This window comes from Molossus molossus, unplaced genomic scaffold, assembly GCF_014108415.1.
Source record: "Molossus molossus isolate mMolMol1 unplaced genomic scaffold, mMolMol1.p scaffold_m16_p_9, whole genome shotgun sequence".
NCBI lineage: Eukaryota > Metazoa > Chordata > Mammalia > Chiroptera > Molossidae > Molossus > Molossus molossus.
Window position 1 is genome coordinate 59895287 of NW_023425403.1, and position 72089 is coordinate 59967375.

Here is a 72089-nt window from a genome sequence, read left to right on the forward strand (position 1 = left end):
TCTGATTATCTTCTAGTGCTTGGGAGATGTGGTGGTGCTCAGACCTCAGAGTATGTGTTGACCTTGACTTCAGGTCAAATCCAGCCTTGTTCTGGTTTTCTGTGGTTTTTCTCCTTCCCAAGAATTAGATCAGATGCTATGTGGTGGATTTGATGTGCAATTTTGCTTTGAGCAAGAAACAGTAATTATCTTTTAGGAAAGATTAGTCCTATGGGCTTATGTATTGATAATAATTTTATGAGGAAAAAAACTCAACAAAGTTTACTCTAGGTTTAAAAGAAGCAGTAAGAAGAAGTCTGTTACTAGGTATTTTTGTGTCTCTGAAGTCTGAGATCTAGGGACCCCTCTGTCCCAAGCCAGTTTCATCAGCTACAAACCATCCTCACATGAAGGTAAAAGAGGTATTTCATTTAGTGAGATATCTGCCGAGTGTCCACCTCAAAGAGATTGTGAATATGTCACAGGATTCCTAAATGCTTCATGAAATGTCTCTTTGTCCCTCCAACAGTCTTCTCTATGGCTGCACCCAGAACGAGCTGTCTGAAGTTGATCACAGTAATTCCTGCATCTGCCTCCTCTGGGAAATCCAGGGGCAGTTAGTGGCTGATTCCCCAGACGACTGGCTGCGTACTTTCCTGGTGCGAACCCTGCACCAAGTATACAGCCTTCGCTCCAAAGGAGCCTCTGGACTTGGATGTAGTAGCAAGTGTTCAGACCGTTACGTAGATGCCCTTCTCATTCTGGAGCTCCGTAAAACTCGATCATAGGGGAATGCACATGTGTTTTGTTATAAAGAGAAGGAACAGCAGGCTGAAGGAATCACAGACCATTTTCATGAAAGAGACTAAAATTTTAGGTGGATTTTTAATGGTGGGTAGAATTTGTTATATTTTAATTTAATGCCTGTTATTATTTCATGTAGCAAAATTCGGCATAGCTATTATCCCCAAACCAGAAAATACAAACAAGTATAAAAAGAATAGGCTTGAAATGATCATATCTGACTAACCAAGAGACAGAGCTATTGGCGTTTTGGTCTGAATCTTTTCAGAAACCCCCGTCGCTCCACCACTCCCCTCCCTGCACTACTTTAGTCAATGTATATCGTCTGTTTGTGAGCCACTTAGTATGTGTCGGACACTGTGCTCACTGTGCTAAGGGTATATATTCATAGTACTCATAAAGTTTTATAATCTGCCTTTTTCTCCTAATAGCATATGGGTTTCCCCTCATGTATACAAATTTATTTCTACAGCATCATTTTAAATGACTGCAAACTATTCTATTATGAAGCTATATGACAATTACTTACACACACTTTTATGCTGAGTTTTTCCATTTTGGCTAAAACAATCAGACTGTGATGAATACCCTGGTTCTAATCATTTTGTACATTCTTAGACCCTTCGGATTGGTTCTCAGAATCATTGCATCAGCGGGCATGTCTGTGGTGAAGATCTTTTCCAACATACTGCTAAACGGCCTCCTCAAATGCACAGGTTTATACGGTTACCAGTAGAACAGCCTTGTGTCTGTCTATTGCCCTTAAAGCTTACTAAGAACATTTTGTTAATGTTTGTATTTATCTGATTACTACCGAGGTTAAGTCTCTTATACTCTCTAGCTATTGTGCCGTCTTCTTCCTCTTTCTCTTCCTCCTTCTCCACCTCCTCGTTTCCTTTTCTCTGAATTGCCTTTCCACACCTTTAGCTAATTTTTCCTGGTGTTTTTGTTATTGGTTTATGAAAGCTCCTTATTTTTTCAGAGTACTAGCCTTTGTGCCCTGGCAGGTGTGGCCCGCACACCAAAGGGTCGCTGGTTTGATTCCCTGCCGAGGGCATGTACCTAGGTTGCAGATTTGATTCTGGCCCCAGTGGGGCGCGTGCAGGAGGCAACGAATCGATGTGTCTCTCTTACATCAATGTTTCTCTCTCTCGCTCCCTCCCTTTGACCCTCTTTAAATATATATATATAAAAAAATCAATGGAGAAATATTCTCTGGTGAGGATTAACAACAACAACAACAGAATATTAACCTTTGTGTTAAATACGGAGACTGTATTTGCAGATGGATGTCCCTGGAACTGGCAAGAGGTGGGGAAAGTTTTCTGCACAAAGGAAAGGGAGAAGCAGTGGTTCGGAGCTGGGAGTGAGGGTGCCTGCTCAGGAGCACGCGCCACGCCCTGGTGAGCCTCAGCGAGCACCGGCGATGGCTGTGAGGGGCCCGGACACATGTGGATGGAGAGCCCGAGGCCAGCGCGTGGAGGGCCTTGCTGCCGGCCTCCCAGCTCTGACCACAACCTCTAAAATGCCCTGAGCCCAGTTAAAACGTGTGTGTTAAGTTGACCAAAAGCCAATGAACTATTCTTCTTTTTTTATTATCCTCACTCGAGGACATTTTTTGTGTTTATCTTCAGATAGAGCGGGAGGGAGAGAGAGGGGAAGAGAGAGAGAGAAACATCGATGTGAGAGACACATTGAGTGGTTGCCATCCACATGACCCAACTGGGGCCGGGGACAAACCAAAACCAAGGTATGTGCCCTTAGGAGGAACTGAACCCGGGCCTCTCTGGTCCGCAAGCTGACACTCTAACCGCTGAGCCAGACGGGCCAGGGCTATTATTTTTAATATAATCTTAACTTCTTTCATCTGTGTGTATGGGCGTGGAAGGAGTTTTCTGGGATAACATTTTCAGAAATGGCAATAAGCTTAGAGATTGTATTTCTTGTTTCTCTCAGTGGTGGGACCATGAATTATTAAAAACTTAATTCTCACTACTAATAATTTTAATTGGGTTAAGGCATCATTTGGTCAACCGTAGCTTTATAGATGTCATGCTGCTTCGTGCTGTGGGAAAATCTTAAGCTCCGGAGATGTTTCCAGCTTCTCGGGGAGAGAGTGGGAGATCAATGAAACACTCATCACACACCGATTTCAGTACTCCGATTCTACGATGTCCCATGAGACGTGCTAGTTCCAAAAAGAAGACCCATTCGGTTGGGGAACAGACGAGGCTAGAAAGGCTTCCGGAGGCTGACACTGGAGATCCACGATTCTTTCGACCTTTGTCCTCAGAGGTCCCAGAAATGGGGACACCAGGTCTTGGAGCTTGGTGTTTCTTCTGCACTTGACTCAGCTCATGTCCTGCTCCAGCACCTGTGATGTGCCCACAGCAGGTGAGACTCTGAATCTGCAAGCGTTTGTTTTTTTCTGGAGGACTTTTTTTGAGGCAGAGTTTGAGTTTTGGAAAAGTGAAGTGTTTTAGAAGGGTCTAACCTTTCAGGAAGGCCCATGTGTTTCAGAGGTCTGCTGTTGTCTGGAAGGGCTCTAGGGTATAGAGTGTGTCACTGAACCTCTCCGACCTCTAATTGCCTCACCTGTCACATGATCCTGATGGTACCACACGCTTTGAAAATGTCCCACCCAAACTTAAATGTGGAAGCCTTAGCCTCCAGAACTTCAGAACGTGACCTTATTTGGAAACAAGGTCATTGCAGATGTCATCAGTTAAGATGAAGTCATACTGGGGTAGGGTGGTTCTATTCCAAGGACTGGTGTCTTATGAAGAGGAGAGGTGTGAACACACAGCAGAAGCCACAGCGGGGACACCACAGGAAGACTGGAGCTGTCCTGACACAAGCCAAGGACCCACGAGAAGGCTCGGTGAGGCCTGGACAGATCCCCCTTAGCGCCTGCAGAGGAGGTGAGGCCCTGCCCACACTTTGATCTGGGACCTCTGACTCCAGGATAGTGAGAGAGTAAGTTCTGTTGTTTAAGCCTCCTGGTCTGTGGTGTCCTGTTAGCCGCCCTAGGACACTGATCAGCACACAGACTGAAAATATGGAGCCCTGATGGCTATACACCAGTGGCCCGGCTCCCAGGGCAGGCGTTCCTGGGGGTCCTCTTCCGTCCTGGCAGGTACTGAGGGGCTGGGACAAAGCATTGTTGTTCTCAGTTTTGCCTTCTCAGCTATTAAAATACAAAAAGTCAAAAAACAAATACTGAATGTCCCTCGCTTGAAAAAGAAGCCATTTCAGTGAATTCCCCTCTTTGCTGCAGTTACAAGGCAAACATGGTATAGTTCATTTTCGACTCTTCTTTCTGACCCTGCGTGATGCAAATCCCCGGAACCCCCCAAAAAACCTCTTGGAAAACACTCCACAATTTGTGGCAGAGAAGGTCAGATTGTTTGAAAATGACTAATGATTAGTTTACGGTGCTTATAACACAGGTTCCATAACAATGGAATTAATTTTTAGAGGGAAAAATTAAAAGGTAGTTTGCTCCCGAGGGAGCTGTGGGGGTTTGCACATTAGTCTGATGAGCGCTCATCGGGACAGACAGCAGAACCCCAGGATGCCTCATTGTTTAATCAGGATGGGTAACATCAAGTTGATTAATCCGCGCGCTTCCCTCCGACAGCTCTCGCCGCTGTCCGGGGACAGGCTCCATTCCGCAGCATGCTGTGGATCTGCAGGGCCAGGGGCTGCTGGCTTCTCTGCTGGGTCTCTGGGCGGGGTGGGCCCTTTGGCTGATTGCGCATCCCTGTCCTTTGGACCCACTCACTGTTGTCACTTGGTTTGTTGCAAACACTACCCTGAGGGGCAGCAAACCTGAAGGGCACTTGCCGGTAGGGATGGGGCTTTTCCCTACAGAGGGAGCCACAATTTTGTGCCCAAGACTGTGCACACATGCTGGCGAGTTGCATGTCTTTTGCAGGGCCCTGCACCCCACCTCTACAAATACAGCTCCTAGCTAACTGAGTCCATGTGCCATGCTGTTCCCGAGGGAGGCATGTGCTGTGCCCAAGTGGCTGGTTTCACCTTGACTACTCCCAAATAGGTATTCCCAGACAGAGCCTGGCTCAGAGCCTGAACTTGGGTGGAAGGTCATTAAAGAGACCTACGCCACTCTTGTCACTTGACCCACAGTGTTCCAGGTCCAATCAAGATCACATCTCTCCCATTACAAGAAAATTATTTGGAAGTATTATACCCACTTTGATTGATGCAGTTTGTTCTGAGAGGATGAATGTGCTCATTTATCTATTCTATGTACATCTAAGAAAATCATTCCATGGCAGCGAGGAGCGGTAGATTCCAGGGAGCCCATTAGGGTTACCCCCTAGGAAAGTGCCATCTAAGTGTCCTGGTGGTGGCTCTGAGGCAGATGAGAGCTGCAGGCCTGCCCAGGGCTCACTCCTGTGCCAGGACTGTGCGTCTCTACAGCGCTCGTCTGACCGGGAGAGGAGAGACGGGTGTGTTGAGGGGAGGGATAAAGCTGACCTGGAAGAGACAAGTAACTTGTGTGACCGACTGATATTCTTACTTGTAATTAACACACCCTTGGAGATTATAAAGAATCGACAGAACAATGCAACACTGAATTTGATGACACTTTTTGGCATTTTAAAATTCCGCGATTTGGAACTGCACGGTACATTTCTGGGTCCTCAGTCTCCATTTGCACAGTCTGACATTTCACTGTCTCCCAATTTTAGAATCTTGAAATAGTTTTAAAGTGGGATCTTTGACGACTTCGAAATCTTATTACAAGGGCGGCCAAGAGAGTTAGCATGTACATATTAGCGTGCTTCTGTATTGGCCTTGGAGAGAGATAAAACTTGCTATTTTGAAAACTGCTCAATGTTAAACAAGGAGTATTTATCAGCATTATCGAAGAGAAGACGAAGTTTTTTGTCATTTTACCTTGTAACACAAATAATCTTGGTGAGTATACTGTTATAGTATGTAGTAACATTTATATTCAGAATTTGCTATTTATAAAATATATTGTCTTGTAAAATGTGTCCTGCTTCATTTCATTTATTGTTACAAAAAACCTCTTATAACAATAAACATTCTCTTAACATCTTAGAACAATACAGGTGGGCAAAAGTAGGTTTACAGTTGTGAGTATGCAAAACAGAGTTTATTCTTGTATCATCTTTCATATGAACAACACTAAACCTGCTTTTGCCCACCCCTGCTGCTATGCCAGTGGGGTGGGCTTCCTCTGAATTTCTGGATAATATTATATTAGTGATTGAAAAAGCTATTATTTTCCCTCAAGGGAAAATCTCTTAGCATCTTACCAGTAATATTTGAAGAGACATGTATTAAAAAGAAATCTTTAGTTTTGAAAGAAAAGCGTAAATATAACAGCAATGGAAAACCCGCTGAGGTTCAGCCCCCTGGAGGGAAAGGAGAAGGACCACAGGGCAGCAGGGTCACCTCTGAGATGCTCTGTGAGCCTCGTCTGAGCTGGGCGGAAAGCAGTTCTACTTTATGTTTTTGTTTGTTTGTTTGTTTATGATCTTACTTTCGTTTCTACAGTTTACTTAACTTTAAAATATATATATACTTTGTATTGATTTTTTAGAGAGAAAGGAAGGGAAAGATAGAAACATCGATGTGAGAGAAACATCCATCGGCTGCCTCCCACATGCCCCCTACTGGGGATCGAGCCAGCAACCCCGGCATGTACCCTGACCCTGACTAGAAATCGAACTGGTACCTCTCAGTCCACGGGGTGACACTCAGTCCACAGAGCCACACCGGCCTGGCTTGATTAACTTTCATCAGGAAAGAAATGGAAATGGCCCAGCGTTGGTTCAAGGCTGGTGTAGGGTGCTGATGTCTGACGCTGTGTGTGTGGACGGGATGGGCACGAAGGGTTGTTTCCCTCAAGTGACATTTTGAATTCTGTTGGTGGTAACTGGAGGCTTTCTTAGTGACAGTGAGTGCCACACGTCTTCCTAAATCCAAACATTGGAGAATCTTGCTAGTATCACTTTTCTTTCTCTGGTATTTGACTAATAGCTGCCATATTATAAACTGGACATGTCTTGCTGTGAAACTATGAAGATACTATAATATAATGTCAGGGTCCACTGTAAAAGTACAAGAGAGTGAATCCCAGCTGGGGTTCACAGCAGCCAACATCCCCCATGTTGGCGCCTCCTCTGCCATCACCTCGCACTGTCTCGAGATGAACTCTAACTCTGTCCTGGAGGTCAAAGTTCGGGCCAAGGAGAGACTAATTCCCCTGTGTCTTAAAGCTCTGAATTGGAATGCTCCCTTCACTTCCTCCTCCTCCTGTTTGCTTTGGGAAAGAAATACACAGAGCACAAAAAGAACATAGAAAAACTCGTTGTTTGCATGGAAATGAAAGTCATCCTGAGCGTTGTGATAGCAATGTGATGGAGAAGTCTGACTCACTGAGCAGAGCCCAGGGGCGCAGGGGCGCACGCCCAGCTCTGGTGTCCGCCCTGTCCCTGAGAGTATCGCCCAGGCTACTCATTGAGCACCTGTCATACACCAGGGACTGTGTTAGAATTCTATGTGTGTTTGTTTATTTAATGTTTACAGCCACTCTCCAAGGTTTGTGTAGCCCTCACTTTGTAGATAAAGATATCAGTACAGATAAGTAAGTCTCTCAATATCACAATACCTGGCAGGATTCAAACCCAAGTCTGCCCTGCTTCAAACTGCATGCTGCAACCTTGAGGTTATTAGGGCATATTTGAGAGGGTCAATTCTTTCAAACAAAGGACAGTCTGCCTGGTGAGGGTGGTAACAGAGCCACCTGCCTCCAACTGAAGAGAGAGAGAGAGAGAGAGAGAGAGAGAGAAAGAACTTTACATGATAGCGCAATTTCCCCTTAGTGAAGGTATTTGTTTAATTTTTGTTTAATTTCAGAAAGGACTGGGAGATTTCCTCTATAAGTAAGCAACAGCCTCTTCCCCCTGGAAAGGTTTGTATGGGCGCTGCCTTGTGATGGGCACAGGGTCCCAAACAGCCATTTTGGTGCTCAGATTCTAAGGTCCTGTGAATAAATAGAGAAGACCATTCTGTTTATTTCCACCTGTGGATATTAATATGAGTATATTTAATGCATGCATTTGGTTACATAACACCAAATTAAAGATAATTATCTCCCTTTTCCTAGGCCCAATCAGCATCTATCTTTTTTTAACTCCAATGCAGGATAGAAATCGAAGGAGGGGAGGGTAATTCAGAATGGAGTGGGGAACAGAGCTTTTCTGGAGCAATGCGGCTCTAGAAACAGGCTAAAGTACACCCGATGATCAATAAAAGCACAGAGGTACAGGCAGGGTCTCCAGAAGAAAAGAGCTTCCGTACCCTCCATGAGAACGTGAGACCTGCTCTGAGAAATCACACAGCCTCTGTGATCTGTGCAAAGCGGTCTGATGTCGGGTTGGCCGTGGGGCCGTTTCCACCGCTTGCGATGCGCCTTCTGTCCTGTCCAGTCCTCTGCCCGCCCCTCCTCTGCAGGGCCTCGGTGAGGAAGGGTCTTGTTCAAGCGATGGGGTGGTTGTTAGCCATTTGAGTTTAAAGAATCTGAAAGCCCTTCCTAAGGAGGAAGGAGATGCTTTTTTACTTTGTTTCTTACATTTTGAAATTCTACTAAGATGTGCCCATTTTAGCCTTGAAAAATATTTTCAACGATGCCCTGGACTTTTGGGGGTCAAGTATACAAAATCTCTGGATGAATGTAGCCACTACTGAGTGAACTGTGAGGCGGAGCTTTGCGTGGCCTTGGGGGGTGAGAGGGGTCTGTGGTGTGCTCGAAGTGAGCCTTTCCCAGCACAGAGAGGCTTCTTTTTGAAGGTTCGGGCTCTGTGGCACCAGGAATGTCACTGGCAGGGACACTGACTTAGAGCATGTTGAGAGGGACGACCCTAGGGGACAACGGCGCCCAGCGCCTATGATCGGAGTCCTAGATAAGAAGTTATCAACATCAAACCTTGTTATTTGGTGAGTTGTTAGACCCCTGTCTTGCTCACCGAATTTTAAAATCTGTCTTTTCATTATAAGGAATAAAAGAATCAGAAGACCCTCTAGGAACCAGCCTAACGACCTTCAGCTTGAGGTACAGCTCGTGGCCTTTAACTACAAACCTGCATTTCTACCTGTTCCGATCCCTACAAAATGAGGCAGGAACTAATTAGGGCGGGATGTTAAAGAGGATGTTGAAGGAAGACAAGTGTGCTTTTAACTATTTGGACACATCAGGGCTTTATTTCCCCTCCTCTCTTCTCCCCATAAATTGGTATTACCACACGGGCCCATTGGAAAGGACCGTGTTAGAGGTCAGAGAAGTTTAAAACCCTTACAAATCCATTTCACACTGTAACATGGACCTGAATGTTGGCCATGGTTCACCTCACGTAGTGTCTCCAGTAGTGAAGGTGATGATACCTGTGAACCCTTGCATGACACTTTAAAAGGGCTTCCATGTATCCCCTCACGTTAGACTTAAGGCAAGAGAGATTGGATCGCTTTGTCAATGAGGAGTGAGGTTCTGAGCAGCTGGGGGAGGGGCCGGATGTCCTGTGATATCAGGCATGCTGACCGCCCACCCACAGATCTGATGGGATAAGGCCCGGTGAGGTCGCCTCCTCCTGTGAGCTGGGCACATGCTTCCAGGAGCCTGATCCAAGAGGCACAACTCTGGAAAGGGCACACTGTGGGTTTGGGTGGTGGGGGTTGGAAACACGGTGTGTATCATTCATCCCTTCACTCCTTCCGTCAGCGTGATTGTTCAGGTCCTTGATCTATTTCAGACCCAGGTAGACTGGCCGATCTATTTCAGCCAGGCCGGGGCTTCTGTGGGCCACATCTGAGAGGACAGTGGTGTCCAGACACGAGAGACATCCGGGAATCTGAGGCGTGAGATCTGCGAGTGACAGCAGGAGAGGCCAAGAGGAAGGATGGTGGAGGGTGATGACTTGTCCCCTGGTCTCGGTGTGGATGAAGCTGACGCCTTCTGAGAGGCAGAGAAGACGGAGCAAAGGGCAGATGGGCTTCAGCAAGGAGTAGATGCGTGTTTTCCGAAGCTGATAGCACACTCGGGTGGGCGGGGGGTCCCGCAGTGGATGTCCAGGTGGAGGCTCAGAGAGGAGCACACATCTGAGGCCACGTAAGCAGGCAGATGGCTGCTGAGCAGACCAACCCAAATCTCACATAGGCTTAACATGAAAAAGTTACTCTCCGCATGTACATGTTTATGGGGCCTTCCTCGATAGACACCTCTCTCCTGTACTTCCTTCTCTAAACAGAGGCTGGAAGACCCATCTCCATCCTTCCTCCTGGGGTGCTAGCGTCTCCTCTGGCCTTCTTGAGGATGGAATGGAAGCCTGGAGAAGGTTCCTAGAGATCTGTGGGCCCAGCAGTCACATGTCCCAGCCCAGCTGGGAGCGGAGGAATTCCTTCAGCTGTGTGTTCGGTGGCGGAACAGGTTTGGTGAACCTGAGTCTTTGCCACATGTGAGAAGGGTCACAGTCACCCAAGGGGATTTGACAAAACCACCACTGTTTAAGACAAAAATTGAGAAGAAGGAAACCATGCAAGGTCCTGGAAAAGCCGTAAGTAGGAGGACAGTTGTGAAGGAGGTCACAGAAGACAACCCATGACAGGCTTCCGGAAGGAGGGAGTGGGCAACCTCTGCTCCAAGGTCAAGGTCAGAACAGACTCACATCCACCGGCTTTCATAGAAGGAAAATTGTCTGTGGTTTTGACTGGACAGTAAGGCAAAGCAACCCATTCATTTCCTTTATTTGTTTACCTCCCATTCTGGTGCAGATTAAATAGAGCAAGTTAGAAAAGTGTTCTTATGTATTCACAGCTTTCAAGTTCTCTGCTTGCATAATTACAGGGGACAGAAGCTGAAATTTCATCTGTGCTATGTCAACTTAAATGGAGCCAGGATTGGAAGTAACTGGGAGCTATGATTTGCACTTTGAAAACTGAAGTGAAGCAAATTGGTAGTTCTGATCAGGAAAGAATGACTAGGTCTATATCTATAGACCTTAAATGTTACTCACGGGTGAAATTTCAGCAAATGAGACAAAGATAAAGTCAATGGTTTGTTAATACATATTAATAAAGCCGATTGTAAAAATTGGCTTTATTGTAGTAGCACCTTGCTGTGAAATTTTGCCATTAATATTATTCATTTTGAGCAAAGACCCAGGCTTTCTATCTAAGAAATGGTGTTGTAAATCAACAAATCGATAAGGACAGGTGAATAAGACAGCATCTGAGGTGCTAGCCTAAGGGTCAGGTTCACTTGCACAGAGTTCAGGGCAGACCGTGGCATAGTTTGTAAAATCTACCATAAGTACCCCAGGCATATTTCTATCATCACTCTCCACACATTCCACTATAGTTACTGGTTATTTATCTCTCTCCCCAATGCTCTGCATCCCCAGTGCTTAACACACACGTGGCACATAGTAGGTACACAATAAACGTTGAATCATTGAAAGAATTTATTTGAATTACTTTATGTGATTCTCTTACTATCCTGCAAAGGTGAGATATGGCAAACAGTATCCTGATTTTCACCTAAGGACAGTAAGACTGTAGAGTGATTATCCCAGAGGGTAGGAGCTTGGGGTTCTCTGACTCTGAGGCAACTTCTGCATGCACATGTCCTTCTACACTGCTCAGAGGCATCTAGAAGCTTCAGGACCATTAATAACTTCTAACATAGCTGGAAGTTTTAGACTTCCTTCCAACATATGGTAACCATAGAATTATTATATCTCAATTTTATTTTGACCACAAATATTTTCTGAATTGTGTGTGGATTTTATAAAATGAGAGATTTAATGATGTTCGGTGTTATTCTTTCTCCATCCTTGGGAAGGGCATACTGATAAATGAGTCCATTAAAAATAATCATGGTGTCTTTATTTTATTCACTGTTAGGGGGTTTACAAACCTTACCACATCGGGGCATCAGATGTCACCAGTGCCCGTCCAGCCTCAAAGTCCTGGATGCAGGTTAAGAGGCTACAAGGAAGTTGTAATCATTCTCTTCTCAGTTGTTTATGCCTCGGATTCACCACCCAGAGGGAAACATCATCATTCGTCTCTATGTGAACGGTGTGTGAGAAAAGACATAGGCTCTTCTCTTGGGGAGTTTACCATCTGGAATGGTAATTCCAGCTAAGAGTCTGTGATCCAGTTGGCCTGAGAGAATCCTAGGTTCCATCTGTTGTTCTGGTATAATTATTAACGGTGACACCTTGCACTTTCAAATCAGAAATAAGAATTATGTGCGATAGCCCTACTTAGAGCTCACATCTACTGAGTCCTAAGCACTGTGCACCGTCCACGTGGTTACACTATTTCAGCACATCACCAAGAGGAGCAAGAGCTTTGTGCCTTTTGACAGCACGACCGCTGGGGCTGCTGCCAGGGTTCAGGTGCCGGCACTGGCACTCAGGAGTTGTGGACCTTGGGAGAGCTAGCCAGTGTCCTCATGCCCAGGGCTCTCATGTGTATATGAGGATACGAAGAATAGTAACAGCCTCTAGTGGTTGTATGAGGAGAAGGTGCTACGTATCTGCAGAACACAGAACTATCGGAGGTACGGAGAACACTCTTTGGTAGATATGGTGTTAGTGTCTCAGTTTTGCAGGTAAGGAGTCTGAGGCTCAGAGAAATGATTGGCCCAAGGTAACACAGCCTGCAAGTGGGAGAACCTGAATCCCACATGCGTTTATTAAGATTGATGTTTATATTAAGTTCAAATAAGGAATAAATATATTTAGTGAAATACTAAGGGAAGGGGCAAATGTAACAGTGAGTGAATCATTGGAAGTTTTCACACTTACAAAAATAAGAAAATTGATGCCCAAAGAAATGAAATAACTTGACAAATTTCTAATGGCTACTTAGTTGAAAATCCAGGACTAGAACCCAAATATCTTTTACTAACTCTAGTTACTATCATTCTTCCAATTCATTAAAAAAAGAAAGTCTTAATTTTAAAGTCATTTGTACCATGTGATGATAATATTCAGAGACTGGTAGACATGCCCTAGAATCCCCCGTATCACTCCCTTGCCCCGTCATTAAAGGTTCAAGAGCCAAATGAACAATCTTAGCCATTAAGTAGGGAATAGACTTGGGTTCCAAAGAATAACTTAGCCATTTTGATCTTCTATATTTTCATTTGTAAAAAAAAAGGCAGTAAGATCCTATTAGTCTGGATCAAACTGGGTGGCATATTTAAAGTGTTTTATAAGTTCTGTTATCTTTCTTTTTATCTTATTTAATGTTTCTTTATTAAATATTTTAAGGTTATTCCATATGCAAAATAATACATGAAGGCTACAGATATGAGGAATTATTACATAGAATCCGTATCTCTAAGGCCCCTACTATTTATTTGGGGAGATAAAAAGATAGACATAAAGAAAAAAATCAATCAAAAGGCAGACTCATACTATGGTTTAGAATATAGTGTTATTGATGATAAGGGTGACATAGAATTGGAGGCAGAGGAGGTCATCTGAGATTAGGAGAAGCCTAGAGCAGCCTAGGCCATACATTAATTCTATAAAACAGTTTTGATGATTAATACTAGTTTGTGGTTATACTTCATATGTGAAAAGAAACCTTGTGTTGATACGACTGCAAGAAAATTGCAAAACTACTTTGAACAGTGGTAACACAAACTTAAATATGTTTTTTAACAGAAATAAATAATATTTTATCCTAACAAATTTTATTAGATTGAGATTCAATAAATAAGATTCACCAAGCACGTATTATATACTAAATATTTTTTTAATGGATTAACTAATTTCAGTCTTGCAGAAAACGTTCAGGTTAGATACGATTACACCCATTTCATAGACTTAAGAACCTGAGAGTCAGAGACATCAAATAACTTCCCCAAGGCTCCAGGGCCCTTGAACTTATTATTTTTCTATATTCCTTGGAACCTAGAGCCAACTGCTTTTTCAATGCAAAATCAAGTTTCTTTTCTTATTTTATGAACCTAGAAAGTCATGATCTATTGTGCACCTGTAGTAGTTTCTGGGAGCTGTAATAATAAAGCACTACGAACTACATTGCTCAAAATAATGGAAATTTATTCTCTCGTAGTCCTGGAGGCCAGAAACTCAAAATCAAGGTGTCAGCAGGGCCGCACCCTGAAGGCTCGAGGGAGGATGCTTCCCTGACTCTTCCAGCTTCTGGCCTTCTGCTCCTTGACTTGTAGGCACATCACTCCAATCTCTTGCCTCTGTCCTCATGTGGCCATCTTCTCTCTGTGGTCTCTTCTTTGCATCCAAATTTCCCTATATATTGAATTGGGGCCACCTACTCCACTGTGACCTCATCTTAACTAGTTACATCTGCAATGTAATTATTTGTTTCCAAATAAAGGTCACGCATCGAGGTAGAGCTTCCACTGGTCTGCTGTGGGTACACCATTCAGCCCTAGCAGCACCCATGCAGGGAAAGCGTGGACCCAAGAGAGTGATACTACAATGTTGAATAATCATGAGATTCAGGTCGTGACCAATCAGAACGGTCACTGGCTGACTGGACTGAACACGAGCTGAAAGGAATGGATGCCTGTTCATGGGGACATGACTGGGGCCCACCAGTCAGGCTGGCAGCTTCTTCATTCCCTGGCCAGGCAGAGCGAGGCGGAAGGGCAGCCCTGGCTGACACCACGGCTGCCCTGGAGTTGGACTCAGTGCAACCAACACTCGGACACCATCTCTGTGCATTGCCTGAGGGACCCGGGGCTTGGGTGTAGAGCCAGCGCCTTGCATGTCTCTGTCATGTGGGTAGAAGTGTCCTAGGTTGGCCTGCCTAGAAATCATGAGGGCTGAGGCCACAGACAGGGAAATGCCACCTGTACAAGAGCAGAAAGAGGCTCCCCCCTCTCGCTCATGGATGGAAATGCCGGCCTTGGTTGTGATGCCAGACTGTGGTCCGAAGGAGCTCCCATCGCTCCAGCTGCATCCCAGTCGATAATGTCCAGGCAGAGATGAGCTGTCCTTCTTAAAGGGACAAAGAGAAAAATCAATGCAGGGGTTGGGGGTCAGTAGCCATGTAGCCATGCTCTGTTCCCTTCTGAGTCCTAAGATGGGTTTCAGGATCTTACTTTCCGAAGGAACAAAATGTCGTAAGTGGAAATAAATACAAATTGCTGTCCTTCCCTGGCTTCGTATAGTAAACTGTAGCGTCATGGTCAGGGGATGTATGTTCTTCATAATTATTCAGATCTCCCACAAAAATCCCCAAAGTAGCTGGACGGCCAAAGTTGCTGGCTTGTCCCCAGTTCCAGCTCTTAATGTTGACCCATAGCCCTTAGCAATGAAATTTAAATCTCTTTGGACTCTGCCTCGCTCTGCCTGTCTCCACTTTGCCGGAGGTGGGCCGCTGTGGCTAACTGCTCTTTCTCTTTGTACAGAAGTTTTCTTTTCTCTTGATGTCTTTGACTTAAAAACAAAAATCAAAGAGTTGCATGATTCCCACCGGGACACATTATGCAGGAGGAAATTATTCCCATTAGAATCCAGTGACTTGCACATAGATCTAGAATTGCTTTTCTAATAAAAAATAAATGTTCTATAAGTGATAGTCCCTGGGGACTATCACCAGTCCTAACATAAGTCTAGTGGATTTTGTGTTCAGAGTCAGTTTTTTTTACTTCTCTCCATTTTTCCTCTCCCCGAGTCACTCGTGGCCCCTTAGCAGCATGCCTTTATTTCACGGCATCTAATATTTGATGGGTGGTCTTTAGAAATAACACTTTACATGTGCCTTAACTATCACTTCATTGAGATTCCTAGTACGTTCAGGGCTGTTGCACTGTTTTGCTTTAAAGAGCGGGGCACTGTACCGGGCCCCCCTGGACGTGCAGGACAGAAGGAGTGTGTGAATACATTCCTTGTTTGTGTGCTGTCAGCTGAGTCTCTCGACCAAAAGGTGAGACAGCTAAGAGACGGTTGAAAAAAAAATACCCTTCCACGAAGAAAGTAAGACTTGGGGTCTCCAGCACACTCCGTATTTAGGGGCAAATAAAGCTGCGGTGTGTCGTCCATTGATGGTTCACACTGTATATTAAAATACCCCAAACCGTGAAGTAAGAATCTCTCAGTTCTCTATAGATTGAGCTACAAAATAAAAACAGAGTCTCTCTCTAGTTCTCCCTCTCTTTCTCTGTTTTATAGACACATACCTACACACAAAGAAAACAAAAGGCTACAGTTGTGTGTCTTTGCAAAGTTCACAGCATTCAGGTGGGACATCCTTTACATGCACACATTTCGAATCTTTGTCTCTTTGGGATTATTTTGTACTGGGGGGCAGGTAAAAATTCCAGGGAGAAGGGCTTTGAGGCTTGTGGCTCCAGGAGCTGTCCCAGCCTCTTAGAGGTGGAACAGTCTATGATAATTTAAAAAATAAATAAAGTGTGGTCCTCATTTTTTAATGGGATAAAGCAATTTCTTTTAGATTTCTTGAACTCGCTCTCTGCTAGATTTAACAGGAGAACATTATTTATAGATTTCAACCTCGTTTCCTGCTCATGGCTGTGAGCTCTGGCTCTGCAGGATCCAGGATTCTACCGGCAAATGCCTCCCAAACGCACGGAGACTTCTGTTGTTTCCACTCCTTTCTCTCCGAGGCTGCGAGGACTAGAGCAGATTTTGGTTCACATCACAGTGTACAGTGTTAACTAGGTGACATATGGGTGGGGGACATTCCTGCTTGTCCACTGCAGCCGGAGGGGGGGGGGGTGCGTTTCCATAGAGATAAGAAGCAAAAGTGCTCTGTGCCACCTAATTGGTATGCATCCCCAGTTCAGGTTCATTGTGCTTGTGCTAATGACAGGGTTGTCTCAGTAATAAGGATGGTGCACTGGAGAAATTTGCTGCCTTGGTATATTTTTCCCTGGCAGAAAACTACTTAGAGACTGTAGTCAGTAAGAAGAGTGACTGGCAGGCTGAAGAGGCTGCTTAGCAGCATATGGGGGAAGGCTGGTGCTCTGTGCCACACGCATATGCTGCCATTAAACTCCAGCTTTGCGCTTTGTGTGTTCCTGGGCTTATGCCAGGAAGCCCACCTGCTGCAAGAATACTTGTAAAGCCCAACTCAAAAGTGATTGAAAAGCTACTAGAATAAACTGTAATAACACAGTGCTTCACAGATGGGACATAATTGCAAGCTAAAGTGTACAGCCTCTGCAGTAATGAAAACACGAGCCATTAAATTAAAATCATAAGGGAAAAAACGATAAAAGTCTGTTGATTTTTTTTTTCTTAGTTTTATTGCAAAAACTTCAATTTTCCTGCCCTCATTAATCAAATACCATAAAACTATAGTGTGACTTTGTTCTGGTGGAGGTTCGGGCAATTAGAATGATGAATGTTGATGAAAATGATGTAACTTTTGTTATTTACTTGCTGGGATAACTTAAACCCTCTGTAAGCAGAGCTGCCCGACTCTGACACGTATCTATCAATCTGCAGATTGAAAGAGCCTTTGGGAATTTGCCCTGAGAGTTTATGGGCTGGTTTGCCTAAGTTTGTCCAAGGCAAGGGCAACGTAAAGGCGGAACTTTCGGCTTCTTGCTCAATATTGACACCTGTGTAAAGTGAATCCTTTCTCCCTGGTCAGCCCACTCTTTTTCTTAAATATGAGTCGTTTTCCACGTTTTTGGAAAATTAAGAGAGTCTCACCACGCTATGTATAAACACGGGAACTGCTCAGTGATGTCAGTGCGGCTGTCATTGGTGGTGGCCTGAGGGCTGGAGTCACCAGGCTGACATATAATTACGGGACTGTTGAGTGTAGGAGGGTGGGGGGGTCTGGAAGCTGAATGGGCCCAGCAGGCCTGAGTCCAGAGGCCTCTCCAGGGCTGTCTAGTGCCCGGAGGGCCCCCGGACCATTGTTCCGCTCTTTTCTGTGGGTGGGCCCTTGGAGGAGAAAGAAACATTTGTGTCACTGTCATCGCCCAAGTAAACAGCCTCTAAAAGACTTTCTTTTTATTTTTAATTATGCATTTTTCAACATTTCTCGTGGCAAGGTGGAAGAATTCCCATCCATTAAAAAAAGAAAGAAAGAAAAAGAAAACCAGCAACAAGGCGATAAATATGTTTTCAATTTACCAACAGAGGCAGGTGTGCAGCCTCGTGGCATCTCAAGTGCGTTTGTAGAGGGAAAAGACCTGAAGTTTGGAAGCACGAGCCCTCCCTTCTTTCCCTCTCCTGGAGAGACAGCTGGGTTATTTCTCTCCAAAGGGGGTGTCCTTGCTCCAGGGTCTCCTGGTCACTCGAGGTGCTGATGAGTCACAGAGCCCTGCCGGCCCCTCTCAGAGTGGCCTCAGCTAAACCGGCTCCCAGGAGGTGCGTTGGCAGCGGCGAGGAAGCTCACTGTTGGGTGGCAGGTTTGGGAGCCAATAACAAACAGAGCGCACGTCATCGCACAGTCCCTGGCTGAAGAGAGACCCGAAGGCACGTGGAAAGGAGCAGGTGGGCAGAAAGTGACCGTTTGACCATTTGACTCCTTGCAGATTGTTCTTCAGTGGGGGAGGCCGCCACAGCCCCTGATCCCTGGTAAAGGATTGTTCCGGGGACACGCACTCCGTCACTGGCCAGCGCAGCTGGGTTAGCCTCTCTACCTGTCTGCGCTGTGAAAGGGTGGTCCTCCCATGCTTGCCTGCTGCGAAGAGCCCAGTCCGTTACAGTGGTCTTTGACTGGAGGTATTATTGCCCTTACACCCGAGTGCTTGCCACCTCCAGCCCCACCAGGACCCTTCCAGACTCACCTGTGATGTGGTGTTTGTATCGTGGTGCTGAGAGTGAGGACACTGAGCGTGAGGACCCGGACGTGCTCCTCGCGCTCTCGTTTCTCTCAGTTTCCTGTCTTCCTGGAGGACCTCCTGCTCTCTGGTGGGATGCCCCGGTCTCTGCCAGCTGGGCCATCCCGTGGGGGCCGCCGGTCAGCCCCGGCTCTCGGACCCTGGCAGGCGTCAAGCATGCAGTAGACCCAGAGAGGGCTGAATCAGATGAAATTCAGAGAAGGGATTTCGGTTCTGATGTGAACTTAAAAAAGAAGGTGACGTTTAGCCCTACTTGACTGTATTTGGGGTGAACAGAGCTTCCATGAGCCTGCTCAGTTGTGCTCAGAGGGGAGAGCAGGTGCCTGCCTGTCATGTCCTTCACGGGACAGCAGCTCCTGCTTCCTGCTGCCTCCTGCCCTCTGTTCCAGACTGACGAGCCAAATTCGGGACATGCCCTGTGGTAAGCATGAAGGGAGAATAATATTTACATTGATGATTTCGCCTACCTCAGCTAAACAACTGATTTATTTAAGGAAAAAAAAAAAAAAAGCATGGAAATGTCTGCTTCGGCTTAGATACTGTTGCTGGACTATATTTGTCCCTCTGAAACTTAGGGGAATTCTTTGAAAGCCAGTACACTACTTCTGAAGCAAAATGGAGTAATCATCATTTACCTACAGTCGCTGGGAGGAAGGTGATGGGTAATCCATGGCAAACGAGTAATTTTAGCATACCTGGAACCGCATGAGCCTAAATTCATGTTTTTCATTGTGCGGCCTGGCTTGCTGTATTGCCAGTGGGCTCCCTGACCCGATATTCTAGCAAAGAAGCCAGTTCGCCGGAAATCATACACGAAAGCATACACAGCTCAGAGTAAGGGCTTGAGAGATCTGAACATGCCTACGCTGCACAGCCGTTATTTGGGGTATGTTTAGAACTATTTCTTAAGAATCCCTTTTATGAATGTGTTTCTCTCTTAAAAAGTATTTGTGAATGGGGTTTGGGAGCAATTAGCACCATCCTCAGTCACCATACCCACAGCCTGGAGGGTTGGTGGCACATTTGGTTCTCTTGGAGCCTAATAAAAACAAAGGCGTTGTCACCTTGACAACCTTGGTGAACTCTGTGACTAAGGACCAGTGTGAGTTGTTGGCTCCTCCTGTCTCTACATTCCTTCTAATTCCTATGCCCAAACCAAAGAGATGCTCAGTGGTTGGTTGCCAGCTTACAGGGGCTGCTAAAACCAAGGTAGTTTGTGGTCATAGGACCATTTAACAATGACCCCCCTTTACATCATACAGCTCCATCTTCGGGGATGGGCTGGATTGGCATTCAAATTGGGTCAGTTGTTTTTCCTTGCCCTTAACAAGATGTTTTTAAAGAAAAAAAAAAAAGGGCAATTTTTGTTTTGCAGCAGTAGAATATTTCAGGGAAGGATGAAAGGCAACACAATACAAACGGATGCTATTTAAAGAAAGGAGCAAATGGTCATGTCATTGGTCCCTGTAAAGGATTGCAAAGAGTTACAGATTTGGGTTTTTGCTATAACATTTTACTAGTTTTTGTCAACTTGGCAACAAAAGAATTGGGAAAATAATTGCTTTGACTTCTCAGGAGGTGTTGCCTGTGTCTCAGGTCTGGTGATATATCCAAGCTAATATCTTACATGTCCAAAATCAAAATACCCCCATTGATGTATTTAATCATTATGTGGTCCCTTTCTGTCTCGGGGGTTCAGAACTATGGAAAATAATTCATAGAACACAGTTCATCTTGGGTTTTCTGGGGGCATATCCCTCTAGCGGGACTATGCTTTAGACTTTCAAAGGCCCTGGCTGTGCTGAGCTACAAAGATCAATGACCCTTCCTTCCCCTTGAGCCCCTCAGCTGTTGCTTGGAGCTTCTAGTCGGGTTGCCTCTTTTCCTCTTCCGGCTTCCTCCCAAAAGTGTGTCCACCCTCCTTATCTATGTGCAGTCCTCCTGATTCTGAGTCCATCCCCCGATCTCGAAAATGCCTGACACTTGGATGAGAAACTTTTTATGGTCACTGTTGGGCTTTGGTTGTATATGACGTAAGGGGTGTTTGTTTTCCCCTGTGGTCTGAATGAAAGTCTATGTTTGGCCCCTTGAAGGTTCTGCATGGAATCAATGTAGTTATAAGATAAATTCAGAAATAATTCGTAAGGCCTTGTTTGTATCCCTGGGAGGTGAATACGCATGAGGAAAATTCATCTGAGGAGCCACGTCCCCCAAGGTATTCAGTGGTGGTTGTAACCCATGTTCAATGTCTGAGGCTGCCCTCTGATGACTCTGAGATTACTTTGGACTCCCCCTGCCTGGGGGCAAATGTGTCTCACTCTAAGCTCAAGGTAGGGGGTCTGCCTGAGAGAGCATGTTAGGGCTATAGCAGATGCAATTAAATGATTAAAACTTTCCCACCCTGTGTGACCAACCTGTCTGGTTGCAATGGTCATGTCGATGTGGCAATAATGCTTGGGGGTGGGGCCCAACCAGCTTGGTCAGTGGCCCCTCCCACTTATTCCTGGGAGGAGCATCCGGTTGTGGAGTAATGAACCATCTCCCAGCTTCTAGTGTTCTAACAATTACTGGAAAAGTGGCAAAAGAATGGAGGTTCTGAGGCCCAAAAGATCCAATTCTGCTACCAGCTGAGCAGTTAAGTAGACCAGGGAAGGAGTTTGAAGACTCTAATTTCACTGTGAATTTTATTTAAAAAGCCAACACCTGGTCTTCATTTCTTGGCTGGCTGATCTATGACCCCAACAGTTATAGTGCCTGGCCCCCTTCTCAGAAACATGTCCGTGTGTGTATATGTGCATGTGTGCGTACACGTGCATGTGTGTGCACCTGCATGCACACATCTGTCAGTGTAAGGATAACAGGCTTCTGGGATATTATAATCACAAACACAGCAAAGCAACATTAGTGAAATTTCTTATGAGATAAAGAGAAGGTCTTCCTCTGCAATCCTACTGCCCCCAAATCTCGCTGTCTGCAGTGGTTTGGATTCCCTCTGAGGTGGGAATCTGCAGGCAGGCCTGGGGAGGAGGAGCAGGTGTCATCTGTTGGGGATGACAACAGACCTGAGAATTAGAAGGCTTTGTCTACCCTATCCCTGTGTGGTCCTCAGCAATTCATACCCCTCACACACAAGGTGAGAGTACATTGGGCTAAAAAGTGTCCCCCAAATCCATGCCCTTCCCAGAACCTCAGAATGTGAACTTACTTAGAAATGAGGTCATTATAGATGTAGTTAGTTAAGCTACGATGAGGTCAGGCTGGAGTAGGGTGGGCCCTGATCTAGGACTGGCGTTCTTGTAAGAAGAGAAGAGACACACAGAGAGAGACAGCATGTGAGGACACGGACACACAGAGGGAAGACACCATGTGAAGACACGGACTCACAGAGGGAAGACGCCATGTGAAGACACGGACACACAGAGGGAAGACGCCATGTGAAGACACAGACACACAGAGGGAAGACGCCATGTGAAGACACGGACACACAGAGGGAAGACGCCATGTGAAGACACGGACACACAGAGGGAAGACGCCATCTACCACAAAGGCAGAGATTGGAGTGGTGAACCTACAAGTCAAGGAAGGGATGCCAAGGTTGCCGGAGCAACCAGGAGGCAGGAGGGAGAGCCTGACCCTCCTGATACCTTGATTTTGGGGCTTCTGGCAGACAAATGAGAGAACACATTTCTGTGTCTCTAAGCTACTCACTTTGTGGTGGTTTGTTGTGGCAGCCCCCGGACACTGAGACAGAGGGTCGGACCAGTTCTAACGGCCTAGAATGCAGGGATCTCGTTGAAAAGGAGTTGGGCTTCCCAGAGGGATGCTTTGGGGTCAGGTAGGGAGGGCCTGGTGAGCTGGGCGGAGGGGCTTGGATGCCAGCTTTTGGCAGAGGGAGTTGCAGTTATAATCACGGGCACAGGCCTGTGGGATGCACTGGAAAGACTGGACACGGGGCTGTGGAGGGCTTTGTGATCATCTGCAGCAGGGGACAGGACTGGGTGAGGGAGGCAGACTTGTGACAGTTCCAACAGTGTGTGACTCCAGTGGGAGAACAGCAATTTATTTTTCTTTCTTGGGTACAATTAGGCTTCCAACCAGGGTGAGCTGTTCCCTCCATCACAACTTAAGACAATGAGACTGTGTACGGGGTGAAAGTCCCCGATGGCAGCATCCTTGGGCAGGGCTTTATTTGGGAGCCCAGGCCCTGGGGTGGAGGGGCCCCTCTTTCTCCAGCAAGACAGGAATCTGAATGTGAAATGTCATTAGAGCCTCATTCCTCCAGCACTGCTTTTTAGAATAACAAAAACACATCAGTGGTGAGTTTCAGTGTTATTTTTAATAGAAGAAAACCCTTTAATTTACATATATTTAAGGCTAAGTAAATGAAAATGCATTATGTTACCACTGTTCTACTGAATAATGAGCCCATAGGGTTCAGAAGAACATTTGCCTTTCAAACCTCGCACACCCCAGCTCACGTCTACCACAGGGACAGGGAGGGGCGCCTGGTGCTGTCAGAGGCCACGCTCCGTACTCTTTGAGCTGGGCTAGCAATGCCCCCATGGGAGACTGGGGACAAATGGATTCTATGTCAAGCTGCAACCCCAAACCTGGTCATTTAGGGCATGCGCCCTGCTGGTGCTCAGGGCCTATTTCCAGGCAGGTAAGCCCAGGGCCGGCAGGATGGTGCCCATTCCTCCCTCTGTGAGAGCCGGGCTATGGCATGGCCCCTCCTCACCGAGGCAGTGCGGGCCAGGAAAACAAAGGAAGTATGTACAGGCTCACACACATGCACACATGCTCACACACACACCTACATGCTCACATCTACAAACACACACGTTGATGCACACACACATGCATGCAATCACATGTAAACACACACACCACTTCCTCTCCATTTTATTAGACAAAACATGTCCTAGGCATCATTGAAAGAGCAGCATTTTCCCAGACCTTCATATGAGAGCCTGGCATTCCCTTTCCTCCTAAGGTTCCCCAGAGAGGAGGTACCGAAGCCATGAGTGTTTTTGGAGATTACGGGGTTGAAGCATTAAGCCCAGGGCCTGGCATGTGGTACCCCCAGAAGGAAGGTTAGCTGTTATGAGGATTATGAGTGGCTTCATCAACAGGCACGTCCTGTCTTGCGCTGATGTTAGTCATGGTCAACCTGAATAAGAAGTAAATCGAGGAAAGCTCGAGTACCCCGAAACTGCGTTGATTTAGGAATGGTAGAGGAATTGCAATTCGGGATGAGCATGCTGTAAGGGGCTGCAGGTGAGTCCGTCGAGGGTTGGGGACAGGCTGTGTTTATGGGCAAGGGAGTGTCCAGCCAGGGTTCAAGCAGGAAGTTCATTGCCTTGAAGAGGGGGAGAGATTCTCGGAGGATGCTCATTGGTCAGACACATTTCAGTCTTCTGTAAGTTAGGTATTCACGGGAAATCAGTTTCTCAGTTGTTTTATTTTTCTGAGGGCACATGCATGAGGTTCCCCAGTTCTCATCCTCTGGTTCCACTTTGGACAGAGATCCTTTCATATTCTGTACCTCGAAGGGTGCATTTGGGCCTGAGAGGCTCCCCTCCTGGGTCTTCTGCCCTCGTTCTGGAGCACGGGCTGGATGTGGGAGAAAGAAATCACCACCACTGAAGCCTCTTGTCCTTGTCGTCCCCTGGGAGTTTCTCTTGAGAAATTCCAGATTTTGCCGCTTTGGCTAAAGCTGCAACTTTGTGTGCAGATCACACCATGTAAATGAACTGTGACCCAGGCCTCAGAGAGGTTCTTCATTCCCCTGGAGCAGGTTGGCGGATGCTTCCTGGAGGAGGTGGCTTTTGTGCCCAGCCCTAAGGGCCCCTGAGGATGGAGCCGGCCCCCTGCTGGCCAAGGAGCAGCTGAGTGGCCCTCTGGAGACCCAGCCAGAGCTGCGAGCCAAGGCAGGACTGTCCCCTGGCCTTTCCCTGACATTTGCCTCCTCTGTGCAAGGACACTGCTCTTTTCTCTCTGTTTCTATTTTCTCCAGTTAATCAGGTGACTTGAAAAGAAGCTAGATAAGGGTATTGTTCGCACTGACAACACCCTGATGATACTGTCTGAAGAGATCGGAGGGAAATGTTTCCTCTCTGAACGATAGAGTCATTAGGGAGACTTCTCATCACCTCGGTGCACCTAGGTTAATTACCACAGAAAATCTGGAAATGACAGCTATAATTTTTCTCCAGAAAGTACCACTGTTTTTACTGTTGAGGCAATAAAATGTCCATGAAAGTGCTTCGAAGGACCCCATTTTGCAGTTCATTGGTGTGATAATTTTAGCAGAATGGCTGTCTGCGCCCCTATTCGAAGGACACTTTCTTGTGCATTTGATTAAATTTGGGCTGCAAGTTACAAACTGGACTAATGAAATCCATTCCTGATTCCCAGTGGTCCATTGATCATCAATGAATAAGCAAGTTAATCTGCTGCAGCGTCTCACTGGGAAACGGAGACATGCGGCATCTGCCTGTGTATGTACCACCTTGGCGCGATCTTCTTTCTGTTTGTAAAATCATGTGCAGACCTTTACCAAACAGCATAAAGTAGCATACTTCTGGTTTTGATTATCACCAAAGTATGGCAAGGAATGCCATTCAGAGAATTTGGATGGGTGGTTTTATTTTAGACCATTGTTGCGAATCTGCGCGAATCTTGTGTTTTTTAAAAAAGAAAGCTTGTATAAAATAGTCTATTTGCATTGAGATGTGAGCAAAGCGTGTTGTGTACATACTGAACTTTTTCATGAAGGGACAGCCTGCTCTTAGGATGGTAACATTTTTTATTTTCTCTTGTTTCTAAACTAGATAAGACTTGAAAGGACTCGTTTTAAAACCTGATTCCTAGAGCTATTTCTCCTGATCTACCAGACCGCCCCCTGGAGGCGTGGCCTGAACTTAAACCTGACAGGCAGAGGGTTCCTCACTCTGCTCTCTCAGGAGGCTTTAGTGTTGATTATAGATAGCCTGTGGCACGCTGTTCAGAATCTCATGAAACTCAAGGGCTTGGGGAAGGGATGCTCGAATCTTCCACTTCCTCCCGAGGCTGGCCCTTCTGTTCATCCCTTTCTTTGTTTAGACACTGGTTGCCCGAACCACTCCTGAGCACACCCTCGGGAGCTGGAGAGGGTCTGGAGCTTTCAGGGTAAAAGCCAAAGACTCTGGGGGACAAGGCTGCAGAGGTTAGAACATGCCTTCCTGTCAAATCTCTGGGTTCTCTGCACAGGAGGTGCCCGGCACTAGCTGGCGAGGACATTATGATGGCAGGGGAGGAGAGGACAGCCTGGGTGTCTGTCCTAGAGAGCGCTGGCCAACTTCTCTGGTCTTTGGGGCATCTTAATGAATTCCAATGTTACTTCTTTTGGAAAGCCCTTCACGTGCCTCCATACCTTTATTGCAGCGTCTGGGATTACGTAAACTGTACCTGTGCCTCCCACAGATTGCAAGCTCCATGAGAGACACCAGGCTTTCCCTGTGGTGGTGTCCCAGGAGGACACGGGACCAGGCTCACAAATACCTGCTTAGGGAGGGATGGCTCGTGTTCCAGTGTGGTTTGGCTCAGGTGCCTCCCAGCAACATTCCCCAAGGGCCCTTGGGCCGGTGCTAGAATGTTCTTTGAGGGGCCCCATGCCTGAATGTTTTGCAGTTTGAAGTAGGTGACTTATCAGGAAGTTCGGTTTTACCTGTAAGAAAATCATCTCATTTGAGATTTGTGGGGCTCTTTTCCAAACGGAAGGCGCAATGTTCTGCTAAATTCATTCTTTAGGTTACATAAAGTGTAACTTGTGGGGATGAGCTAATGTGGGTTAGGAACAGGTTCCCCCTCTTAACTTCCCTTAGGGGGGGCAAAACTGTCAGAAGCATGATAGAACTGTCAAAAGTGCATGAAATCAGCTATGCAAATGGTGAAACAGAAGTCACAGTTCCTTTTGTTCTGTGACAGGGTAAGAATTTCACACTTTTCATCCAAGAGGAAATAAAATTCTAACACTTACACATTGGAATAATGGGGGGTGTCCCCCTGCCCACTCCTCATAGCTGATAGTTAGCTGTGCAAAGCCAGTGACTTGCTCTAACCCAAGAGGACAAACTGGCGACAAGCAGCTAGATCCTCAGGTCAGCCTGGGCCGATGAGACCTGAAACTGTTAGATGAGCAAATGCTTTTTGAGAGTAATGTGGACCCCAGTACTCTGCACTCTCTGGGCCTCTGCCTGGCTCCTGCAGACAGGGAGGGTCTCCTTGCGGAGAAGAGACACCCCAAGACCTTTCTTGTACTCACTGCGTCCTTGGTTCTATTTACTCGCCTGTGACAGACCCACTTTGGTGGCTTAACCAGAGGGATTTGAGGAAGGAGCAGGAAGACTAATGTGCGGGTCAGAAAAGTCTTTGGTTTCTCAGTCCTGCTGGCTCCCCCCCCCCCCAGTCCTCACCGGGGGACCCTGCTCCATCTCTGGGCATCTGCCTGTGTTCCAGGCAGGAAGAATGGGGCAAAAGTGGACAAAGGGCGAGGCTTGGCCACTCAGTCACTTCCCCTGTGTGTTCTGAGTCCCACCCTGGACACCTCTGCTCTCCTCCCCTGACCAGCCTGGGGACAGCCTAGCCACAGGTGCACCTGGGGTCTGCCCTTCCCCAAATCAGACTTCAGACACCAAAGGTCCCTCAGAAACTCCACCCCTCAAGGTACTAACACCTTTTGAGCAGTTTTCTTGTCTTAAAACCGATTCTGAAGATCAAGAGACTGTTGTGTGTTTGCTTAAGAGGCTCTGACAAAGCCATGCTCAGGGCAGGTGTCCCCCTGAGCACACGTCCCGTTCGTTAGACTCACTTCGGGGTGGCCCACACGCCACCTTGGGTGAGGGCGCCACGCAGGGTGGTCGTGGGCAGGACCGGGAACCAGCTCTGTGTCTTCTCTCTCCAGGGAGGTCTGCCCCAGGTGGGGAAGGGGGGCAGAGGCGGCTTTCCCCACAGAGCCCACCTGGTGTGGGGGAACCCGCCAGGGCGACCCTTTCCCTGGCTTCACAGTGGGGCCGTCTGGGGGGTCAGAGGCACATTCTAAGCTGAACCTCAGATCTGCTTTGTGGCGCTCTCTGTGGGTTCACCTCCAGCCTTTAGCCAAGCCTGAGTGCACTGTGTCATCCGGGGTCTCCCCTGTGTCCTTGTTTGGACCCCTGCTGAAGCCAGCACAGGGTCGGGCAGGGAGAGGGTCGCAGGAGCGCGGTCAACCCTCCTCTCAGCACGTTCTCTCCCGGCGTGGTCCTCAGTCTGATTCAGGAGGCCGTTTCCCGGGTGTGGCAGCGAGCGGGGAACCGGGGTGACCACGGCCTCCACTCCCACTCAGCATCCACCTTTCCTCCGAAACTTCTGGACAGCCAGCTCTGAGAGTCCTTTGCCGTCACCAGCCGGAACCCCACGCCGACGAACCCCTACGTAGAGACCGCCTTCTGGATAGGGGCTGCCCCAAGTGCTGAAGGAGGTTTCTAAGGGTGACAGGCCAAGGGGGTAACCCCGGCTCCTCTCCCGGGATCCCCAGGTCTAGGCTGCCGTCTCCACCTTCCTACCCACTGTATCCCTCAGGCCACTGGTGAGCAGCAGAACACACACCAGAGGAAAGCAGCCAGCAGCAGTGTGTGTGTGTGTGTGTGTGTGTGTGTGTGTGTGTACAGAAAGTTCTAGAAGAACAGAAGTTAGGGCAGAGTCCCAGGGAGTTTCGGTTGGTTCGCTCTCACCCGTGAGGAAGGCTGGAGAGAGGAGAGAGGAGCCCTGTCCACCAGGCACAAGTCACCCTGGGAATTTGAAGACCTTTCTGTACTGGCAGTTCTAGAGCAGGAGAAGGGGCCCCTCGTCTCGGTCGTGCCCCGCGTGTGCACCCACCCTCGGTCCCGTGGAGAACATGGGCCACATCTGGCCAGCCCGTGGGCTCCCTCTCCTCCGTGGCCGCAGACCCAGAACACACACCCTGGGGGGAAACTGGGTTCCCCCTCCATGCCCTGTGCAGTCTACACCTCCTGTCTGACAACTGACTCTGCAGAACAGACACAGAACGTAGCCAAGCCCACCACACAGCCCTGAGCCTCGCCTGGGGCGTGTGGCACGCAGCGTCTGGGAGGAGGATGGGGCTTCTCCGGAGGAATGTGGCGGTGGGAGGTGGTCAGAATTCCGGGCACACAGGGGCTGCAGGGGTCGTGCTTTCTCTCCTTCGCTGACTGTGCCCCTGAGAAAATACCAAACACACCGTGGGCCTCAGTTCCTCCAGCAGTGCCGCTCAGGCATCGTCAGGTCCTTGGTCAGATGGAATGTGGAGAATCCTGCAAACCCTTGTAGCTGCATAGATATTGAATAATTATAAGAGCAAATCTCCATATACAAATGTCACTTTTCATGTGTTTTTGGCGGGAGGATGGCTGGAGCCTCATTCTTTCAGAGCTCACTCCTTCAAGGGAACTTATTGATTCCATGCATGGTTCACGCATTAGATGGTTCCACATACTTACTGTGTGCCAGGTGCCATGTCAGACACTGCCAATGTCCCCACGTGGAAGAATTCCCACCCAGCGGTCCACTGGTCACCTATGTCAGAGTCCCCTGGAGAATTTTCATAAGCAGATTTCTGACCTCCACCTCAGACTGACCAAAGTGGAGCCCATAGGGTGGTGCCCAGGAATCAAATTTTTATGATGCTGAGACACAGTCAAGTTTGGAACCTGCTTACCAAGGAAGATTATTTCTGGCCAGTTTCGTCTGAGAGCCAGGTGCAGGGAGGTGGGGTGTACTGTGGCTCTCTCCAGGGCAGGGCTTCTAGCTGGGTAGGGATTTGCATCAGAATAAACTGTGGACTTTGTCCAAAGAGTGATGCTCAGGCCCCTGCCTTGGAGACTCTGATTCCTGAGTCTGAACAAGGACCTGGGCACCTGCATTTCTGTCAAGCACACTGGCCATCTCAGACTTGTGCTGGGAAAAACTGCACTGGACTAAAAGCGCCACAGGTCATTCTAATGGAAACTCAAAGTTTGCATCTTCTGATTCACCTGGTGAATTATCAAGACCTACAGAGATGCCAGGACAGCCCAAGGCCCTGCAGTTGCAAACAGGCCTGGTTAGGACCAGGTCATCTTCGATCTCCCACACATCATGCGCCTTTTTCCTATTCTCTTCTCTCTCAGCACAGTCCCCCTGCTGATGTGGACGTGGGATAAGAAGGTTGAGCTGTGTCTCAAAGCTCAGAACATCCCAGCATCTGCTGATATGGCTAAACCACAGAGCTGGCTGTTTCTGGTCGAGCACTTAGTTATAAAGATGTGTCCCTTCAATCAACAATTGTGTGCCAGAGACTTCCAGGGGTGAAGATTATGAGCTTAATGGGACCAGGTCCCTGCTCCGCCAGGACACATGTGCTGGGGAAGAAAAGGTGGCACAGAACTGGGGTTCAGCCAGGAGACAGTGCATCACACTTTAAACACCAGATTGGTGCTGTGCATATCGATTTTTAAGTGAACTTTGAAACTTCAGACTAGTTTCAGATGTACAGAAAACTTGCAAAGGTAGTACAGAGTTCCCAGACACCCCACATCCAGCTTCCCCTGCTGTTCACATCTGACATTAGAATGATACTTCTGCCAGACCAATGAACCCACATTCATTATCAACTAAAATCCATACCTTTCTCATTTCTCCTTCTTCTTCTTCTTCTTCTTCTTCTTCTTCTTCTTCTTCTTCTTCTTCTTCTTCTTCTTCTTCTTCTTCTTCTTCTTTAAAATGTCCTTTTTCTATTTCAGGATGCCATCCACTTTTTCTACAGCTTAGCCTTCGCTGAGTAGTTGCTTGGTGCCGAGCACTGTGATACATGCTCCATACGCAGGTTTGAAATTGTATCCTCTCAGGAGCCCGACTCAGAGGCATGAAGTGACTTGCTCAAAGACCAGCATCTGATAAACTTCACAGCTGAACATGAACTCAAGTTTGTCTCAGTCCAGGACCACATACCTACTGCTATGTCACTGCTTATTCTTAGGAGGGGATAGAGGTGACCAGGTTGTAATGGTGCTGGTGGTACCCCAAATGTGGAACCTCCAATGTGGAAACCCCAATGAGGAACCCTCAAAGTTGAACCATTAATGAGAAACCCCAGTGTGGAACCCTCAATGCAGTATCCCCAATATGGTATTCCCAATATAGAATCCCAATGTTTTACACGCAATCCAGAACCCCCCAGTGTGGAACCCCCAATATGGAATCACCCATAAGGAACCCCCAATATACAGCCTCCAATGTAGAACCCCTAATATGGTATTCCCATTGTGGCTTTCCTATTATAAGTTGTCAAAGTGGTTGTGACTACTTATGTCTTGGCATGGCTGGCCAGAACACCGGAAGGAAAGACTACTATGTGCATTAAAAGGCAGCTTTGAAATTCACATATCTAAATTCAGATATGGATTTTCCTCCAACAGAAGGAGACAGGAATCAAAGTCATGGTCTGACTTTAATTCACATAAGAAAGCAAGCCTGTCTGATATGTTTTCTAGATTGTCAAGTTATGGGGTTAAAATAAACACACCATGAGGCCATGTGCACATTTTCTGAGTAAACATGGCGGAAGGGCAGCCTCACATCACACCTGTGTGCTCAGCCTCTGAGCGGAACAAAGTCTCCATACACATCTCTTTGGCTCTCTCTACTTTCATTAGAGCTTTTTAATTCCTAATGATAGAAATGGAACGGAACTAACTTGATTCAAAAAGGTTCCCACACATGGAGAAGAGACCATGCGGAGACATGAGGTGGACTCCTGAGAGGCTGCAGAAGAAGCCACGTTAGGGAGGTCAACAGTGGAAGGAGCTCCATGCTGAGTCAGACTCTGAAGAGTGTCACTGGGTCTCACCTTGAATCGTCAGCGGGCCTGACTCTCGGCTGTTCTCGGGACAGTGGGAAGGATGGCACTGGAACCCTGAGCTGAGGACAGCAGTTCATGATCCAATAGAAAAGGTTCCCTGCTCCCAGCCTTCATGTACAGGGCTGTGTCCATACCTGGGCCACACACTGTCCTCGACTGTCATGTAGCCGCATGGAATGGGGGGGTCCCCCAAAAGTGGGACTGCTGGGCAAACAGCCAACATCTGGTCATACACGTCCATCTGCTGTTTAGAATCCTGATCCCCAAGTCCCTCCCCCAAAGCATTTATGCACATTTCCAGTATATTCACCAGGAGAACTGGTAGCTTTATGCCATCCCATCAAGCACCCTTGCCTTTCAGGGCGCAGCGTGGCATCTGCATTTGGAGACTAACTTGACCTGGTGGCTCAGGTGCTTCCACACCCTGTGCTGTCTGAGCCCAGCTGTACTCAACTCCATTTGGGCCAGGGGAGAGGGTCCCCCCCAACACTCTTGGTCCTCTTCAGGGCTGGGCCAATGTCTCACCCCAGAAGGACATTCACCATAGGGATGTGTGCTTTGTCTGTCTGTCTGAGCCCCTTTTCTATTTGAGAAAATTCTCAGGGTCACGCTCATAGGACCCCTTTTCCTCCTTATCGTGGCTGCATTAGTCAGCTCATCAAAATACTATAGACTGGGCCATTTAACCAACAGAATTTACTTCTCACAGTCTTGGAGGGTGGAAGTCTGAGGTCAAGGTGCCGGTAGGTTGGCTTCTTCTGCAGCCTCTCAGATGTCCACCTCATCTCCTCGCGTGGTCTCTTCTCCATGTGTGGCTGTGCCCTAGTCTCTTCTTACAAGGGCACCAGTCATGTTGGATTAGGGCCCACACTAGTAACCGCATTATAACTTAATTACCTATATAAAGGCCCTGTCTCTAAATGTTGTCACATTCTAAGCACTGAGGGTTAGGAATTCAACAAATGGATTTTGGGGGTGAGGGGACACAGCTCCCATAACACCAGCCTCTCCCATCCTTGCCCCACGCACATGATAGTAGAAAAGGGGAGACGTTAGTACCCGAAGAGGTGGCCAGGTGTATTTTTTTGGTGGACTTGAAGTCAATACCATCAGTATTTTGAGTCTTTTTTGTTCAGGAGACACCACGAGTTTATCCTTGTGAGTTTAGCCGTCTTTGTTAGCCTTGTTCTGAAGAATAAGAATATCACTTTCCATTGTCCAGTATCTACACTATCTAAAAACAGCCTCCATGTTATCATTTCATTTTTAGGTTTACATTTTCATAATCTAAAATTGTAGTAGGAAAGTAAAATTATTAAATGTTTCTTAGTTCAACAATTGTACTGACAAATATGGAGCCCTGGTCATTTAAAATCAACGTCTGACTTTTTGAGAGTGTTTTTCTCAAGTGCGTGTACACTCCTTAAAGCTGCATCTCCCGGTGATCGCCCCTCATTAGGCAGGGATCACAGGGACCTCCCTCTGACACACACCTGTCATCAACCTGTGGTGGATTTCAGGGACGGAAACCTTTCCCACAATTAAGGAGCACCGAGAAAAGTAATCTGCTTCTTGTGATCTTGTCAGAAACAGGATACTATAATCCAGCTATTGACTGAAATTGAGCCCCTTTAACGTAGCTGAGCTGGCAGAGGCGCCGTCTCTGCCCTCTGCTCTCTTTGCTCTGTACCTGCTGCATGAGCAGAGATGAGGGCATCATTGATTTTTGCCATTCACAGGGCCTTGAGGTCGCTTTTGTGGTTGGCCGGTTGAGGTTGTCATATGTTGGAGGTTAAAGAAAAATAGAGTCAGGATTCTTTTTTTAAAAAAAACAAACCTGTTTGACAGGCAGAGCCGTCTGCAGCAGCACTAGGCTCACAGCGGTACCTGGGGAGTCTGGGCGTGGTCTGGCGAATCATCATGACGGATGCACACCTGCCAGTGTTTCACGTTGGCCTGTCCCGCCTTCCATCTCAGAACAGGTCCTGGGAAATGCCTTGTTCTAATGTGCTTGATTAAGAACAGAGCTCTCTCTATTTTTCCTATGACAACTTAGGGCTCTGAAGATAATTTATGAAGCAGAATTTCTGTTGACTTTGATCCTTTTTGGTGGTTAAGTACTAATAAAATGAGACTAAGCTGGCTTAGATGTCTCACAGCTGGTGTTCAGAGCGAACCGACAACTGAAATGCATCAAATATTAATCTCCCTCCTGGCGCCCTTCCCGCTGGCAGGAAGTCGTCCCGCGAGTGCTGGGAAGGGTGGACGAGGCGGTGCGGAGCATCTTCCCTCGCTGGGCTGTCCTTGTCGTCATCTCATTCCCCCTTTACCACCGGCCGCATTCCACAGATGATGTCGCAGGCACAGTTTCAGTAAATGCCCAGGTTGGACGGGGTCCATGTGCGAGTGGGCTGGAGAACCAGAATGACGGCCACATCCATTCTCTCTCCACCACACCGTGCTCAGGTACTGAGCAGGAATTCAGCTGGATCACCCTGGGATTGTGTGCCTTTTATACTATCCATTTCCTAAAGAACACTCCACGGGTCAAAAGTGGCTCTGTGTACCAGGCAATCTGATTCATTAGGACTGTTTGAACTCTTTTTTTTTTTTCTCCTAAAGATAATATTTTAGGACATTTTCATTAAAAGGGTTGCCGGGGTTGGTTTCCTGGAAAAACAGGTTCCGAGACCCAGATTATACGCAGGAAGTTTGCTGGGTGATCTCTTGAGGACAGTGGGGGAGTGAGCGATTGGAATGGGGTACAGGGAGGAGTTGGAGGCTCCAGCCAGCCCTGGGGAGCTCCGTGCCGGGGTCACCCTTATCCACCCACACACTGAGATCACACCCCCCCACACTGTTCTGTCAGCTGGTCACAAGGGACTCTCCCCACCTGGGGTGACTGAGGAAGGGATCCTAGTGCTGTAATGGGAGAGGGCATGGGACCAGGGCTCCTGTCTGATCTCAGACACACCCCTCCATGCTTGGACAGATCCAGGGGTCTGTGGACCTCAGGACCTGGTGAACCTGACTATTCCCACTTGACATCCAATGCAAGTGCTCATCTCTACCAGGGCCTCATAGCAGATTAGATGCCTTTTCTCAGGTAGTGCCTCATTCTGTGCACCCTGGGGTCCAGGATGCAGTTCTCCCACTGCTGAGCTACAGCTCAGCATGACATCTCCCACCATGAATACCGGGTACCTGGAGGGTCTGAGTGTGGTGCTGCGGGGTGCTCGGCGGGGGCGGGGGGGGGTGCTGCTTGCAGCCCTGTCTGGCCCTGCTGCAGGCCCCTTTCCTTCGCTGGCCCGGCCCATAGTTGGGAGCTTGTTCTGTCACCAGGTCAACGTTGGAACCATGTTTCCCAGCCTTTAGTATGCTGCCCCCAGAGCCCAGAGGGTCCCCGAGGCGGGCCCCTTCTATGTGGCGGAAGATGTGAGCAATGATCATTTCCCCTCTACTTTGGAGGGCATGTCTCTGCCTTAAATCTGTGCTAATTCCTAGGGTTTACACCTACCTTGGGAGCTCTGGCATCTTACCATAGCCTTCGGCATGCTTCTCAGCCCCAGCTTTGGAGTCTGATGCCACTGACGTGGTAGAGCCATGTGGATTCTCTTTAGAACTTAGTCCAAGTCCAGTAGGTCCCCTCATGGCAGAGCTCAAGCAGTTAAAGTCACAGAGGCATTCTGCATCCATCCTACATGAATGTAAACTGGTCCTTCTCGCTGGGATGGAAACCGGGCGCTTCCAGGTGGATGGCCGAATGGACGGTCCCGAAACATTCCCGAGGGAATTCCCCATGGGCACAGCAGCTGCAGTGGGCTGCTCCCCGCCCAGTCTGCAGCTGTCCGGGCTCCCTCGTTTCCTGTGAGACTCACTGGGGAGTTAGGGGGGTATGGCAGAGATGGCCACCCTCACATCCTTCCCGTCCTTGGAGTGCAACATCGTCTTTGATTTGCTAATTTATCTGGGGTGAGGGTAAATTGTGAGGCTTCCCCTGACCTCCACTTTGAAAATTCTCACCCCACAGTCCAGGGAACCATATACATCCACTTCAAGTTTACAGAATACATCCATTCCAGGTACACACAGGAGCTGGGAAAATGACCATCGTGCAGGTCTGTGGGCTCAGTGGTCCTCCTGTGAGCCAGAGAGGGCAAACTGCATTTATCACCGGCTCCCATAGGGCCCACCCTACCCAGGACCATGCTGATGTTTCCTGTCTCTGGATATCAGTGCTAATTTAGACCCTGATTCCTCTAAATGTCTGGATCCCCTCCTTTCTCTAGAGTAAAAGTCACCCCAGCAGTGGTTATTGGTCCATCTTGCAAAGGTCTGAGGAACTAATTACCATATGCATTGGATTTTATAAGAAAATTAAATATCTGTTGTTTAAGACACAGAGGTTTAGAGTTTGTTACTGCAATGAATGCAGCACAGTCTGAGTGCTTTGAAAGAGGCTGGAACAACAACCTTATGCCTGATTCCTCAGGAGGGATTCAGGAAATGTTGAGTTGAACTCTTTAAGCTGGTTAATTAGCGAATGCTTCCCACACCTGTAAGCCAGCTGGCACTGGGGTCTCCGGTGGCATCGGCATAGTGCATGAGTCTTACAGAAGCTGGTTAGAAGGACCCAGCATGCTCTCCCCTCTTCTGCTGTGCTGCAGACATCCTTGCCAGCACCTGCACGGGTTCCAGTTCCAGTGGCTCAGAGCCTTGCATCGCAGGACAGGGAGGATGATGCAGGGATGAGGTGGCCCTTGGGAGTGACAGCTGTCTCAGTGGTTCTCAGGGTTCTTCCCCAGTGTTATATAAAACATCTTTCGGTTGGTTCCTCCCTAGCCTTTTACCCACACTCGCTTTTTCCAGCGTGGTTCTTCCCACCCCGGAGTTTCCCCTCCTATCCTCACTTTTGACCTGATGCCACACAGCTTTCCTTGCCCAGATATTAGTGTGTATTTCACCTAGTCTTAGGTCCTGGCAAGCATTTTTTTCAAATTTTGCAATTGTTCTGTTCAGGTCAACCCATAATGGTTTTCCATTGCCACTTGCTCTGAAGAAAGCAGGGCTCCTGAAAAATGAGAGGGCTAAGGACCTGGGTCTCCATTGCAAAAGGTGCACTTGAACTGTCCAGAATTACCCAAGAGAACGACATGTCATGCAATTTTATAGTCCATGAGGCGATCTCAATTTAAAACAGGGAATGTTTTTATTTGGAAGGCCACATGTAGAAGCATACTAACCTGGTTAAATCTGTTAGCTTTTATCTCAAATTGCGGTTAAAAAATATAGGTCTTTGACCAGTTGGGAAGTTTTTTGCAGGGTGCCGGATCTGGACCAGCCGTTCGGGTAAGACTGAGTGCCGTGTCCGGGCTGCAGTGTTCCAGATAGGGCTGAGCCGAGCCCAGGCTGGGGCGGAGAGCGCAGTGAGCACTGGGAACCTCATCCTCCCCGCCAGCCCCTCCTCTCCTGTGGGTGGCTTTCCGGCACATGACTAGACAGGGCTGGCAGCATGTCCACTTCCTGTCAAATCAAGGTTTCCTTTGTAGCTTCTTCGGCTGTTTTATTAATGTTGGATGCTCACTGTGTGCCGGGATTATGAGTGTGGGAGGTGGTGTGTGTAATTAGCAGAAGCCTGAATTTCCAGTTTGGACCTGGGAATCTATATAAGGAAGATGGACCGTCACAGAGCTAGCAGGGGTGGAGAGGGGAGTCGTGAGTCATGTCAGTGATACCTCATTGCTCGGGATGGATGCAACTTGGAAGAACACACAAACATTTGGAATGGACGAGCCACACACACACGCACACAGACGTTGATCTGTCAGTGATCTGGAGTTAACGTAGACCCTCTGAAGATAACTTGCTTATAGTTAATGTTTTGTTTAGTCTGTTTACTAGATGACTGCTTCTCAAATTTGAACATGCACACAAGTCCCTGGGCCTCTTGTTACAATGCAGGTTCTGATTCTTTTGGTCCGGATGGAGCTGGAGACTAACAAGCTCCCGGAAGATGCCGGCGCTGTGGGTCTGAGGCCTGCACTTGGAGCAGCAGGGCTTTGGGCCCATTGCCCGGCTGAGCCACCGGCTGGCCCGGCCCACCTCTACCACCTCGGGGGTTCCCCTTGCTGCAGCTGGTGCCTCTGACTCTGACCCAACTTTGGCCTGTGGCCAGCTGAGCAACCTGGTCCTCCTGGGCTTCCCTGGGGCCTCCAATGGTGGTTTGGTTCCTGGGACTGACTCTCAGCATCCGTTTGTCCAACTTGTCCAGGGACCATGTTCCTTTCTGGCCCGAGGCTTTCACACTGTGGCCCCGCTGCCGTGGGGCTGAGGACCGCAGTGATGGCTACTTAGTTTCATCGACAGCCCTCGTCTTCCTTCAGGTTCCCTGGGGAATGGATCCTAGGGCGAGGGTGTGAGCTCAGGCAGGTTACTCAGGAGGAGGGTGTTTCCCAACCGGCCTCCACTCCTCTGCCTGCCCCGTCTCAGCGCCACGCACCCTCTCCTGCAAATTCAAATGTACCGCCCTTCTGCTCGCCCTTGGGAGGGATGTTCAAATCTTCAGTGTGGCCTAGAAGGCTGTGTCACTTGGTCCCTTCCTCTTCAAACTCCATCCCACATCACTCATCTTCTTCTCAGGAATCATCACTTACTGTGGGACCAAAAATAATGAAATCGTAATGGTAGCAACTTCTAGTGTTATAATAGCAATGACTGCCATTTATTGATTTCTCATTAGGTATCAGGCACTGAGATAGACCCTCCCAAATGGTATTTCATTTAGTCTTTACAATTGCTCAGTGTCTCCTATGTAATATCTTTGAAACTTTCACATGGAAAAAATTTTTAATTGTACAAAGTGGCACAGCTAATAAATGGAAGAGGGGGATTCATGTCCCCTGTATCTCAAAATAGTAGAATGACGCGGGTCTCCAAGTAGTGTGATGCTGAACTGTCTATATTTGTGTGTATGTGTAATGGCAGTGTGTGTGTGTGTGTGTGGTTCTTGTACTTTGAGTTGATGAGAAAGAAAAAAGACCAATCTTTATCTTGGGATTAAAGGCATTTTGTACATTTTTGTCCAACCCTGTAAGTTAGACATCTTTATTCTAGATACAAGTTTTTGCACTCTGGTCCATGCAGAAGGGTCAGGCATTTCCCCAGTTGTCTTTTTAAAAAATTTTTTTTTTTATCCTCACCCGAGGATATTTTTCCATTTTTTGTACAGATAGAGTGGGAGGGAGAGAGAGAGAGAAACATCGACGTGAAGGGACACATCGAGTGGCTGCCACCCACACGACCAACCAGGGCCGGGGACAAACTGCAACCGAAGTACGTGCCCTTAGCGGGAACCGAACCCGGGTCTCTCCGGACCACAGGCCGACGCTCTAACCGCTGAGCCAAACTGGCCAGGGCCCCAGTTGTCTTTTTTGATCCACACAGACTTACATGCTTTAAGACTACCTTCCACCTGGCATTAATTGATGTGAGTGGGTAAACTTAAGTCACAGGAGAGATGCTTATTTGCTAGAGGAGATCTGGTTGAATGGTGTATTAACCTAAAGAGTGAGAATCTTACTTGCTTTTTGAAATGATTACACTGAAATATGTAATCTGATATTCATCACCCACGAGTTGGATGGAGAAATCTCTCCCTTTAGCTTTTGCTCTCTCAACAGAAAAAATAAACTGCCAAGCACTGTCAGATCCTTTTAGATCACTCGTTTTCCCTGAACCAGCAAGTGGATGTCATAAACCATTAAAAACCTTCCTACTGCTGTCCCAGGTCACTTGATTGACAATATGCTTATTCAATGACAACTGACTATCTTGTCAAAATCAATCTTTTTCAAAGATATTTATTGGATAGGTCGATACTTTTACAGGTCTCTGTAGGTTGGTTCCATTGTTTTGCATTATTTGGTAAGTGATAGAGACATCACAGCATGTAAACTAATGTTTTATTGAAAACAATAAGCCACGGAACTTTTGGACATGTTTTAGCAAATCTTAAAGGTCTTCACCCCCAAAGTCACAGGTCTCCTCCCATGAATATGGGTTTTGGAGGTGAATGTGAAAGTGATTAAAATGTATCCTAGTTCGAAGTGAATTACATAAATCATGACAAAGTGAGAGGAAGGTGTATTACCTAGTAGGGAAAAAAAGTGCCTTTTGAAATATTTGAGAAACTTTCTCCTTCTTTTACTTCCAGCCTCAGTTAAAAAACAAACCGATTCTGTCTGTACACATAGTTCATCTTCAGGAAGAACACGCGTCCAGGTGTAAGGAGTGACGTTCAGAAGTGGAGAAGTACAGAAGTGATTTGTAAAACAAAAGAATTAGTAGAGGAAAAAAGTATAAAGGAAATACCACAGCAGTAACTGATGACACATTATACTTGGAAAAGCCTCTGATTAAGATGCATCAATTAGACACCTCCACTGTGATTGATAGGAGGACGTGCAAATTATTTCTATTTATGATTCACTCAAAGTGCTGCTTCTTACTGCCTATGGTCACCCCAAAACAAGGGGTGACTCTCTGCTTCTCCCCTTTCCTCTCTTCCTAAATCCAAGAGGTGTGCTACCGGATTTGTTGGCTTCTTTGTTTTTCCAGAAAAGGAGGCAGGGGACGATGATGAATTTTCTCCTTTGTCCCCTCTTTGCTGTTACTTCTATTGCAGTTCATAGAACTCCCACCAGCCTACCGCCCTCGTCTACTCTCACACCAAATTCTGCCTTTTCCTGTTAAAATGTGTTTTCCTCGATCCTGTCTCTTCTTTTTTGTTTGTTTACAATGTATTTTCTGTTCCTAACTCTTAATCTCAGTCCATTCTCGTATTTTTCACTTTACATCTAGTGGGTTTTAGACTTTTATCTTAATCTTCCCTCTCCTTTATCTTTTGAGCTTTTTATCTCAGTGGTTTTGGATTTAGCTTTTATTTAAATTTCACCAATCATATCTTAGTTTTAATACTTATTTCTTTTTAAAGGCATATACCCCACATGGAGATAAGGCAAGAGGTTTAGATTCACACAGTTCAAACACAAAGCTTCTCTACATGAAATTCATAAAGATGTTACCCTATATTTTTTTTCTGAAAGAGAAAAAATCATTTCACATGTAGGCTACTAATGCATAGTTTTGTATACGGAGTGAAGCAGGGAGTCCAGTTGTTGGTTTCTTTGGCTTAGCAGTTGTCCCATTCTGTCTTCACTAACTGCAAGCCAGCTGTCAGAAATCAAGTGTCCACGTATGCGTGGATCTGTGTCTGGTATCTATGCTCGATTCTAGTTGTCGATCTTCATGCCAATACCACGCTATCTTGATTACTACAAATGTAAGTCTCAATATCTGCTATATGGCCTACCTACTTTAAGCGGCTAATATAATAATTATATTAATATGATTTTTAATGCAAAAGAAACCTTGAAAGTCTGTTATAAATTTTATCTGGATATGGATATCATTTGGTAATGATTTTGTTAATACTCTTGCATTTGCATTTTTGTTCATATGTAAGATTGGCCTGTAATCTTTCTTTCTGATAGTAGCCCTGATTTTGATAACTAGCCCAATAAAGTGAGTTAAAAGAATATTTATTTTTTCTGTATTCTCTGGAATGGCTGTGTGATGGAATCATACAGTGCTTGGTAGAATTTACCTGCAAAACCATCTGTATTTTCCTTGTAGATAGATTTAAAAATATTGATTCAAGGCATTTAATGGCTACAGAATCATTCGGTCCTATTGGGGTCAGTCTGAATTACTTGTTTTATGTAGGAATTTGTTATTTTCACATTTTCCAAATTATTTGGCCTAGATATATTCTGAATATTTTTGATATTTTACATTTCTGTTGTATATACATTATTACTTGCTTTTGATTTATGATATGTATATTTGATTTTCACTCTTTTTACTTTTATTAGAGATTTCTCAGAGATTTGCTAATTTTATAAGTCTTTTTCAAAGAACCAAATTTTGGCTTTCTTGATCTTTTTTCCCATGCCTTTATTTTCAACTGCATTATATTTTGTTCACTATCATTTTCTTTCTTTTGCTTTGTTAAATTTATTTTGCTATTCTTATAGTTTATTAATTTCCAGGCTTTTTTTCCCTTTTCTAATATAATTTAAGTTTATAAATTTACCTCTTATCATGACTTTGACTGCACCCCACAATTCTTGATACCTAGTATTTTTATGATTGTTCAGCTCTAAGTATTTTGATTTATGAGGTTTTTGGAAGTGTATTTCTTATCTCACAAATATATTAATAGTTTTAAAGTTAGTTTATTATTGATTTTAAACTTAATTTATTGAATCTAAGATGTTATACAAGAAGTATTTAGATTTCAGATATGTTAAAATGTGGAAAAACTGGTAATAGCAATTATAAGAAGTCACTGACGGTAAGACACACACCAATTTAGAAATTCTAAAAACTAAAAAAAAAATTGTGTCTGAGAATTTATACATTTTTGCTGCATTCAGAAACTATGTGTCTTTGTTATATTGACTTATTCAAATATGGTATAATTTGCTTTATTTCCTAGTATATAATCAATATTTGAGTTCTGTGTTTTAGAAAACATTTAATTCTCTACTTCTGTATATTCCTATTGCATCAACTTCTTTAATAGTGTTATTCAAATATTTTATGTCTCTACTGATGTTTGTCTACCTGGTCTGTTGATTATTTATAGAAGTGTTTTAAAAATCTACCTCTATGATACAAGATTTCCCAATTTTCCTTGTAATTGCATCTATTTTTATTTTATATATTTTGAGACTGTTTTGTTAGGTACAAAAATGCTTAGAAGTGTTATATTTTCCTGTTGAACTGAGCCTTTTATCAATATGTTGTGACCTTTCTTTTTATGTCTCTGGTAAGGCTCTTTTGCCTTAAAGTTTTTGTTTTTAAATGAAACTGATATATCAATACCAGATTTCTTTGGTTATTTGTTTGGAACATATTTTCCTTATTTTTGCTTTTTATCTGCTTATGTTCTTATAGCTTAGTTGTATCTCTTATAAATGACATGTAGCTAGGATTTTTAAAATTCAGCATGATCACCTTAACCTTTTAGTTAGAAAGTTTATTCATTAATACTTATTGTCATTATTGATATATTTAAATTCCTTTCTATAATTTACTTCATGCTTTCTATTTGTTCTGCCTTTCTTTGTTTTTTCCCTTTTTATTCTTACTTCCTTTTATATTAGTTGAATTTTTATGTCTTCTCATATTATTTTCCGACTTATTCTGGAAGTAATACATACTATTTCTATGATGTTCTTGATTTCCCTAAAATATTAATAATATATAAGCCTTTTGACTAAGCAAAATCTACAGCTAATATATACCCACTTCACAAAAGATACAAGAACCTTAGAGTGCTTTTATTATAAATTACATGTTTCAGTTGTTCTCTTTCTTAGTTCTATATCTTGTTATTTTTAACAACACAAATTATATGTTACTATTTTCCACAGTTAATGTTTGTTTAGACTTAGCTACATATTTACTATTTTCTTTGATAAACATTCCTTGCATCTCAGATCTTTTTTTCCTGGGATAGTTTTTTCTTCCTAGAGATCATTCTATAAAAGTACCTCTAATGAGGGTCATTCATCAGATTTTTGAAATGCCTTTATTTCATCATTATTTTTGAAAAATACATTTAACTGATTTATAATTTCAACTCAAGATCTATTTTTTTTTCTGGCATTTAAAAGATATTATTCTACTGTCTTCTGGCTTTCCCCATTTCTCTGGGGAAGCCAACTGTATTTCTAATTTTTGTTTCATTTTAGGGCATCTATTTTTTTTCCCATGGCCATTTAAAAAATCTCCTTTTGTCATGAACATTCATCTGTTTTACTAGGGTGTATCTAAGTATGGAGGATTTTTAATTACTCTTCTTGAAATTTATAAGCATCCTAAATATAAAGATTCATGTCTTTGGAAAATACTGGAAAAACTTCAACCATTATCTTTTCAAATGTTGTCTCTCTTCTATTCTATTTTCTTTCTAAAATTCTGATCAGAAATGTATTCTATTTCCTTATATTATGTTATACTTCTTAAACTTTATTCTATGTTTGACTTCTTTTTCCTTTCTCTGTTCCATTCTAGGTAAGATTTTGAGAACTGAGGTGTATCTTCTAATCATGTAATTTTCTCTTTAGCTATATCTAGTCTAATGTGCAACCTTTCTATTAGAGTTTCTATTTTTTATTTATTAGATTTCTCATTCATTTAACAATTTGATTCTCAGGCCACTGTTTCTATTAAGTTTTTTTTGTCAATTTATCTTATTTATTATTTTATTTTTTAATCAACATTTATCCCCTCTAGGCCCTTTTCCACCTCCAACTATCCCCACCCCCTGCTATCACCACACTGTTGTCCACGTCCTTGAGTTCTCTTTTTTCTTCTTTTTTGCTCAGTTCCCCCGCCCTCCAAAACCCCTCCCCCACCAAAGCTGTTTGCCTGTTCTCTATGAGCCTGTCTCTATTTCGCTTGGTAGTTCAATTTGTTCATTAAATTCCACGTGAGTGAAATCATATGGTACTTGTCTTTCTCTGACTGGCTTATTTCACTTATAAATGGTCAAGAAAGATCTTAGCTTTTGTTAGTCCACTCACTGTTAAATTTATAATTACTTGTGCAAAATATATTAGGAAAAATAAATGGCTGTCTGATATCATTAACCTTTTCTTGACCCTTGACTCTGTGGGCAGAAATTGATTAAGACACAGGTGACATTAACCCAACGGAAGTCTATAGATATTGATATTTAAACCAAACTTGTGCACTAATAACACTTTGAGTTGTGGCCAGTGTGTCAGTTCAGGTAGGAACCCCGGTGGAGGAAAAAATACTGTGCTATAGATCCCTTCGCTTTAGATTGTTAGTTAATGACTAGACACTAGTTTTAGATAAGCCAGGGGACTGCGGCCATGGCAGAGAGGATAGGAATACACATGTTCTCCTGTGTGGTAAACCTTGATCCCAACTGATATGAGGCTATTTGTAATCTTTATACTATTTGGTATGAAATTCATATACTTTACTGCAGACATATTAGGATGCTTAATTATGGTGTGTTGCCTGAGAGCCCCTTAGCATGTTTTATCACATATAGCATTGGTAGAATTTCCTATTTAAAATCTGAAAAGTCATTGTTTCTGAAAAACAGCTGATCCCAGGGATTTCAGAGATTGTGGCCCTGTAATACTTAGATCATTGTATTCTGATAAGGATTAGGTAAAATAAAGTATAGCTCTTTATATACTGCTTGATATATAATAAACCCTCAATAAACAATAACTGCTGTTATTGCTGTTATTGAATCATTCCAGATATATCTTATTGTTGTGCTTCCTAAAGTGGTCGTGGGGACAATGGAACAAGAAAATATGGAGCTAAGCATCTTTTTTTTTTGTACGTGCCCCTAGCGGGAACCAAACCCGGGACTCTTTGGTCCGCAGGCCAATGCTCCAACCGCTGAGCCAAACCGGCCAGGGCAGGCATCTTAATATATATATCATGCCTTGTATTTCGTATACATCAGAGTGCAAGTGACATGAGTATTTTGGAAATTCATTAGGCCCTGATGCAGGTTAGAGCCAGCAGGACTAAAACTTAAATAATTCAATGGGGATGGAAAATAATAGGAATGTGGAACAATCTCCTTAAGAAATCAAAATCCATCCAAGGAGATATGAGAATTGTGTTAAAAATTATTGGGGCAGAGAATGAGTTCCTTGCTTTCCAGCAGGTGGTCTCGATCACAGGTTCTCAGCAGGAGGTGGTAGAAGAAAGATTTTTCTTCTTAGTCAAATTAGCAGATGTATTTAAAGATTATTTAAAGCAAATATTTTAAAAGATAAATGATGGCTGGTCAGGAGAGTTGAAAAATAGCTCTTTGTTACTCTAAAGTGGCTTGGCAATTTTTATCAACTCTCTTAAAAATGTCAGCAACCTTTAACCTACTTTCTAGAAATCAGTCTCAAAGAAAGGATGTTGAATGGGGAAAAAATGTCTATGAGGGAAGATGTGTATGACAATGTAATATGTAGCATGTAATAGCAAAAGACTATATAAATACTCATTAATTAGGGAGTGGTTAAGTAACTCATAATATATTCAATATATGGAATATTACAAGGCTATTGAAAATAATGCTGTTTAATAGCATGGAAAATGCTGGCAATAAAATGTTAAATTAAAAAGCAGGATACAAAATTTGACATGATGCATGATCACAACTGTGTAAAACACATATGTACACAGAAAAATGCTGGCAAGCTAAAAACATTTACAATTTTTGCATTATAATAATTGGATTGCAAGTATTTCTTAGCATTTTCTCTCTCTTTTTTTGTATTTTACATTACAAAAATGAATTAATTTCTTAACAAAAAAAAGAAGAAGAAGAAGAAGAAAAGTGATTTGTGGATAAAGTGAGGTCTGCAGAGAACACTGTTGACGTGCCCTGACCAGTGTGGCTTAGTCGGTTGAGTGAGTCCCATGCACCAAAAGGTCACTGGTTCCATTCAGATCAGGGCACATGCCTGGGGTGCCAGCTCAATCCCCAGAATATCAGCAGGAGGCAGCTGGTCGATGTTTCTCTTTCTCTCGCCCTAAAAATCAATAATAAGGAAACCACATTAAAAACAAAACAAAAAACTGTTGAAGCAAAAAATAGGTGGCAACCAAGATTGGAGAGTGGGTCTGATGGCAGGTGGGGTGCTGGCCACCGTGCATGGTTCTAGGGATGGGTTCTGGCCTCTGGGCACACAGACAACAACCAAACAGACCCTGGTTGTAGAAAATCTGGGGGAATGCCCATGTAGAGATAATACTCCAGGCTTAGGGCCCAGAAAAGGGACCCATGAGAACTCACCCTGCCTAGAAAAGTTTCCATGTGTCTGCACATAGACATCCCCTCAGCCTTCTTGCAAAGGCCGGCAGGTTGCAGTTGGACAGATAGTTATATCCAGGCCACCATATATGTAAACTTCAAACTTGCTTGTGAATTAAGAGCATGTTTTCCACCTGCTAACTCCAGGACCCCACAGCATCACATCCATGGCATGCATTCTTGCTGTTGAAATAAATGTACAGTGGTTACAAGCACAGGTTTCTGGTATCTACAAGTCTTACTATCAATTCTCCTGCTAACTAGTGGTGAACAATTTACTAACCTCTCCAAACCTCAGGTCCTCATTTATAACGTAGAACTTGTATTGACTGGATCTTGTCAGGATTAAATAAAATAAAGTTAGGAGCCTAACAAAGTGCCCAATAGAGAGCCATCAAAAAACAGAGCTGTTATCTCTGGCAGGTACATAACGTAAGACTGTCAAATCCCCGATTCTGGCAGATGTAACTGTCATTTAGAAACACTAGAAAAAGCACAACCCTTAATCTGTAGGAATACTTTCCCAGAGGATCTCTGCAATTAGGTGCTCTGCCCCGATGGCCCCAGGCCCCAATGTGGTCCTTCTGTGGGTTGACGGTGGACAGTGCACGTGGCATTGTTATCTGTGCGTCTCCAGCCCATCTTGCCAACTCCTCTCTGCACGGCCCTGGGTTCCACCAACCTATGAACATTAGTACAAATTAAGCACAAAGATTTCAGCATTGCTATCATGTGCCCTTCTTCTAGTCAGGAACAAGAAGCAAGTAAGACAGAGAGTAAAAGAAAAATCAATGATTTTTGCAACTTGGCCGATGGAAAGCTATAATCTGTGACTAGGATCTACTGCTTGCTGTCTCTATCCATTTCCAGCTTTGCCCGCGTGGTGTGAGTGGTGAGACTAGTTATGGGCTGCCCGGTGACATTTGCTTTCATCCTGTGATGCCAAGATGAGGAATAAAAGATACTTTCAGGAATATTTAGGAATCAGTAAGTTAGGGGAGGTCATTCTACCCCTTGCCTACCTCTGCTGGGAGAGGAGATTATAGGGAAGCAGGGTCCCAAGCTCTGGTCTGGCGCTTAGAGAAATGATTCATAGACTGTATGTAATAGAAAATTTTCAATGTATTTAAATCCTGGAAAATATTTTCTAAATATTGAATGACACTATGGCCACTCAAGTATTTTGAAGGACATAAATATGCACTGGAGTGACTGCTAGGTAAGGAAATTTGTGTAGCTTCAAGTTTTTGCCTAAACTCTAAGGTGTGTTTATTCAATTTTTCTTTGACTCTCATCACCAATGGTGGATCCAGGTTTGGGGGAGAACTGAATACATGTTATAGCCCCTGTTAAGAAAAATGATAAAGTAGTCATATAAAATTCCAGGGCCTTTCCCAGGTTCTCAACAAGGGCTATGCAAGAAAAAGACCTGAGCCCTGGCCTGTTTGGCTCAGTGGTTAGAGTGTCGACCTGCGGTCCTGAGAGACCCGGGTTCGGTTCCCGCTAAGGGCGTGTACCTCGGTTGCAGTTTGTACCTGGCCCTGGTTGGTTGTGTGGGTGGCAACCACTCGATGTGTCCCTTTCACATCGATGTTTCTCTCTCTCTCTCTGTTCCTCTCTCTCCCTCCCACTCTACCTGAACAAAAAATGGAAAAATGTCCTCGGGTGAGGATAAAAAAAAAGAAAAAGACCTGAAGTTCAAGGTTTAATGGCTTCATGATGAGACAGCCATGACGAGATAGGATCCCTGACTCTAATACTGCTTTGAGAGCCTGTGAACACAGTGTTGTTTGAACATTCTCCTTGTCTGGGCTGTGGAGAAAACCCACAGTGCTTTGGCTGTGCCTCTGCTGTTGGTCCACAGTGTCTCTGAGCTGCGCTCACCAGAGATTTCGGCAGCCCTGAGCACTCGCCCCCTCCACCTCCATCCAGTCTGCAAGGAACAGACACCTCTTCCAGGGAAAATCTAACGGGCTTTTGACCAAGCATTCCAGGCAAATGATAGTCTTGTGGCACAATTTGCCTTCTGAGTACAGCTGTGAGCCTACTCGTAATTGATCATTAGGAAATAGATCCTCTTGAAAAAGGTAGCGGTATGCCTTTTGAGTGAGGAGGGTGGAGGTCCAAGCCCCGAGGAAGACTTCATTGAACGAATCTGGTCTAAGACTGTGGAGGACTCAAGTCCAAGCCCCCAGAATGGTACAGAACAGCATTAGGGACCAAAGGGCCCCTCCCACGTGTTTGCTGCCGACCCAGCCCAGGCCTGACTTGTTGTCTGTTGAGTGATAGCTTCATGGGATGACTAAGCTCGATGGAGGCAGAATGGAGAGCAGGGCTGCATCTGTGCAGGGTTGAAACCAGAGGGAAATTAGAAATAATCTCAGTCTAGTCCTCCCTCCCCCAGAAGAAAGTGAATTCTGCCAAGAACATGTGGAGAGTAGATCCCCAAATGCTGGTTGGAGGAAGAGAGAGAATTCCCTACGCTAAGTGCTCCTGGGGGAAAGGGTGGGGTGCGCCTCACAGCGCTGCCTCATTTGGGGCCTACAGGGGCCAACAGCTTTGTCTTTGCAGCCCAATCTTGCCAAACACTCCCCTTCCAAGGCGAGGTCATTGATAACCTGCTTCGTTAAAAGAAGGGGATGCTGCCCTGGCCGCTTTGGCTCTGTGGTTATTGCATCGGCCTGAGGCCCAGAGAGACCCGGGTTCGATTTCCACTAAGGGCACGTATCTCGGTTGCAGTTTGTCCCCGGCCCTGGTTGGGTCGTGCGGGTGGCAGCCACTTGATGTGTCCCTTTCATGTTGATGTTTCTCTCTCTCCCTCCCACTTTATCTGAATAAAAAAATGAAAAAATGTCCTTGGGTGAGGATAAAAAAAAAAGGGATGCTGCAGCCTGGGAATATTTGAATTACTGTTAAAAACAGCCAAGATGGTGCTATGTTGGACTAGTACCAATGGGCTAGCACACACAGGCCAGGAACAGATCTCAAGTTGTGTAAGACTTGAATATATGAACAAAAAAATCAACATTAAATCAATTATTTGGGGATAACAGCCTTCACAACCACACAACTGATTTCGAATATGACATAGTTAAATGTAAACAATTTAAAAGTGTCTAAAGCAATTCATATCCTTTTTAAAGCAAAAGAAAATATTACTTTGTGAAGTAAGCATGTTGAACTATGGAAGCATAATAATACAATCTCCTGTTTAACAACAAAAACTTAGTAAAAATATCTCAATGAGTGGGGAAAATGTGATGTGTAAGAATTCAGTCCTAGTGAGTGCTAACTCATGTCCAATGGACAAATGGTGACAAAATGAAAATACAAGAGGAAGAAGAAGTAGAGCATGTTTGAATGTGATGTAAAATCATGAGAGAGAAATTACTGTCAAATTATTAAACTAGCAAACATGGAAGAAATAAATATATAACCCAAGTATGAGTGGCTAGATTAAATAAGGCCACCAGAACTACTGCTGGTAGCAGAGTGAATGAATAAATATTTCCCGAGAGGATTCTTCAATAACCCTGTTCTGGGAATAAGGCATAAGAAAACCTAAAGCTACAATGATCAGTGCTAAATACAACACAAGCTGTTTGCACAACCCCTTGGGAGTTTCTTGGCTCAGAGAAGGTGGAGAAGGTTCCGGCCAGCTCAGGAAATGGCACTGGAACTAGGCAGAGGTTACTGCTGGCTATGCCGAGACTGTGATATTTGTGTGTTGACCTCTTTGTTCACCTCTGAGATACTCTGCCTTCAATTATTTGTTTCCTCCTCTGTGTTTTATTCGTAAATCAACTGTAAAACTGTCATATCCTGACATAACATCCATCTAATACCTACTTTGCTAAATATAGGTATTTAGCCTATATACCTATAGGCCACTTTGCTAAATATGGTCACATACATCATTCTGGAACAAGAGTACCCTGGGTAACTTGGATATTTCTTACAGATAGCGATAACCAGACAACTGGAGCCCAAGGTACTCACTGCCTAAAATTAAGCTGAGAGGGGAAAGTGCTTCCTATTTGATTCTTTGTGTTCAGATGTTCGACATAAGTAATGACTTGACATGCTGGGTCCTGGGCCCACAATGCAATGTTTGGAGAAGCTTCCTCATAATTTTTTTTAAAAAATTGTATTGAATGTGATCATTGTAATTGGAAAAATAAATGTATGCTGATTGTAGGAAAAATACATTTTTAAAGATAAAATAGAGATCATAATGTATGAGAAATTTATCCTATACTTTTTCACTTAGCATTACATCATGAGAATTTTCCCATATTAGTAAACGCTTCTCTAAATTAATTTTTGAATATTATATAGTGGTCCCTTATAAGTGCATGATTATTAATTTTAAGTTGACTTATTTTAAAGTATTCTTCTCTTGATAAACATTTAGTTTATTTCTGAAGTTTGATATAAAAAATTATAATTATACATCTCTTGTCAAAATCTCAGTGTATATTTCTGATTATTTTCTTAGGGAGAAAAATTATGAAATACAATTGCTGATTTGATAGGAGGTAAACATTTATGAGGCACCTGAGACACACTGAAAATCTGCACTCCGGCAATTTTTAACAAATGGACACACCCATCAGTAAGGTATGAGAATGATTTCTGATTTCTATCTACACTTGAGAGACTGAGTATTGCTATTTAAAAAAAAAAATCTTTGCTACTTTGACCATTAAAAAATGGTATCTAGTTTTAAGTTGTATTTCTTTGGTTGCTGGTGAGGATAGAGTTTTAATATGGTGACTGACTATTGGTCTACCTTTCTGAATTGCCTATTTGCAGCTATAATCTATCCTATATAAAATCCTATTGATTTTCAAGTGCTCTTTACATATTGAGGTTTTTAGTAGACTTATGGGTACTGTATATGTTCTAAATATTTTTCCAATTTTTCATTTTCCCTTATATATATATATAAAAGCGTATTGCCTGGCTGGTGTAGCTCAGTGGATTGAGTGTTGTCCCATGGAACCACCCTGGTTCGATTCCCATTCAGGGCACATGCCTGGGTTACAGGCTTGATTACCAGTAGGAGGTGTGCAGGAGGCAGCCAATTGATGTTTCTCTTTCACATTGATGTTTCTATCTCTCTCTCCCCTCCTCTCTCTCTAAAAAAATCAATAAAAAACATGTTTAAAAAATGAGAATATACATTTAAAGTTATCAAATCCATCAAAATTTTTCTTTGTGTTTCTACTTTGATGCCATGTTTACAAAATCTGTTTTCATGCTATATATCTTTCTCTATTTCTTTTATGGCTTTACTGTTATAGCAATCTTTCTGTAGTTTATTTAGATGCATGATGTGAGTATAAGTGTCAAAATGTATTTATTAATTATCAATAGTTGAACAATCATTTCAGCAGAATTTATCAAATAATTCAGTTTTTCTCCACTGACTTAAAATAAATTCTTAAATTATATTAAAGAATAGAAAATAGTTTGGTTCTAGTTCTGCTTTTTGTCTATGCCATTGAATTCTGTAGTTTTCTGGCTGTTCTACACTCTTTGAATTAGTCTAGTCTTATAGCATATGTTTTAATATGTAGCAGTGATACACCCCTTTATTATTTTCTCTTTAATGATATTTCTTTATCTTGTCCATTTACTTTCTCACGTAGTTTAAGATAACTTAGTCAAAATTTGAAAACTATGTTGTTAGACATTTTATTGGAATTTCTTTCAATTTTGGGGTAAATTGACATCCTTATTATACATGCAATGGCTTTCCTATCTAAGAATATTATATGCTTCTTACTTTATTTATATCTGTTTGTTTGATAAAGGTATATTTTTCATATTTATTTTAATATTTTATGTTGTGTGGTTACTTTGAACAGTTTTTCATGATTGCTGGTTTATAGGATTTGTATATTTCTTATATATTCATTTTTCTACTGGTTATCTAAATAGATACTGTAGTTTATATTACTTTGTAATTTATTATTATTATTTTTTTAGATAGAGGTGGAGGAGAAAATCTTACCAGATGAAAATACTGATAATTTTTGGCTCTTCTCCCCAATCCTTCAGTTTCCAAATAATGCTGAAGAGTAGGAATAAAAGAGGCACCCCAGCTTTGGCCTGTGCAAAGCTACAGCCAAAACAATGCAGACTCTCGGTTCTCTGATTTAAGTGACCATCTCTTGTGAAGTCTAAGTATACATGTTTGGTTTCCACTGATCACCATTTGATCTCTAATATTTCAAGCATTTCTTATCATTCTCAACATTTCCTTTTACCCTTCTCTCTCTAAATAAATTATGTATTTTTACCCCTAATGGTTGGAAAAATATAAAAACTTAGATTTTTAAAAATTCTTTAGTGACTCTTTTAATATTTCTAAGACCTGACTTCATCCCATTGTTCTCTAATTATCAATGTCAAAAATTAACTCTCTATTATGTAAAAGTAGGAACTTATTTCCCCATCCCTACCCTGAAATAATTTCTAAAATTTAAAAAATATAATCTGAGATTTTAAAGCCAGATGGTGATGATGAAGATAATAACTGGTAATACTTTGTTTTCCAAGAATATTTTGTGCTTTTTTAAAATGTTTAATTTTGAAATCATAGTTATAATTCTATAGAATTAATTCTATGTTTATATCAGGAGTTCCCCATATTGAGTTCTGTGCTCATGTCCCCATTGGGACCCCTATGTTCAGAAAGACTGAACAGGTTGTCTTCTTTCTGAATTCTTCACGTCTGCAAATATGACCTTGCTGCTTTTTTGCACATGAAATTGACTTGCACAGGGTTAGCATTCTTGGTTCACCACTGTACCCCCAACCTGGTGTCCATTCTTCACTATCCTTTAGCACATACTGCCACGACAACAAAGCCTGAGCACAGCTTCCACTTTGTTTATTTACATGTATTTTTACCCTTAATACCTGAAAGTTTATAGAATTGTTTTCTTTATGCTTGAAGTTTAATTTACAAGTACATGTTTAAAAAGTATGTCTCTTCCACTCACTGGCCGCCCCAAATACTTAGTAACCTTGTAAGGTTTTGTAAAATTTCAATTCATTGTAGGTATTTATTCTCTTCATTTTTTAATTCTTCACAAGCATAATGTTATTTCTCTCTTTAAAATCTATTGGATCATCAGCCTGCACTCAGGAAGGCATCTCAAGTTTGCCTTCCAAATCGTGAATTGAGTTTTCTGTGTTGCAGTTGGGATCTTTTGTGCTTTAGTAAAGATTTTAATTCTGCTGTTTCATTTTAATTTCTTTGTAACTCTTTCTTATTCCCCCATCTTTGCATCCCTGCTTAATTCTTACCTATATTCCTTTTCATCATAGTCTTTGTCTTCATTCCGTTTTCCTTCTCCTGCTTTTCATGTAGTGATGTTTTATGGATTATTATTAAGAACACAAAGCAAACACTTGTAGAATTTTCTTCAGCTTTCCACAGTAGATGCTTTTCATTAGTATGCCTTTTCTCTGCATCTTGAAAGATTTCTCCCTTTGTTTCCTGTGGCAGTACAGTTTAATAGACTCCTTCCTGGATTCTTTGTCATCTTGAACAAGAGGCGAGTCTCAGAGGTTCGTATTCTTGTTGTCCCCCTTCTGTCCACTTTGGGACTACATGGCATTTTCTTGCTCTTCCAAGGGCTGGCAGACAGTTAGTTGGGTTAGCCCTCATCTAAACTGAGAGGAAAGCATGCATTTGTGGATACTTTTAAGACTAGTCCTTCCTTCTTTTCTTTAAAAAAAAAAAAAATGCATGAAAAATGTATCTCCCAAAATACATGGCTCTTCTCCTTCCCCTCCCTTTCTACTACCATGTTTTCACTCCAAAATGTATTACATTTTTGGTCATGACAGGTCCTGTATGAATGTGGAGACTTAACTAGACCTACTTCAGCATACTGTCCCATTTGCAATAGCAGGAGATGGCAATTTGTATGTCTTCTTGATTTGAAAAGTGATATTTTGAATTATTATAAACATTTGCAAAGCTGTAGATTTTATTTATCTCCTTGACATGCTTCGCACCATCATAATTGGTCATAATTCTTGTGCAGAATGTGACTTTACCTTGAAGGGAGAATCATCAGGGCACGGTGGCCATTTGGAGGAGGAAGTACCTTTCTGAGCATGCTCATCCCCAACATGTCAATCCAAGAGTTCATTTTGGGGGATCCACCTTGCATGGTTGCTGAGGTTAGAAGGATCCAGAGCCAAGAGGAGGGTCAGGCACCCATTTGGGCTGCGTCTATAAGGAAACAGTCAGAAGGGTGGACTTTAGAGAAAGTACTTCCATCAGCAGAGTGAGGAAAAAGAGTTTTGGGCACTGGGCAATTCATAAAATGAAGGGTCCAACTAAGGCATAGCTCGATGCTCCACCAACCTCTGTGGAGAGAATTTTTATTCTTTTACATGGCAGTGTTCTCTTCTCTGCTCTCTTTGGGCCTTTCAGGTCATTCCCATTATAATCTGTACTGAATTGCAGTGATGAGTCTACATTATCTCAACTCCTTCCTGTGCTCAGCATGCCTTCGCTATCGCTCTGCTGAGCCTCAGGCAGAGCAGGCGGTCAGTCACCGGAGGCAGATGCTCTTTTCTGCCTGCCTGCTTTTGTGTCTGCTGATCTCTCTCCCTGGGATGCTGTGTTATCTCCAATGCGATTCCAGTTCATCATCTTCCCCACCAACATCTTCCCCAGGAACCCTTCCTTAGAACCCTTGGCCCCACCAAGGGCATTTCTCACTGCTGTCATAGCATCTGGGCTTAACTGTGGCACTGCTCCTAAAAGGAGCCTCTCTGCCATTCCCAACCACACTGTAAGGTCTCAGAGGGATAAAACCTGGTATTACTCATGTCTGTGTCTCCAGCACAGACATACTGTCCACTTAGCACATGGGGCTCAGTGAAGGGTGAACTAAATTGAAGAGTCAGAGAAATGACCCTAAGCTACATTTATTCCTGTGGCAGATTACAAAATATAGCCACAGATTTCTTCCATTTGGGCATGCATGCCCCATTGTAATGCCATTTGGCCACTTTCCCCATCAAGAGGTAGGGTCTATTTCTGCACCCTTGGACTCTCGGTTGGTTTGTGAACTTTGACCAATGGAATGCAGGAGAAGTGGCATATTGCAGGTTTTGGGGCTATGCCCTCAGAGGTCTTGCAGCTTCTGTGTTCACCTTCTTGCATACCATCCTGAGACCCCACATAAGGAAGCTGGTCTAGCCTACTGGAGAATGATCTACCATGTGGAGGAAAATGAGGCAGCTCAGCCAACAGTCATTGCCAACTACCAGACATGGGAGGACAGTTAGCTCAGCCAGTCCTCTAGCAGGACACAGCCATCTGAGTGAGCCAAGGCAAGGCCAGCAGAGGGACCACCTAGCCCACCCACATTGTGAAAAATAATAAATCATTCTGAGCTGCTAAGTTTTGGAGATGGGTTGTTATGTAACAAAACCTAGCTCAATTGTCTTGAATCTGTAGAGCACAATGAGGCAGATGAGTTGACGAAATGGACCATCTGAGCTCATAGAAATGGTGGAAAGATGACATCACTAACTTTCTGGTGGGTTCTCTCCCACCAGCTGATGCTCACAGCTCTGTCAGAAACATATGGTTTGGAGCCATGTGTCTCCTGCAGTGACTGCGGGCTGCAGGGGAGACACGCTAAGCAGGATGGAAATGGTGATTATTGCTGAAGATCATTGGGGAGCACAGCAGCACGCTTCATGACTAACTCAGCACTCTGGCACTCTGTGATCCAAATGGATCTAGACTACGGAGCTTCCAGGTAGTTCAGGGAGGCACCCACCAGCTAGACGTGTAAACACCCCAGCTTGGAGTATCCTTATCCCCAGAGTTGGAGGCTGTGGGTGCTGCATGTGTCTAGGTAAATAGCATTGCAGCCTGACTTCTTTAACCAGGTGGAGCTGGAAGAGGAAGAAGCAATTCCTAGCTCTTTTCCATCAGCTTGTCATGGAGAATGCCCTCCCTGAGCTGGGTTCAGGCAGTTCCCAGGGGAGACCTCTGGTTCTCTACTCTCAGAAGCAATTCACTCTTTAAAGCTAATAAATGAACTGATTAGATTAACAGTGCCTGGAAATGATGAGACAGTTCATTTCCATTCGGCAAACACTTACGAAGTGCCTACTACACACCAGGCATGCGTGTTCAGCTCTGGAGGCCAGAGGATGAATGAGGCCCTCGAGGAGTTCGAGTCCTATTAGAGGAGAGTTCATTTGTTCTGCTCAGTCAGTCCCACTGCATTACAAATGTAGATGTATGTGTGTGTTTAAAAATATATCTAAGCATGTATGCATGGGCCTAGAAAGGTCTTTTCCTTGTGCTGCTTGGGTCTTGCCCACTAGATCTGTGAAGAAATTCTTCAGATTGGAAAAGATTGCTAACTTTGGAAAACCTTGCTAGGAGTAGGGGCTTGAATGCCCTCCTTCTGCTGAGGTCCTGTCTGATTATACTGTGACAGTGGCCTTGCTGGACAAGGCAGCTGGGGTGCCGGTCCTGGGGGCCTCTTTCTCCTGTCCATGGTCAGAGTTCCCTCTCCCAGATGGACACCTGTCATGGTGTGGTAGTGAGTTGGCCCCGCCACCCTCGGCGGCCCTCTCTCTGCCTGAGGGGCAATGGGGCTGGTCTCACTGCACCAGGAGTCCTTGCTTCCTTTGTAGTCCAGGCTCACTCCGGCCTGAGTTGTTGTCTTTTCTAATTCCTTATTGGGTCTGTTTGCTGGGGCAGCTGTAACAATGTACCACTAACTGGATGACTTAAAACAAGAAGAAACTATTCTCTCACAGTTCTGGAGGCTAGAAGTCCAAGACGAAAGTGTGGGCAGGGCTGGTTCCGTCTGAAACCTGGAGGGAATGGTCCTACCTTGCTTCTTTCAGCTTCCGGTGTTGCCAGAAACGTGACGCCTTTGACCTGTAGACGCATCGCTCCAAGTTTGTCTGTGTTTACATGGCCTTCTCCCCATATGTCTCCTTCTGTGTCTCTTCTGTGAAATATATAGGATTAAGCGTCCAACCTACTTTAGTATGACTTCATCTTAACTGGTTACATCTGCAATGACTCCATTTACAAATAAAGTCACATTCACAGGTACTGGACTTTAATGTTAGTCTCTTTAGGCCGATTTTCTTCGCCTGATCAGATGGCCCAACCTCCGATGTGACTTAGAAATCCGGATGGCTCTCATTCTGAGGACCTAGCAAGGGGAGAAGCTGAAGCTGTTACCTCATTGCCTGTCTTTAGTGTGGTGGCCCTGCGCACACTTGTGCTGCAACCTCCTGCTTTGCTCGCTCTGAAGGTCCACCCTGTGGTCTTCTGCTGCGATCGGGGGCAGTGGGGGGTCATTCCCCAGCCTCCCTATATTGGAACTGGGGATCCAGGTATCCAGCATCTCCTAAAGGAGACTTCTAATCAATCTGCCTGTTTTGATCCCCATTTGATGCACAACTTTTGAAAGTTCCTGGTGCTGGCAATGAATGAAATTCTGGGATGTCAGTCACCGTTCATTGCACACCCCTCCCCCCGCCCTGCTGGCTGAGGTTCGCCTTTCCCAGGTTATTCAGATCAGTTGCTAATCACCCATCTACTGTCCAGCCCCCAGAACTGGATTACTGCTCTCATCTCTCCTGTTCTCTCTATTCTTGTGGGTTTATACCTTTAAAAGAAACTGTGGCCCTGGCCAGTTTGGCTCAGCGGTTAGAGCATCGGCCTGCGGTCCAGAGAGACCTGGGTTGGGTTCCCGCTAAGGGCACGTACCTCAGTTGCAGTTTGTCCCCGGCCCTGGTTGGGTTGTGCGAGTGGCAGCCACTCGATGTGTCCCTTTCACGTCCATGTTTCTCTCTCTCTCTTCTTCCCACTCTATCTGAACAAAAAATAGAAAAATGTCGTTGGGTGGGGATAAAAAAAAAAGAAATTATGAACTTTTTTTTGGGGGGGGGGATATTTAAAGTATGATTTAGTCTTCCGCCATCCTTACAGGGACAAACCAGAAGCTAACTGTCCCTTTGGTATCTGCCTAATCTCTGCCCAACCACCCGGCAAAATTGATCACTATTCCTTTTGTTTGGGTCACTCTGGGCCTTAATCATCCTGTCTGGGCCATATCTCAAACTGGACAAAATATTCCGTAAGCACAGGGACTGGGTCTTGGTTCATTTATCTCTAGCTCCTGCCATAGTGCCTGGCATTCAATCATTTATTCACTTATCAAACATTTATAGAATGCATGTTATAGACATATAAATGTTGGGAATACAAAAATAAATAAGACAAGGCTCGTGGTGTTAAGGAGCTTATCCCAGTATTTCAGGCTGGTGGGTGGAAGTGATGTGGAATATATAATTCAAATCACCTTATCTGTATGTGAATATGTGAGTACATATTTACACACACATATACAAATGAAAAATATAGCACTTGCCTGACTGCTGTGACTCAGTTGGTTGAGCATCATCCCATGTACCAAGAGGATGCTGGTTCAGTTCCTGGTCAGGGCACATGCCCATGTTGCAACTTGATCCCCAGTAGGGCACATATACGAGGAAACAGCCGATAAATGGTTCTCACATGAATGTTCCTCTCTCTCAATCTCTCTCTCTCTCTCTCCCCCCTCCCTTCTTTCTTTCTCTCTCAAATCAATAAAAACATATTTTTAAAAAAGAGAAAACAGGAGTTTTCTAATGTAACACAGGAGAGCATCTATGTTTTTTAAAAAAATAGTACTCAATGAAATTTGTATAACAAGTGATATATTCTTTCAAAACATTGTTCCCATTTCCAAAAGCACTAGGAAGATAATGTATGCAACTTTTGCTCCATTGTCATACTTACCAGCCTATTAAAGTTGAAGGAATTTTTTTCTGAGTCTGAAATGTGTGTGTGTGTGTATGTGTGTGTGTGAGAGAGAAATATGTGTATTTACTCATTATTTATTGACCATACCAGCGGGCATACAGAAACACTGGTGAGGTCGATTTATCTAGCCAAAGTTATTTCTCTATTTATTAAACTGTGCTACATGCAGAAATCATGTCTGAATCACTCCTCCCACAATGCCCGGCAAACAGTTTTCTCTGGATGCACAGTGCATGGCAAAGACTTAATATATATTGAATAAATGGATGGATGGATGGATGGATGGATGGATGGATGGATGGATGGATGAATGAGTGGATGGGTGGGCAGATGGATGAGTAGGTAGATGAATGATAGACAAATGATGGGTGGATGGATGGGTGGGTAGGTGAATGAGGGGGTGGATGGATGAGTGAATAATGGATGAATGACCAGATGGCCTTAGAATTTAAATTAATGATCTCAAAGTATGGGCAGCTTTATGAAAATTAAATAACACAGTGCACTAGAAAACACTTAGTAAACCATAAAATAAAATGTATGAATTAAGGCATGATTGATGGACTTATATTCTTTATACTGTACCACTTCTCAAAAACATTTTTAAGTGCCTATAAGATCTTTGCACTAATTTTATTCTGATTGTTGTCGATCTGACCAAAGTAGGCAGCCCCTCTAATGACACTCGTGCACCATTCATCCTTTCTGCTTCTTCCAGACCTCAAGGACATGAGTGGGGAAACAGACAAATGCTCCACTTATTCCTGTTATCTTAAACTGCTAAAGTTTAATCAGAAAACAAGAGCTGCAGAAAAATCAGCATTTTATTTATTCAACATTTCTATTTTATGTTTTATTATGTGTCTGAAATTTGTCTTGTTTTTTTAAGTTAAAGGAAATCATGAAAAACTCTAAGCAATGTTGAGTGTTTAAACTATAGACTTGAATTAATCATATTTAGTCCAAGGAAAGAGGCTGAAGAGCATCATTATTTTCCATGCCCTTAATATCTAGAAAGTGGTTTTCAACTGTCCTCAACTAGATGGGGGGGCTCCGCCCAGGGACAAATATGACAATATTTGGATACGTTTTGACAGTCACTACTGGGATTGGGGAGGATGGCACTACTGGCATCTGGTGGGTAGAGGCCAGGGATGCTGCATTTTATAGAACATAGGACAGCTGTCCCCCAACTCCCAGCCCAAACAAAGAATTACCTGGCCCAAAATGTCAACAGTGCCCAAGTCAAGAAACCCTGGTTTTGATGTAATAGCGACAACAAAGGACTTAAAGGATCATGAACCACAGAAAAGAAAAGAATTTGATGAGGTTACACATTGAGCACCTCACTTTTCTCTGGTCCGCGGGCTGACGCTCTAACTGCTGAGCCAAACCGGCCAGGGTGAGGGCACCTCACTTTTAAATTTTCCTACTCACCTTTCCTTGTAACCTACAAATAAAAAAAAAATGGTTTTGGGTGATTTGCTTGTTAATTTTATGAATGACATTTATAATAATGTATGTATTAATAACTAATCTATTTACTGAATCATGGAACCCAATAAGGCACAGCAGAAATGCCCTCTTGCTGGAATAAAATATTAAGTCCATAAAAGGCTGATTTGGGAAAGTAAAAAGTGACAGCAACATCTCCTAAGAATCTCTTCAGAGGAGGAGAAATGCTAGAGTGTTTTGCTTTGGATGCCAAAATTTTTTTAAGTCTAGAAGTTGTTTGAGAAACCTACCTTTCTGGTCAGAGAAATCTGCCTTCACTTCTAAGATATGAACCTTTCAAAATCACTACTGTGTGCTGTCCAAGAATTATCGTGAAATCTTGGATCTCAAAGAAGGAGGGAAAAAATAACCAAATTTTACCAAAAATTGAAAAGTAGTGAATAAAATGATGAGAAGTAGAAGAAGGGCCCCAAAGGAGCCATTGGATGAAAAGAAAGGGGCTGTTGCTTTAATTGGCTTTTTAATGATTCCTTCTTTCTCTCTTCTGCTTTTTTTTTTAAGGGAAAAAAAAAAAAAAACACCTTAAAACAGAAAGGTTAATCTAACTATACATTTTAAGCTTTTAAAGGCTCCATTACAGGACTTATTATGCTAAAAGAAACATACCTGGCATATTGCAGCTTCTAAATGTATCAGCAACGCATGTAATGATTCACTTAAAACACCATGGTCAGAATTTTCACATTATTTCTATGTAAATTGGGTGCTTCACGATTACTATAATATGTGTGAAATTCCACTTATTATTTCTTTTAACATAGAAACTTTTATCACTTAACTCACTGGACAGAATATTTTAGCCATTTGCAATCATTAGAGCATTTTTGTTTGGCCAAACCCTTATGGGATTATACTTCGGAAGAGACAGTGAATTATATTCATTGCAAGAAAACAGCAATTTTAAATATATAAGGGGCACCAGGAAACTTTCATTTTAGTGCAGATTCAATATTATATCTTACTTCTTGTACAGCAGGGAAAGCTTTTATCTTTAAGCAGTTTACAAAACCCAGCATGCAATAGGGGTGAGGCAGACCGTGCAGATCAATCTGATAGATAAATAGAGACTTTGGGACAGAGGGGAGATGTGACAAGGTTGGAACTCAAGGTAAACGCTTCTTTCTTTGGGCGTTGTTCCTTGTGATCCTGGTGGAGGTCTCACAGTGTCTACTGCTTTCTCCCCAGTTCCACTACAGCTCATGTAACCAGGATGCTCCCCGCCCCAGCTGTCCTCAGCCAGTCCCTTTCCAGGCAGAGGTTGGCCTGGGAGGTGAGCCATCCTGGCGACAGGCCCACCCTCTCCTGAAAAGTAAGCACGCCACTGTACCTTCAGAACAGCTGCTGGTAAGAGTCCCTCCCTTTGAAGATCATAGATAGTTTTTCAAATAGGCTTGGGGAAGAAAAACAAAATCAGAGAAAGAGGGAGCATGATTACCTATGAAGCTGATTTCTTTAGGGGTCGAGGGGGCTCTGTTTAAGAATCCAGCACTTGAGACAAATGCTTCATATTTGGCATATTTGAAAGAGCATTTTTTGCTTTAGTCATTGGGGTTGCATTCTAGAGAGGAAAAACAGCAACTAAGTGAAGATTTGCTTATATGCACCCTGCATTTTTTAGACCAAGGCTATGTATGTTTGTTTTGAATAAATGATTGAGAAAATTAAATTCAGGCCTTAATTAATATCTAATTATGCAAACATCTACATTATTGGGCAAGGTTTATTTTATTATTTTTAATTATGTGATTTTAAAATGAGGCAATTTCTAAGCAATATGACATATTTATTTCCTAAATTTTATTATTCAGACTTGAGCAAAGACAAGGTGAGAACTTTCAATGGAAGCTCTTATACATGGAATAAAAATTATGATTTTTATTTGGACTTTAATTATATTTTTCAGCTATGTCCCTTAAGGAAAAGGTATTTATATTTCCCCAGAAAACTAGAAACAAAATAGTTATTTTTCTATTAATGTAATGTTTTGATAGTGATTTTTTTAGATCTACATAAAAAATTTGACATATGTCATGTTATATATTTCTATATCCATAGTTAACTGAGAGAGAGAGAGAGAGAGAAACCTAGAAATGAATGTTTAGTAACATTGTACTTTGTTTTCAACTGGAAGTTAACTTGCATAGACTTAATATTGGGACCATATTAACACTGTAATATTAATAGTTGAACATATAAAAGGTCTGATCATTAACTTTGTCCTATAGGTAGATTTTAGTTTTTAAGTAAAAGTTGAAGACAAATTCAAGTTCATTCCCCGTTCAAGCGAAGAACAGTGAAGAAATGCAGGCAGGCCAACCAAGCAGACTGCACATGTGTGAACAAGAAGCAAACCATTGGCAAACCAAGAGGCTCACCCGGGCTGGAAGGAGCCACGTCCACATGTGTGATGCACTGTGGTGGCTTGGGTAATGGAATTGCTGGTCTTGTAGCCTCACCGATGAAGGACACACATATACACACATACATGCATATACATATAGCCTAATTTGGGTATATCTTGCAAATGACTGAAAGAAACAGCAGCTGTCAAGCATTGGATAATGAACAGTTGATTTATGGTAGAATAAATGAAATGTATAAATATTGCATATCCATTCTCACTTTGCCCTTCAATAGAAATGCATGCATTCAAGATACTTAGACTATGGAATTATAAATAGATGTGGATACCTTAAGAGAATTAAAGAAATAAAGCTGGAAGATGAACATTACCCCTTTTGGAATGAATTCCTAGAATAGACTATTTTATAAATTTTAAAGTGATAATGTATTCATAGCTAAAGCAGAGGAAAATCCAGTACATGTTTTATTTCCTTTTTTTTTTTTTTTATGCCCACATATTTCCAAAGACCTCCTATAGTTAACATTATAATATAGTTAGTTGCTACAAATAATCGGGGGTGATTATAGGAAAACTGTCAGTGTCTGCTCAAGGTCTGAAAAGGCTGCAGCAAATAGCTTTTCTCTTTGCCATGGAGACTGGGGTCTGTTTTTACGGTTACTCTGGAAACCGGAGCCTTGCTGTTGTTAGTCCTTTTCAGTTACTTTAGCTATTAAACCCCTCTGGTTGAGACAAAAGGAAGGAGGTATGCAGACACTTCCTTGGGAAGAAAACCTCTGGGCCCAAGAGGAGCACAGCTCAGGCTGGGAAGTGAAGCCGTGTCTATTCAGCTCAGTACATTTTCATCAAGAAGATGGCATGCTGCAATCCCGCCAAGGAAGCTACCTTTGCATGTTAGAATATGTGATCAGATCGCTGCAGTGCGCCACCTCCCGCCCCTCCTTCCCCAAAAGATGGAGCCTGTGCTCACTGTCAGGTGTGGAAGACTTCACACCTCTAGCACCCCCAGTCCCTTCTGGGTACACAGATACAAGAGTACATTTTTATGAGCAAGGGGCTAGGGGACCTGAGAATGTAACAGTTCAGGGTCTCAGAACACAATGGGATTGGTTTACAATGCAAATTTACATTTAGAGACTGTGCATGTTTTCCGTTTTTGGAAATAGGAGCCCAACATCGTTAATATTCTCTCCATCTTCTTAATCCAATAATAACCAAAGAAGATAGAGAACCCTGTGTTGTCAAATATTTTACAGAGCAGAGAAGAAGCATCTTGGAATATGGAGTTATAAAGAGAATCCTGGATTACTTGCAAGCTAGATGGGCCCCTCTCCCTTTTTTTCCTTTTTCCTCCAACTAAGAATGCTTTTTCACCTTCGGTAATCGTTTATTATTGCCAGCATTTCCGTTCATCTCACTTTTTTTGTTAAAGTGTTCTCCTCTCAAGGAAAAGGAATTCTCCCTATAAGAAACAGCAGCTTAAATAGATCACAAATAATATGCTTCTTGTTGGAGCAGTCCATTCTGGCCCGAACGTGGTCATACTAAGTAACGCTAAACACCCCCGGCCCCGTGGGAATAAGCTACTTTCAGTGGGCTAAGTATTCAATTATTTTTTATTTGAACTATTCAGTGGGTCACCCCCATACTCCCCTTACTATTTTATCCCTCCATCCTGCCCATTACTGAGGGTTAGGTCCTGGCAAGCAGAGTTAAGACTGACAAACTTGCTTAAGAGTGGCAACCAAATTAATAACCGTGGATATTTGTTAACAGGAAGCAGCATTAAGAAGAAGGGGGAAAAAAAAAGAAACACTTTTTTTTTTCAATCCACTCACTGACTGTTTTTCAGTGGTTTCAGTCATTGTCAATCAATATGCAGAGTGATTTTCAATCTAAATGGCAGGGGGAGTGTCCTCTTTCCCGCGCCCTGCTTCCAGCAGAGAGGAACTGGCCCGCGACGTCCTTCATATGAGATCAAAGTTCAAACCCACATGTATCTGGAGCCTTCTGCCCTCTCAGTTCTGACAAACTGAAAACAGCAGCAACGCAGAGAAAGTTCACAACAAAGGGAAATTGCAAAGCCCATCCCCTGGGGGCCACGGCTCCAGGTCAGTCATTCTCGTGGTCTGTATGGCTTCCGTACGACTCTCACCCTGACACTAATAGGATTTTCAAAGTTGCCTAAAATACAGGATTCAAGATGGCACCAACGCTTCATGGAAAGCCAATATTACTTTTTTAAATAACTGTTTTTATTTGTCAGTGACAGTTGCCATACAATATTATATTAGTTTCAGATGTACAACATAGTGATTAGATATTTATATAACTTATGAAGTGATCACCCTGATACATCTAATACCCATCTGACACTATACATAATTATTCCAATATTATTGACTACATTTTGATGGTTGCCGGATGGAAGGTGATGTGAAGATGGGCGAAAAGGGGGAAGGGATTGAGAGGTGCAAAAGGCCAGTTATAAAAACAGTCATGGGGATGTTAAGTACACCAATATCATTTTTAACAACCCTGCCATATTTTCAATCTAAATCACACGGATTTATCTCTGAACAGATATTATATGGCAAACAGACAAAAGCTTACTAATGAACATTAAATTCCTATTTAAAGAGAATTTAGAGCCCAAAGACATACCATTGGTAATTTATTAACAATCATGAAATTAGCTTTGGTTTCGGAAAAACACAGGTATTAGGGGATTACTATAGCCTTACCCCCATCAATTTACATTGTCAGTTATCTTTTGGATAATACTCTAATACTCATTCTTTCAGCCAGCCAGCCAGCCAGCCAGCCAGCCAGCCAGGTCTTCCAAAGGCATTTTTTTAGTGCTTACTTTGTGCTCGGTCCAATTTCTGGTGCTAGGAAGAGTTTCATGAGCAAACATATGAACATCTTTTGGGGATGGCCCTTTTCAGATGCTGCTGGTAAGTGAGCTGCCTTCTCAATGGAGCCTGAAGGGAAAGGCAGGGATAGGGAAGTTCACTCCTTGATTAACACGCCACTCATAATAATGTGGTGGATATTATTTTGATCCAGAAAGATTAGGCTAGTTATATATTCCTTTTCTCTTCCAGTTCTCTCTGACCAATCAGGATAGGAAAATCCCATAAACTGTGAGGGCTTCTTCTTCTTCTTTTTTTCCAGTCACTCTTTAAGTTGCAATATTTGTGTGGCTTTTTTTTTTTTTTTTTTTTTCGTGATGTCTGTGCGGTATTTAGTATAGATCAGCAGGTGAGCTGTAACTTTAGGCTCACGGCTCATTCTACACATTTCACCCTGCTATTTTACCAGACACCAGCCTTCTGGATATCCCTTTGTTTTGGACTTGTTATTAAAATTGTAATTGAATTTTGGTTGACTCTTAGTAAATTAGTATTTTCTGTAACTTTGTCAAAGTGCATTGTTTCCCTAAGCGGATTTGGTAGCTGCTTCAGAGATGCATATAAATTCTTAATTTGAATTTTTTATTATTGTTTGAAAATGGTTATGCAATATGTATGTCCTTTGTGTAATGTCAGACATAACCCTAGGGGTTTATATATTAAAGGCTGCCGTCTTTTATAAATTGCTATTTAAAAGTGAATTATTGCTCCTTTGAAACTAGAGTTTTCCAAACAGTAGCTTGTCATAGATCAGCCCGAATGCCAGCTTCATGCTATAATTTTCCCTCAAATACAACTTTCCTTTAAGAGTGATTGCATGGATCTGTGTGCTCGGGAATGCCTAAGCCTGAGGTGGTGTTCTTTGTGTGCCAAGTTCTATTAAAATCTCACTTATTCTGTAATTCTCGGTTACCCCGGCTATAAGTGAGCTTCTTCTACCTGATTCATAACAGTTATTGATTGTGAAGCTAATTTAACAGTTAAGATCATTGAGTCCTATAATTTATACTATGGCAGTACTATGATATTCTTTAAATTTCATCTTCTATTTAAGTCTCATTTCTCCAAATAGACCATAAACTTCTTGAGGACAAGAATTATTTTAAAAATGTCTATGGGTCTCCTTTTCCTCCTAGCAGCTTTGCTCTTCATTCCCGGTGTGTGGTGCACTGCCCTGTTCAAATATTTTCTGAGATTTAATTCAAATCATCAATACCAGTTGACAGGCATGTTCAAATTAAAACCCTCTCTGATTTTAGTGGAGAAGAGGTTGGAATTCTAGTTTAATCTTTCCCATGGATGCATCAACACAAGTCATGTGGACTTGCATCTTGTTACCTGTGGAATTGAGATGATACTTCTGTTCTGTCCAGTCTAAGCATGATAGGTGACTAGTGAAGAGATTGGTAGGTAAGCAGGTTGGCTAATGCTGTGATGTGCTTAAGGAGAGACCCAGAAACACAGTGACCCAAGACCTTGTAATACAAGGAAGTTGGCCACATGTGTGCCCTGAATTTGTGGGGCCAATCTAAGGTGTGAGCGTGTCCCTTTGGGGTTGTAGCCTGCTCCTGTTCCCTTTTTCTACTCCCATCTCCCTGCTATGTGAATACTGATGTTGGGTAGAGCCTTATGCTCCATCTGTCTAACCTGCCCTTGTATCATGAAGTTGGAAACCTTTCACCTTGAATGAAGGCGCTGATTTGTCATGGGCAAAGAAATGGTAGATTTTGAAGATCTTTGATTTTAGTTGCATATTAAATAATATTATGTTCTATGGGACATTGGAGCTCTTCAGAAAACATAGACACAGTTTATGGAGATTGGAGATTTGTTTTACTCATTACATTTTTAACAGAATCCTGTATTTTCTACTGGCTTTATAACTTGTGCAAAATATACCGAAGTGAATGAACAAATGTGAAAGCCACAGATGTGCAGGATTAATCTGTATATTTTTATGCAAAGGACATTTTATGCCAGGACAGACAATGAACACATCCTTTCTGTCCTCTCTAGTCTATTATTTGAATAGCTCCAGTACCAGAAATTGTGTGCATTAATAGGTTGGTGAATCTAGTGGTTTATTCATTTGTCTGTTTGAGCCATAGACAATTGTTGTGGAAAGCTTTCTGGAGGGATTGCTTTAGACAATTTTGTAAATACTTTGTTTATGGAAGTTTTATTTATTTGTGGAAAAGTACAGTTTTCCAAGAGCCTCTTTTAGGTCAGAAATACTAGAAAACATTGATGAGAGTGTCAAGTTAAGGTTCAAAAGTACAAATGAAATGTTATCCCAGGCACATTGAGATGTGTGGATAGGATTGAATTTGCCCAATATCTTACCTAGTGTGAATACTTTTAGAGAATTGCTATTGGTATAGGAAATCTTGACTTTGGTCCTAAAACATTTCCTGTTTGACTTTTTCCATCACTGAATGCTTTAGGACTTCTTTCTCCTAATTTTTGACAGTACATGCCATCAATCACCGTGCATGTGCACATGCATACACACACACACACACACACACACATTCACATAATAAAAAAGGAACACTCAGGCAACTTGCACCGAGCATGAACCTTCTGATGCAAATATCCTGAGGCTATATTTGTGGTCCTGGAGTTTGAAATCAGAGGCTGTGTTTGCACAGCAATGCACAAACCCACCTACCGATGTGAGAACAGAGGTGGGAGTAGGTGCAGGAAAACACACCTGCTTCATGTGTCCACATACACACTGGAAAAGATCGAGCATGTCCGAGGTTCCTCACCACGATTAAAAAAATAAAGATGAAGAGGCGAGGTGTGGGCTAAACAAAGCCTGGGTGGTGGAGATATTTCAATTATAGTTGTTTTAGGGAGCGGGCAGCCACAGCACTCCACACACTGCTTTAAAAAGGACAAAGAGTTTCCTTGTGTTTACACTTTTTATTACTATATAGGATTAGGTCTGTCGCACACACAGAAGAGGAAGTCATTTTATTTTACACAAATCAGCTACTTAAAGTAAATTGAGATATATAGAATTTACCAATGAAATGAGTGATTTGATGTGAATAAAAGAGGTGGTGTGTTGTAAATCGACACTGACAGCCAAATGGGGAAAATTGACAGAGCACTGTAATCACTCCCAACATCCACTGAAGTTATTGATCCAGAACCTCTATAATCCCCTTCACATAACACAAGCAATTTCATATAATACCTGTAATAACGGTGCATTCAAACTCAAGTAGCCATCTGAAGCATTGTATCTAATGGCGAAGCGAGCCTCTGCTGAGTAAGTGCAACAACTGGAACACAAAAAGCGCCAATGACTCCTGCCTTTCATAGTAACAGCCCCTGATAAGAGCTAGTTTAGAAGATAAACAGTTCCTAATGCCAAAGAAAATGAGCTATTAATTGCTGGCTTGCTAAATATGTTGTAAAAGACGGAGCGGTGGGCGCAACACGGAGGGAATGTGACTGGATTGGGGGGTTGATAAACTTCTTAGGTTATCCATACGCCCGCTATCTGATGTTAATTACAACAGAGGGAAGACAGCTGACAGGTATTTAGCTGCTGGGTCATTACATCCTTCCCAGGTGTTTTCCCATGAAATGTTTCTCCAGTTTTACAAGCTCCTTCTTGCACTGATGGATTATTCCGCAGCCTTATCAAAGCTTTGCCAGCTCCTCATTAATATATAGAGCAAGCCACACTGTTCTATATATCATTGTCTTCCTCTTGGGGAGGGCTAATCTGTCAGCCATTATCAGCCAGTCAGCAGAAGGTAGGCAATCAGACCTGACGGCAAAGAATCATGGGAGATCAGGGAAGGTTAAATGAGGCTGACAGTTGTGATAATGATGATTATACTATAAATTAAGATATGATGATAAAGGAGAATAAAAGACACAATCTGAAGCAATATTTGGTTTAACATGTCTCTCTTTTTCGTTACTGTTAAATGGCCATAACATTTATCACACCGAACAAGAATGGACGTTTAACTACCATGATAAAATGGGACAGCATCAGATTGAAAACCCAACAAGTTGTGATTACAGTGTCAGGCACTTTTCCACTGGTTGAGAAAAAAAACGGGAGATAGAGCATATGTTATAATCATTCATGCATTATTCTGTAGAATGAAAAGAAAATAGATCTATTTTAGAAATGTCTTTCAGCTTTCTCGCTGGAAAACCAAAGGAAACGGTTAATATATTCTTCTGCTCCCCAGATCATTTTTATCAATGAAACAATAGGAAGTTAAGTGAGAGTCCTCCCACCAGGCTTCTCCCCCAAACGCATGTTTATTAGAAGCTGATTCAGAGACTGCAAAAGGGAGTTCTGGGAATGTCTCACTCCCTGTTGAATTTTGAAATAAAGGCAGCTAAAATCAGCCAAACAGTTCCCATGTGTGACTTTTCACAGGAGGCGTTTACAGGCTACAATGAAACAAAAGTGAGTCACAATTTACTTTGCTTTCAAAAATTAAGAAGTAGAACAGCTCATGTGGCTGAATGAGTTATTAAATTGCCTTTACTAATATATTTCTTTGGGCACAGAGGCTGTCATATTTGAAACCTGAAAGAAATTTTGATAGCTTCATGAAAAAAAAATGAAAAAAATGAGGTCCTATTTCCCTCTGCACACTCACATGTTGAATCTCATAGGTTCTAGCCTTTATGCTTTCTACACGCATGAACAACTGCCACAATCACCCTAATACCTCTGTTTCACACCACTTATATAGTACAAATGCATTATAGATCTCTACATATGGGCGGCTCAGCAGATAATATAAATGGTAAATGCCACAGTTAAATTTGCATCTCCCGAAGGGATCATTTGTTTTCTGATCTTATTTACTTTACTAGTGAAATCAGGAGTGGAGGAAAAAGAAACCCCCTAATTCTCATTCACCTCCTTTGATTACTTATCTTTCAGCTGGGAATGAAAACAATTATAGTTGAAAAGATCTTATTTTGTCCTTTTCTTGTGTTTAACTTTCAGAAGCTGGGAAATTGAGAGAATATAGTTTAATGCTTTAGCTATATCTGGGATTGACTGAGCACAAGGCTCTCAAGATGGGGTTTGTTGTTGTTGTTGTTGTTTTTCAACAAATACTTGTTCATTTAAACCTAAGTCTCAACCTTAGTAGTAGTGAAATTTGCTACAGATAATTTTTAGTTGGGGCAGAAACCATTCTGTGCATTGTGGGATGTTGGTCTCTACTACCTGCCAGTAGCTCCCTCACCTTCAGAGTGACAACCCTCCAGACATTGCCAAATGTCCCCTGGGGGGCAAAATTGCCTCCAGTGGAGAACTATTGATTTACACCAATGCAGTTAGCATATAGATAAAATGACATTACCATCTATGGCTCTGTGAAGACTTTCTAATGATTTCTGTGGTCTCCCTTCCATGGTAGGTCAGTGAAAATAAGTCAGAAGTATTTTTGTAGCATATCAACAACACATTGGAACACAATTCAGTATCTAGCTATAAACTGACCTGTGGCCAATGAACTTTAATACAGCATATTTATTAAATGATTACTAGCATTTATCAGCAGAATGAAAACTGTACATGTTCCTTTATCTGGATGTGAAAGGATGTTACAAGGCTTAGTTTATAAACCTGTTGGTTCATTCTGTAAATGTTAGGTAAGTACTGTGCTCTGGCATCTACTGTCATAGGGGACCAAAAAAGCAGTGCTGGGGACTCCAGGAATGACCTAAACCATGTTAAGGCACTTGAAACAAAGCACATTTACGGTAGGTACATTGACTGTAATATATAAGCCATGTTCTCACAGAACTTGGATACTAAAATTTTTGTCATGTGGTTACACATCTTAACATTGATGGTTAATGATCATTTTGCTCTTTCGCTTGGAAACCTACTACT